Source organism: Miscanthus floridulus, chromosome 16 (assembly GCF_019320115.1).
Source record: "Miscanthus floridulus cultivar M001 chromosome 16, ASM1932011v1, whole genome shotgun sequence".
In the NCBI taxonomy this organism is placed as follows: domain Eukaryota; kingdom Viridiplantae; phylum Streptophyta; class Magnoliopsida; order Poales; family Poaceae; genus Miscanthus; species Miscanthus floridulus.
Window position 1 is genome coordinate 98,492,654 of NC_089595.1, and position 71,083 is coordinate 98,563,736.

Here is a 71,083-nt window from a genome sequence, read left to right on the forward strand (position 1 = left end):
AATGATATATCACTAGAAGGTGTAAGGACCGAGGATCAATTGGTGGATATCTTCACTAAACCGCTAGATAAGACAACATTTTGTAGATTGTGGAATAAGCTCAATGTGCTAGATTTTAGTAACTTCACTAAAAAATGAGCTTGTGTTGTCCCTTGCATTGCATTATAATATACAACATGTTTAATGTTTTGTAATGCATATAGGGCTTGTCTAACATGGTTAAGATAACCGCCGAAAAGCGTGTGAAGAAGCTTAACCTTGGATTAAACTTGACAAGCAACTAGATTTACTTACAAGTATTGCATTGCATATGCATGAATGTTGTTTTGTCGTTTGTCTTCAAATTGCCCTCTTATTGCCTATTTTCTTAAAAAGAATTATAGCCTAAGGCAAAATATTTTTAAAAATTATAGCCTAAGGAAACCAACCACCCGCCTAGATCTCCGCGCCTGCCACGACCTGTCACCATGTCTCGTAGCAGGGCGTCCACACGCAACCTATGGCTGTCCCCTCGGAAAAAGCGTCGGACGTTTTGCCTCCCCGAAGGGGCCATGACCCATCATAGGTCAGAGGGATACGGAGTTGAAAATGCTCCTACGACCCATCTAGGCCTGGGAGTTCAAAGGTTGGCCCTCCGATGGGTTTGACAACCGCTCCATGCACCTTTAGAGTGAGGGGTGAAAAGGGATGGGCCCCCTAGTGGCCAGTACCCGGGCGCACGAGCGCCACAGGCATCTTGGCCCATGTTCGAGTCTCAGACGGATATGATCTATAGTTTTTCCTCGAAGAAAGGCAGAGAGCCCTCGTGACCGATCGAACGGACCCGAGAACTATATGGATTGACCGCTGAGAATCTGGAGTCGGTCACTGGCTGACCTAAGCTGGACCCCCACGAATGGGATGTTGAGGACCCACTCGGACTAGCCCGTTAACAGCTCACCGAGCACCATGGCTCGTCTATAGAGGAAAATCATGGAACAGCTCAGCCCCTCCATTTTTATCAAAAAACACTTGAGGGAAGACGACCATGAAGACGAGCTGACCCTCGACCAGACCCCTGCTACGAGCGGGGGCTCGAGAAAAGTTGGACTCGCGTAGGGGTCAGAATTAGAAAAGATATTTTCCAACCCACCAAATCTCATGGCTATACCCCCGAGAGGCCCGATCACGACGAAAGGGAATCGTCGTCCCCAGGACACACCGTGGGCAACAAGCGAAGGCCAAGGCCCTCAGAGTCCTTCTGTTTGGAAAAGCCTTCGAAGGAGTATTCTACTCCTCCGTAGGCTCAGGGGCTACTATTGGGGACCAATACTAGGGTACCCAAAGAGGAGGAGCTAATGGCCATCAACATTAATTCATCCAAGCAGTCAAGAACACAACTATAGCTTCAACCATTCCCCAGGTGCGCGGGCTCCACCTCGCCCAACCTCTAGGGGCGGGCTCCACCTTGCCCGACCCTTGGGTTTGTGCTCCGCCTCACCCGACCTCGAGGCCGCAGGCTCCACCTTGCCCGATGGGAACCCATACCGCCGCCAACCACTCCAGGTCTAAGCGTATGGGTCTGGGTCAAAACTTTGACACCAAAGAAGAGACCAGCATGCCTCGATGTAACATGTGGCCATGACGGGCCATACCTGAGGGTTCACATCAAGAATAGCGTCGGGCGTGGTGGTGCTATTCTGCCTAACCCTCGTACGAACGACGACAGGTGCGTCAGTCCACCACGACGTCCGCCGAGACGGGATGGAACACCATGACCGGCAGCCGACGCCTGCGCATGGCTCCAGTGACGGATAGGGCCGCAACGTGGAGCTGTCCCGGTTGACATCTATAGGATCGGTGGGACCCGCATGAAGGAGAAGAAGGACCCGACGATCCCGAAAGCTTTCTTCTCTCTCGTTCTTCTCCTTTTGCTCTGCTCTAACCTGCGCTTTCCCTTGGCCTATAAAAGGGAAAGCATGGTGCCCCATGAAGCTGATCTGATCCGAGCCGATTCGATCCAGATCCGCACGAAACCAAACCACAAAAGCACGACACGAGTACATGGCTGAGCAGCGATTGAGCTCTCGGCACCCGTTCACTCCTTCCACCAGAGACTTGGGACATGTTCCTCTCTCGCTAGTTTGTAACCCCTACTACAAGCTTTTAGTGCTAGTAGCACGAGCAACAGCGACTAATTGGATATAGGGACTTTCTGCCCGAATCAGTATAAACCCCGTGTCATCTAAGCACACCATTCAAGCCAGACGCGCAATAATACAAATTTACTCGTCGGTGATAACTAGAAACACTGACAAAGGGCTTATTTAATTTTTCTAAGACAAGCATCTAATATCCACGTATATTTATAGTACTACGTCAGTCGACTGTCGTCTTTTGTTTCTGTACCACAAATTTAACTCAATTTATAGACAATGCGTGTAATATTTATATCTTCAAATAAATTTATTAAATAACTAGATTCAAAAATATTTCCGAAGATGTTACTTATGTGCCATAAATATTAATATTTTTTAATATATATCATGTTCGGCTTACCCCATATTCGACTTGTTCGGCTTCTTTTTTCAACCGAAACAGTGTTTTTCTCTCCCAACAATTCAGTCGGAACAGTGTTTTCAGCCAGTTTCAGCCAAAATTCTGCCAGCCGAATGGGGCCAAAGTTGTTTCTCGGCGATAGTTATTTTGGGACAGAGACAGTACTCTCCAAGACAAGCATCTCATATCCACACACATTTCATGATAAATCTTTCTACTCTCCAAGACAAGCATCTCATATCCACACATATTTATATCCAAAAATTAGAAGAAGTCTAATACGTATGTTGGGCTGCTTGGTTTTGCCCTTAAATTTAGGGATACAATATCAAACTTCAATTTAGTTACCTTTCTCCAAAAAATGCAATTTTTAGTTAGTGTGACTAAATTTTAACTATATATATATATATATATATATATATATATATATATATATATATATATATATATATATATATATATCCTAGAATAAGTATTTTTATAATATGTTTATTTGTATTATAGATATGAATATATATATATATATAATTATATATATATATATAATAAACATATTATAAAAATACTTATTCTAGGATAAGGAGAGTCTAATATACTTTAATTGCAAATCTAATAGTATCAAGTTTATACCACAATAGTTAAAAAATATTAGCCATATCACAGTTTTTTTTTTTTTTTGGCAAAAGCCATATCATCAGGTTTATACACAGTAGTAGCAAAGTTACTTATTTAGACTCGACGTCTAGGCGCAAACGAGGCTGCCCATCTCGCGGTGCCGATCCCGTGCGGCTGCGCTTGCGTGCTGCTGCCCTGCCAGGGTACAGAAACTAGTACTGGTTTTGGGAGTATCCTGGTTGGTGGAGTTAAGCGTGCCTTGTTTCCTGGTCTTGATGAGAATTGCAATTGTGTCTCTATATCCAGAATACTCTGTTAATAGGTTTATAAAATAAAAAATTGATAACTAAATTTATAAAATTAATAGTTTTATAGGACATATATTAAACGTTTGTATATGTGTTTGCTAAAATTAAGTAGTATATGTGTTTCAACTTGACCGTAAAATACATACTCCGAATATTAAACGTACACAGTCTACTCCCTCCGTTCTGGATTTGAGGCGCCATAGTAACGAAGAGAGAGATCAGCAGCACGATCAAGTCAACAAGCTGAGGTACATGCACAGGAACGAAGAGAGAGAGCATAGGCTTGGGCGCATGGCTTGACGCACTGCACGAAGTGAGACCTCGGAGGCATGGGCGCTTTTGACACTGCATCCATGGCTGGTGTTTATTTCAGGCCTGGTTTAGATTACCTCAAAGTTCAAGTTTTTTCGTTTTCTCTCCATCATATTAATTTTTGACACATGCATGGAGCATTAAATGTAGGTAAAAAAAGTAACTAATTGCACAGTTTGATTGTAAATCACGAGACGAATCTTTTGAGCCTAGTTAGTCTATGATCGGACAAAGTTTGTCAAATACAAACGAAACGTGCTATAATATCCAGATTGTAAAAATTTACGATCTAAACAAGGCCTCAGAGATACTCCTGCTTCATGACGCAGAGCTATGTCATGCTGCCAGTGCCACATCGTCGTCCTGTCATCATCCGGTCTCCAATTTCAGCGTCACAGGTCATGGTGCCGAGACGTTACGGCGTCCTGAAAAAAAAGTACAAAGTTGGGTTTACGACGTTCAGCGGTGTAAACGTGAAATTTTAATAAGAAAAGGGCTAAGCCCCGTTTAGATGCGAAAATTTTTGGTTTTTGGCTACTGTAGCACTTTCGTTTGTATTTGGCAAAAAATTGTCCAATTATGGACTATTTAGGCTTAAAAGATTCGTCTCGTCAATTACGGACAAACTGTGCAATTAGTTATTATTTTTACCTACGTTTAATGCTCCATGCATGTACCGTAAGATTTGATGTGACGAAAAATCTTGAAAAATTTTGGATTTTGGGTGGTATTTAAACATGGCCTAAATTAAAAAAAAAATAGAGACCAGACCAGACCAACCACATCGATGGGCGATGGCGCGCGCGGTGCACATCACCGAATGCACGGCCGGTACGCGTGAGCTGTTGTCAGGCTCGAGCGCTCGGACGACGACGCGGACGCAGCGACATGCTTGTACGCTCGACACTGCCAGGACGCGTCCCACCGGACGGCCGGTGCAGCCACCGTTTGGCTCCTCGTCGCGTCCACGCGACTACTACGTCGTGAGCTGCACGATGCGTTCGTCCTCGCGAGCGCCACGGTGCACGTACGCGCACGCACGCGGCAGCGGCCGGAGCACGTGCACCAACCGAAGCCCCCGCTTTGGAATCCTCTGCGGTTTTTTTTGTTGTCAGTTGCATAGGAAGACATCAAACGAGATGAGAGCATAGGCGGTATGCAGAAAGCGAAGAGAGGTGTAGATGGGTAGTGCTCATCCTGATAGCAGAAGGATCGATATGAACGAGATTTTATTGTGTTGTTTAGGGTGCGTTTGGTCTGAGGATGAGATAGGGCTCATCTTATTTACCTTCACACAAGAGGTGAAATTTGACTAAATATCTACTGACATCTGACTCACTCTTATTACCTAGTTAGGTAAAAAATACATTGTTGATGATGCCTTAGTAATAACAATATGTTACACAACGTGCACACAAATAAAAAAGGGGGTTTAGACCAACTTGAACATGAAGACTTTTATGTTAACACATACTCACTCCGTCTTATAAAAAGACTCGCTACGAAGGTCGTGCTAGTCAATTTTTTTATAATTTTATAAAAAAATATTAGCAATATTTCTATCTCTAATAAATTTATTATAAAAAATATTCACCGATTTACCTAATGGTACTAATTATATATCATAAATATTAATATTTTCTTATATATATTTAATAAAATTTAAAATTACTTGACTTGTTAAGAAGTGAGAATGTCATTTTCTAAGTGACGGAGGGAGTACGGTTGGATCCCTAAAAAATACAGAATTGCCATATTTATATAGAATTATTACCATACTTCCGCACCATCCCGATTTAAATGGACTATTGAAGATAGTATTACTACTGATTCGATAGAACCGTTTGTAAGGGCTTTCCGAACGCGCCTCGCTGGCATGTTGCTCAGCTTCCATGTCATCTTCGTGCGTCCATGTCACACTAAGTTGTGGTTCCGCAGGGCGTCAGAACAGCCTGCAGAGGCTACATAGGCCTCATATGACAAAATGCCGAAGCAGCGACTGAGTAGGTGTTTGTTTTTTTTGGGCAAAAGTTTAGCCATGTCATATCGAATCTTTGATACCAATTAGGAGTATTACACATAGGCTAATTATAAAACTAATTACACAGATTGAGGCTAATTTACGAGATAAATATATTAAGTCTAATTAGTCCATGATTTAACAACGTGGTGCTACCGTAAACATTTATTAATTATAGATTAATTAGACTTAATAGATTTGTCTTGCTAATTAATCTATTCATGTGCAATTAGTTTTATACACGACTAAATTTTAGTCTCTCGAACTAGACAGCGTTGCGGAGAAAAGAGGCCGTAGCATAACTACTGCGCTTGCTTGGTTCCACCTAAAGCAAATGGGGAAAACATATGCACGGTGGGGCCGGAATATAAAAGGTACTACTGACCATGCTCAAGTTTAGAGAGATCAATTAATGTCTACATTGCGAGACCGACGGCCTCAGCCGCATCCTCATCTACGTGGTGCGAGAACCGGCGGCCTTAGCCGCATCCTCATCTACGTGCATAAACTTTCGTTGAGGCTAACCATGTTGTTAGACGGTTTCCGACGATCGCGACCCAAAATATAAGATATATTTGTTCTTAAGGTAACGTTACAGATAAAGAGTTTAATACCTATTTTTTTAGATCTTCTTCTTCAACAAGACCTAAAAGACAACTCTGTCTGTAAATAGGTCTTCAGGAGGAAGGATACTCAAATTCGAGTTATGCCTCTTCTGACACTAAAATGGGTCTTCTATATAGGTACTATGTTGGATGATGTAGGTATTGTATTGAAAACCTATTTTAGGTTTGGGTTTCGTAATAGGTCTCCTGTTGAAGACAACCTTAGCTTGTGATGGCCATGCCCTAAGACTGTCTCCATCAACGGCTATACAAAATACAACACTCATTTCACGTTTGGATAACACTACAGGTAAAGGGTTTAATACCTATTTTTAACAATCTCCAATAACAAGATCCAAAAGAGAACCATTTCTGTAAATGGGTCTATAGAAGAGAGGATCATCAAATTTAAGTTATACCTGTTCTGATATTTAAAATGAGTCTTTTATATAGGTTTTTTTTAGGCTTTAGGTATTCGGTTATCGATCCGTTTTAAGTTTGAACGGATCTATAAGAGCTCGACACTGTTGCCTAAAGTCTAGTAGGTCTTGGGTCAGAGACAGCCTAACAGCTCGACACTGTTGCCACTGCTAGAGCTGTGCGCGCTTGGTCGTCGTCACCCGTCGGTTATCTGCTGCTCTCTGCTCGACTGCGCTGCAGGCGGCTGCGGTGACCACCGGTACCGCGACATCCTTTTCAGCAAAATCCCTGCAAAATGCGGAAATGGCCGGAAAAAACTGGTGGCCTCCGCCCTCGTTTTCCTACCCCGCACCTACGCCGCACTGCGCCTGCGGCAGGCGGCAGAGACGTGCCCTCCCGCCACCGCCACCTAGAGATGCCCCGTCGTAATCGTAATCAACGCCATCGTCCCAAAGCTGCCAGCCGTCCCGCACTCCCGAAGAAAAGGGCATAAGAGCAACCCAATGTTTGCCACAAGTTAGTCCATAGAATTAAAATATTTGCTATTAGATAGCTAAAATATTGTGAGACCAGTCTATAGGGTAGTCTATAGCAAAAGGTATCCATAAGCTTATAGACTACCCATAAGAAATAAAAAATATTACTTTTTCTCACTCCTTCCTCTCTCTTTCTTGATTTTACACAGGATTGTAAAGAGAGAATTTTTTATCTCATAAATGGAGAATTTTTTATCTCATATGGGATCCATCTTATGGACTACTTGTTAGCTGAAACATTATGGAAACAACAATAGCTATAGTTCACTGACACAAAAGCTATCCATATGGACAACTTAGCCCATATACATGTGGTTGCTCTAATTACGAACCCATAAAAAAGGCTAGCGGGCATGGGCATCATCCGCATCAGCACCGTGCATGCAGCACCCATAACATTCCAACCCATCAACAGCCCAAGACCTCAAGTTCTCAACTATTTACATGCTGGACGAAGAGGCACACCAAGTGAAGATAAGGAATTGATCTCCGAGGAGATAGCCACTTAGTAGCAATTGATTATTGACTTTCTTGTCTTCGTTCTAGTAAAAACCCTATACTACTGACGCATTACTTCCTCCTCTTTTTCTTTTATTTTAAGTGAAATCCGTTCGTTGGTCGTTTTTCTTTTGCATTCTCATCTTGGTTCATGGACTCTTAAAGTGATTGTCTGATTCTTCAACTTTACAAAATAGTTCATTCTAGATCCAATCATGGACCTAAATTAATACCTTGATTGAACCACTTGGAAAAATAGAGAATCCAGATAATTATTTTGAAAGTTTATGAACCTAAATGAAAATATAAAAAAATAGAGCCCCGTGGTGCATTTTACTCCCATTATATTTGATGTTGGTTAGCTCAATTTTACTGTGGTTCCAAAAAAAGGCTGGTTATTGCTTGGTAAAAAAATGTTGAATTGATTTTGTTTTTCTTTAAACTGAATCCTAGTGTTATTTGTCACAGATGCTAGTGTTTCAAAGAGATTATTAGTTACTTCATTTTTTCCTTTTGTTTAAGGAAAAAGTCATGATATAGATTTGGTACATTTCACATGAAGAAATTGCTGGTCCTTGTCGTTAGGCGTTGGCAATTTGAACCATGTAGCTGACCATTAATGTTAAGTTTCTCATTACTCTAGACAGTAATTTTATGAAGGTCGAGGCGCTTCCCAGCATCTTCCCTTCCCAAACGAGAAAAACAAGAGACAAGAGAGTGCGAGCCCACCACCTCTCCTTCTCTCTCCTGTTTCTCTCTCTACGCTCCTCGTCGCGTGCCCACGTCTCCCACGCCTGCCTCTGCCGTCTCCCTCCCCCTCCAGATCCGGTCCGCCCCGCCGCCGCCGATGTCCGAAGATCCCGCGGGATCCCGCCGCTGGCGGTGCGACCTCGGCGGCGACGAGCGCTGGCTCTCGGGGGCCGCCGGCGACGACCACTTCGACCGCCTCCCCGACGCGCTCCTCCTCGTCATCTTCAACCGCATCGGCGACGTCAAGGCGCTCGGCCGCTGCTCCCTCGTCTCCCGCCGCTTCCACGAGCTCGTGCCCCTCGTCGACTCCGTCCTCGTCCGCGTCGACTGCGTCATCCCGGACGAGCCCCCCTCCTCCTCGTCCTCCCCGTCGGCGCCATCCTCTCCTACGGCGTCCGTGCGCGCCCGCGGGGTCTTCTCACAGATCGCGCGCATCGTGCTCGGCGGCATCGTGAAGCCCATCCAGGCGCTCGGTCAGATCCTCTCCCCCGCCAACTCCGCCTCCGGCTTTCCGGCATCCTCCGCTTCCTCGCCATCGTCGTCGTCCTCCTCCTCGCCACTGCCTCCTGGGGACGTGTCCCACCACTCGCCCTCGGAGGTGCTCCGCTCCTTCAAGGAGCTCCGCCACCTTCGCATCGAGCTCCCGGCGGGCGAGCTCGGCATGGACGACGGCGTGATGCTTAAGTGGAAGGCTGACTTCGGGTCCACACTGGGCAGCTGCGTCATCCTTGGAGCATCCTCGGCTTCGGCCTCGCCCTCCTCTGCTGGCTCAGCTAGCGCGAGCACTGCTCCCACTGTTGACAATGACCGCACCGAGCCTGATGAATGTGACGATTCAGGAAGCATCCCTGAGTCGTTCTACACAAACGGGGGGTTTAAGCTGCGGGTGGTTTGGACAATCAGCTCATTGATTGCGGCTGCCGCGAGGCATTACTTGCTGCAGCCGATCATTGCTGATCACCGGATGCTCGAGAGCTTGGACCTGACAGATGCTGATGGCCAGGGAGTGCTCACCATGGACAAGTGCCAACTGCAGGAGCTGAGGGTGAGGCCGGTATCAACATCTAGGGGCTCACACCGGACGCTCATGCCAGAGCTTAGCATGTGGCTGTGGTACGCACCATGTATTGAGCTGCCTGGGGGGTTGGTGCTGAATGGTGCAACGCTGGTGGCCATCAAACCAAGTGAGGAAGGAACAGGGGACACAGTTTGGAACGGGGCTGCTGGTGCAGCCTGGGTGTTGGATGCATTCGAGGAGCCATATAGGACAGCGGTGAGGATGCTTCTCAAGCAGAGGACCTACAGCCTTGAGATGAATTCATTCTAATCTATGGGGAGATGGCATTTTGGAAGCTTCAGATATGAGAGGTACACAATAGTTATCTGATTTTTGTTTGTAATTTCTGTTTGGTAGATCAAGTTTGAGTTCTCTTGCATAATTGTGAAATACTGAAATGATACAACCAGGTCACCTCGACACATTTTTGTTAACAGCATGAATCAAAATATCTTGGTTGAATTTGTGTGCCTATTTAACTTTAGCTTGTGTTGCATCTTAGAAGTACCCAAAATTCTGTTTTAGACTTTTAGTTCATTCCGGCGGAACAAGTTTTGGGCAGTCAGGATCAGTATTAGGTGGAAACCTGTGTCCTTTTTTTTGCCGAGCTGCGCACCCTGCACCCATGTTGATTCCAAGTGCTATTTGGTGTGTCCTAAAATTTTTTCCCACACATCAGCTGCTGTATGGCGGACTGAAGCTTATTGTAAAGGCCATATAGCAAAACAAAAGCACAGAAGACAGAAGGACCTGGGCTGCAAAACTAAAAAACATGACTAGCTAGTTTGCACAAATCATCTAAACACTGGCTCCTTATGACAGTTTTTATTGCTTCGTTGGTAGCTTTGTGCTAATACAGTAATACCCTGCTTATTGACCTAAAAAAAACTAGACCATAGGAGAAGACCCCTTATGCCTTTGAAATAAGGTGCCAGGCTTCGAACCCGGGTCGGACGGGAGAGTCCCGGAGCTCCCTGCTCATTGACCTTGCCATATCCAAATGCTGTGAGTGCGTGTATTTGCTGTGATCTTACCAGAGTTACCGCAAATCAACCTTGTTTAGCCAACAGGGATCTTTGCCTTTCTTGGTGATTTGATTTTGTTCCATATTTATTTTTTCAGAGTATAGATTACTACAACTTCATGTTGGTTACTTGTATTAGTCTGCTCCTGGTTCTGCCACTGTACTGGCTACGACTGCTAAGTATAGTATTCTGCTTGCTCATTTTACACAACCGACATGTCTTGATTGGTTATTGCTATGCAATGGCACTTCATCATTCTGAGTCCTCTTTTGAAAGTCTTCCAAGCTTTGAGGATGCACCATTATACCTCATCCCAACAGAATCATAGCAAACTCTTGGATGCCTTAGCCAGTAGTTCAGAAGTAACTAATGGTAGATTACTCTATAATTGACAATGATTCTTTTTTTCCTTTTGGTATAAGAGTAGCCTTGTGTTCATCGAGAAGCAAACAGGTGTAGCGGAGTAAGTTTAATTACTTCCCCAAATCCATTGATAGTTGCTACAGAAGCATGTGGCTGTGTTTGGATTGGGCTGTCACACTCGCTTGGCTAATCTGTGGAATTCAGCTGTGTTTACACATACACATGATTATAACTGATAAGAGATGCTTCAAGGATTACCATACCATTACTGGTTTCAAATTTATCCAGTTAACAGGGAAAATATTAAGGACACTTGAAGCTTGTGAAATTCAAATCAGCTGGAAAGGATATAGTGTTTCCATGTCTTTCCATCATGTGGATCTTCAGTAGGGTCCGGTTGTCCCATTAGTCGACACAATTTTGTTGTAATTAAGTGCTTAACTACTTTCTGGAGATTTTCCTGATCAATTTGAGAAACCCTTTGCCACATGACTTAGTTCTCATTGCACGCTGCATGTCACTCACCAAACTTCATTAGATTTTCTCTGAGACCTTCTGTTTTGTGTCATAGTGATAGGAAATTTTCTTTGCAATGTAAGAGAAAGGTTAGGAAGGGCCCACCTGAATTTAGGGTTAATCAGTTACTTCATGGGTAGAAGGGCGGGCCTGGTGCAAGCGGTAGTCTTACCGCCTGTGACCGTAAGGTCCCGGGTTCGAGTCGCGGTCTCCTCGCATTGCACAGGCGAGGGTAAGGCTTGCCACTGACACCCTTCCCTAGACGCCGCACAGAGCGGGAGCTCTCCGCACTGGGTACGCCCAATTACTTCATGGGTCCTAGCAAACTTTGGAGCCCTCCTGAGTATTTTCCCAAGTTGATCTTATGGTTTTATGTTTAAATTTTATTAAGTTTACTTCATTTATTGTTCATTGCCATGTTAACTCGCAAACATATGCATGGCATAAGCCAAACAAAAGCAAGAATGGATGTATGCTATGCTTCTATTTTGCCTATTGGATTTAGTAGGTCAACAATTGTTCCAACAACGTAAGTAGTCATTATATTTGACGTGGAGTTTTTAGCAAGCAGTATTCAAGTCCGGAAGCCCTTAACCCCCCAGTGAAATTAACACTTCTGGCCTGCTACTTAAATCTTCTTATTTTCTTTTGCCAGGATGTTATAACTACTGATGTGGAGAAGGTTCTGGATGCCTTTTATGCACCAATCTGCGCCTACTTTGGATGTGCCAAGTATGTGCTATTGTGTGCCTTTTCTTGTTGAGCATCTGTCAGCAAGAACATGGATGAAATCAAACAGAAACTGTGTTAATTTATGATGTTGGAGTTGAAAGGCAAAGCCATAGTTGAGTTGACGGTGTTCTCTGAGATCAGATGTGGCATAGATAGTTTTTTTTTTCTATATATGTATCCACCTCAAGGTACTAACCTTATGTAATTTCTACTTTTGGATTGTGGCATTGCATTGTGCTACTTGTTTGCAGAATAGCATCCAATGTGCTCTGTATATCAATGTGTGTCAAGAGTGGACTCGTAGATTTGGCGTGAGCGAAAGCTATAAAATTGTTGCTGGTACTTCAAACGGGTTTGGAAATGTTGTATCCTTCTACCGTGAATCTGGAAATGTTGTAGCCCTATATCATGTGCCTATAAGTCCTCCAGTATGTTTTTTTTTTTTCAAACCGGAGGCATCACCCATTTCCATTAAGATTCAACGGAAATACAGAGTTTTGTAGACTGTTTCAGACAAAAGGGAAAAAGGCATGCCAGACTTAGCAGACTTACGACGCTAGCCTTAACGTCCCCAGCTCATAGAGCAGTGCATGCCAAAAGACGATACAGTGATAATCAGACCAACAGGCCAGGCTCAACACAAAGCCGGCAAATCTTACAGAAACAGCCAGAAGAAAGGTCCCAGAAACTGAAATTGTCATGGGGTTTGTCCTCCAGGAGCAGTCCTCCAGTATGTTATGTGGACAGGGTCGAGAATGCTGCATCAATTTTAGCGTTGTTATCAGAAAGTGAAGTTCAGATTAGGTTCAGACTTCAGTTGCGCACACAAATGAATGTATGGATCATGGATGATGAACGTGGAGAAATAAGCATCTTTCCTACAGCTAGGTAATAGTTGGATGATGGAGATTCATGTGGAGAAATGAGAAGCGGTAATGGCTAGAGAGATTCATGTGGGGAAACGAGCTAGAATCGATTCATATTGATCCACGCCACAGGCCGGTTGATCAGCAATTCAGCACCTTAGAAACTCGCTACCTTTGCTCGTTCAGGATTTTTTTAAAGAAATGGTGGTCTGACGCCCTACTCACTGGCTCTGATTTTTTTCCCCAAAGCTTTTCTTGCGCAGCTTGTTTTAAATCTGAAATATTGCGTGGCGTGGTGCTTGGTATATCGTGTAGCGAACTTCTCCATGGTAGTACGATCATAGGGAATGGTCAGGTATTTGGGTTTTTGAAACACCGACCCACCCCACTCCAACCTGAAATTCCGTGTTGTTTTCAGTACGCAATCTGGGCAACTCCATGAATCGTTAACGTCAATGCTGGCTTCGCGACGAACAATGCGACACCTTGACACCTTACTGTCTAAAGGCTGAAATGAACTACTCCTGAATGGACAGATCAACAGGAAATGAAACCAGCAAGGGAGAATCGGCAGATGAGTCCGCCACTCATGAGCACACACGTCATTCATCTCCGAGCTCCCTGTTGTGCACGACAGCACGAGCACAAGTGGAAGAATGCCGGCTTGGAGACGCGGTTTCGAAGCTACCTGATTCAGTGTCTGAATCCTTAATGCACCTTGGAGACAGAGGAAGTGAAGGATGAACATGTGTGAGACGCGGTTTCGAGGCTACCTGATCAGTGTCTGAATCCTGAACACACATTGGGGCCGGATGAAATGAAAGATGGACATGTGTTGCAAGATACAGGCAGTATTGGACGAAGTGAAAGATGAACAGTGTTGGACGAAGTGAAAGATGAACATGTGTTGCGAAATGCGAGCAGTGTTGGTTGGGTGTATGGAGGTGAATGGGATGGACCATCCTGGATGGAAAGAGCCGAAGAGGATGGCATACTGGTTGAGAAGAGGATGGACAGGACAAATCTGGGGTGAGATGCTATAGGTTGATTGTTTGGTTACCTGACGATTCATAATTTTTGGGTGAGATGGTACAGGTTGATTATTTGGTTACCTGACGATACATGATTTTTGTTTAGATGGCTGTATGGTATGGTATGAGTTGGTACAATGATTTTTGTTTAGATGGCTGTATGGTATGGTATGAGTTGGTACAAATCATGTTTGGTTGGTTATATAGGTCCATTCACACATTTGGGGAAAAATTGTTGTTTGAAAACAATAACAATCGATAATGAAGAATAAATGTAAGCAAGGCAATTCACCACTGATCTACATTATGTTATATTAAAAGGTCCCTGCTATAATCACATTCCATACTGCCATACAACAAAAGAGTACTCTGTAGGCTATCCAGGTTGTTCCATACAGACTAGAGTCACACTACCACCCTCCATACTACCAAACCATCACATCGCACAAAGTTTTTTTTTCCATCCCTAGTGATTAGACCAAAATACCACCACATCATCAGAGTACTTATATTAGTCCGGACCTTTGATTCTTGATGTACCTAGCCACCCATATAACTTTGCTAGAAAGTTGAGGCAGTGCATAAAATGCCCTTGCAAGTGGAGGATTCTCACACAGATAAGCATAGTAGTGCTCAAGACGTGCCTCCTCAAACCCTGGGATGCTCTTTAGCTCTTCATACAACCCCTTTGGAACAGGAAGGTCAGGTTGTTCAGAAAGCTTTTTTATAGACGAAGCAAGTTCGCCAAGGGTCCGACTCATTATCACAACCAAGTCATCATCAGTATATATCCTCTGCTTCTTTGATGGTGGCTGTTTAGTACCTGAGGACTCTGCACCATTGTTGCCTGAGTTTGTTCCGTCATCAACACCAATTTGTTCACTTGGCTCACTAGACGTGGGTTTTGGTGCATTATCTGTTCCAGTCACAGTTGGTGCATTATCTGTTCCAGTCACAGTTGGTGCATTATCTGTTTCAGTCACAATTGGTGCCTTATCTGTTTCAGTCACAATTGGTGCATTATCTGTTTCAGTCACTTCAACACCAAGTGGCTCATTTGATCCTTTAGCATATGCACTGGTTTCAGCCACAGTTGGTGCACTATATGTTTCAGTCACTTCAACACCAAGTGGCTCATTTGACCCTTTAGCATATGCAGCGGCTGCCAAATTTTTGCCACATATGGTGGCCATCTCATGATATTGCTCAATCGGAATGTTCAAGTAGTTGGCATCTTCACGGTGGTCCTACAAGTCAAAACCCATATCATGGTAGGAATAATATGTGCTGCACCTAAAATTGCAACAATCAAACTATAAGAAGATACTGATTACTTGCCTTAATATGATTATTGTAATGCTCTGCATCAAGACTGATTATGCAATTATGTTCATCCCAAACAGCTCCATTCAAGTTCTTCAGCTTCTCAATCTTTGCATAAATCCTTTTCCACTTCCTAAGATGGTTACCAACTTGTCCACCGGTGTGCTGGACACCCAGCTTCTCATACAAAGCTCTAGCACAACTGTTAAGATGAGCTTGCTTGAAGCCACTCGTGGTTTTAGTTCCACTCGCAACTAGGTCAGCCAAATATTTGAGTACAAAACTAGACATTGCGTTGGACCAATAGACCTGTCCAGCTCCACCCTTGCCTGCCATGTTGTCCCCATGTTGCTCTAGGTCCATCTCCTGTGAAGTTGTAAAAAATGACAATGAGCACCAAGATAAATTGTTACAAAGACTCAATAGGAAAAAAATGCAGGGATGCAGTAAATAAGAGAAAAGCACACACATTAATTAATACAAAAAGCCCAAGGTCCGATTATTGCAATGGCAATACTGAAGATTTGTTCACAACATCAGTAGTACATCGCATTAAGAAAACAAGCAGGACAAGGTCCATGTCGTTACTAGTTCACTATTACATAAAGCACTACATATTAGTATTTCGTTGTCACGGTGATTTTAACGATCTGCCCACATTCTCTCAGCAATCATTTGTCTCTTTTCTATCATTAACCTATGGTTATTTGCTTTTTCTCGTGCTGTCCTCCGTGGCTTTGGTGTCCAATTATCCTCTGGTATATGCTCTTGTATCTGTCCCATCAATTGCTCCAATACAATCCTATATGGTCAATATATTACAAAACTTTGTAATATATTACAAAATTCGACAATTTGGATTGCCATACCTTAAAATATGGATCTCATCTTGGGTCCCCTGCAATTTTGGACGGGATATCCAAAAAAGGTGGCCAAATAAGCTCATTGCTTAGTTCCCCAATGGCATGTAGGACTAGGTTGAAATATATGCTATCTGTCTCACCTGACCAAATGAATAGTCCAAACTAGCTTATTTCTTCGGTTGTGTCCGACTGTATTCAAGAACATGGCTACTTATTCCTCAATATTACATGGATAGCGTCATGGAACAAAGAGCGTTCAGGTAAAACTTGACAAAACTGAAAGAAAGGACATCTCTTAAGCCTTGTCATTTTGGTGCAGGTTGTATTATCCTTGCAAATTCTTGTGTTTATATAGTCAATCCTATTATTATTCCTTTCCTCCCAATTCTTGTGTTTAGATAGTCAATCCTATTATCGTTGCTTTCCTCAAATGGATCATTAAGTAATACGATACCTTTGTCTTCTCAACCTAGACCGAAAAAACAAAACCACCATTCAAGCAGCTAAAAAGTAGCAGCGCTGATGAGTATAATTTTTTCCCCATCTAATCTACCTGTCCTCCATCTACAATGTCCAAGGGATGCAAACACTATATAAGTTTTGGTTTTAAAAAAAGAGAATATAATCCTCTATTAACAAGGACTGGAAGACATCCGCACTGATGCAACACATGAGAAATCAGGGAAAAGAATCCGGAATCTGTAATCCAACAAATCAGCATATGTTAACTTCGGAATGAATCCCCTAGGAGAACTTGAGGTTGAAAAAACGCAAACCCCTTGGTTCTCTGATTCATCATCCAATTGCAATCAGGCAGCACACAACGTAACCATACCAACAAGAGAGAGGGGTGACGGGGAGGGGTCGGTCAATCACCTGCGGAGGCGTCGCCATGAGCGAACGGCCAGGCGCCGGCAGCAGCAGTCCTTGCGGTTCCGATGGGTGGGTTCCCGCGGGAGGGAGAGCCGAGTCGCCGAGAAAGAGAGGAGGAGAGGGGTGGGAGGCGAGCGAGATGCTCCGTCCCGGACGGCGTCGTTCGGTGAGGATTTCTCCGCACGGGATGATGCGGCATCTAGAGAGAATGTTCGATGCATGTATGCTTCGGTCCCAGCTCAGGAACCACGAGCTGCAGTGCGATTCCGGTAGGAGACTTTTGCCTACAGGCCATTATAAAAGTTTCTAATTTCTTCTCTGTCACAGAAATTTTGACAGTCTCTCCTCAGTTTCTCGCGTAAAGTTTTCTGGTCCTGTGTGCCACTTCCGTGAGGTCAGAGCATGACGGCCGGTAACGGAGGGATACGATGACCGTTTTGCCCCTATATCCACTTAAGTCCCACGAATCACAGTCTGCCATTCCTCATCTCTTCCTCATTTCTCGTCTCTCTCTCGAGCTCCTCTCTCTCAAAACCCTAGCCGAAGGAACCAAGGTGGCGGCGAGAAGAGGCGGCGGTGATCAAGCACACGTGAGGAGGGGGTCTCATGGGGTAGGGATCAAGAGGTTGACCCACTGGATCCAAAGCCGCGTGCAGCAGGGGCCTTGGTTGAGGGTGACCATGAGATCCAACCAAGGCGGTGACCAAGCAGATCTGCATACGTGAGGAGGGGGTTTCATGGGGTAGGGATCAAGAGGTTGACCCACTGGATCCAAGGCCGCGTGCAGCAGGGGCCTTGGTTGAGGGTGACCGCGAGATCTAGGGAGTCGCCATGGTGGAGCCGGAGGTGCGCCCGACGTGGCTTTCAGAAGGGTAAGCTATTGTCTTCTTCTCTTGTTGTCCTCCATTGTCACGCACTTAGCCTAATTGTAGGTGCTTAGTTTGTTGCCGTAGATCTGCCTTAATCGATGGGTGTTCGTATGTAGGATGGACCCCAAAACGAGCTACAGATTAGAAATAAGGATCGTTGCGATAAATTCTCGGTGCCTGTCGGGTAACATAAAAAGGGGTCCCCTAAGCAAGAACCGAAAAAATCGCTTAGACCTTGTAAAAATCGAAGCCAAGAGATAACTACCGGTAAACCCCCACCTTATCCGAGGCTCGGCTGGACCACTCGGCCCACCTCGGACAAGTATCCCGACTCACCCGAAGCGGGCTCGGCCTAAAATGGAACCACAAGGCCTCGGACGAGGTCTCGATTCTCCGCCTCACCCGAGGCCCCGCACGTAAGGCCTCAGACGAGGTATCGATTCTCCGCCTCGCTCGAGGCCCCGCACGTAAGGCCTCGGATGAGGTATCGATTCTTCGCCTCACCAGAGGCCCCGCACGTAAGGCCTCGGACGAGGTATCGATTCTCTAACTCGCTCGAGGCCGGCTCGGCATCAACCCTGTCGCCTCCACCTCGCCCGAGGCCCCGCACCATGAGGCCTTGGACGAGGACGTCACATCCAACCAACGCGCCCAATCACTCCCGCGACGTCAGTCGAACGATGGCTCAATACAGTGGAATGGCCGACGAGATGGGAGCCACATCGATGCCATACCGCCCGGGAAAGGACGAGGCAGGGGTTACCGGCCACTGTGCTCAACACTATGCCCATGACTGACGCCCGTGTTGCACTGTGCTGCCTAACCCCACCTGCTCTGAGGACAGCGCGGCGTGGAGAGTCAAGTCCGGGTCCCTATAGCCTCGGAATCAGCGTATAAGACCAACTGCTCCCTCCGAGCCTCGGCTACCCGCTTTCGCAACCCCATATTCTCGGGTCTCGCGCCCGTCGAGCCCCCCCCCCCCCCCCCGCAATAGTATAGCCTCTGCACCAACTGGGCCTCGGCTCTCTACGTTGTCAACATACAGCGATCGGCACGTCGTCCATAGTATGTGCCATGCCCTGTGTCAAGCCATCACAGGAGCTCCCACGTCGCATAGGATCAGGGCGTGACCGGCGCGTCGCTCCAGTGCACCGAGGACAAGACTGCTCCATCGACCATGCCGCCACAGTGACAAGCTACAGGGCTCGGACATGCCGTCTCTGCTCACAAAACGCCACATAGCAAACCCATGTACCGCACCCGTGCCTCCCTTCGACTATAAAAGGGAGTGACCGGGACCGTTTCTAAGCAAGGAGACTCAGATAGACACACACGCGCAAGCAACGCGTAACACTCTATAATATGCACACTCCCTCACTACAAGAGATCAACATTTCAAGCAACCCACGTCGCTCCACGCAGAGACCTGGGACTAGCTCCCTCTCTCGCCCAGCTTGTAAACCCCTACTACAAGCACCTCGGTGCAAGGAATACAAGATTGCTCTCTCAGACTGGACGTAGGGCACCTATTGCCTGAACCAGTATAAACCTTGTGTCTCTTTGCATCACCATCCAGGATTAGAGGCATGCAGTACACTTTCACTAGCCGATTGAGGGCCCGCCGGTCCAAAACACCGACAGTTGGCGCGCCAGGTAGGGGGGCTACTGCGTGTCAGCTTAGTCATCCCAACAAGTTCCGGATGGCAGACCCCATGCGACCACTGCATCTCGACACGGTGATCTGGTTCGGGAGCCTAGAGTTCATATCCCTAGGATGTGAGTATGATATGGTACTCCTCACACCCAGAGCTCCACCGACCGACGATGACACCACGCACCAGCAGCCCAGGCGCAGGCGGCACCCGGGCCATCGCTCTTGTCATGCTCGCCAGGCACGATGCGGGTGGGACCACCCTAACATCGCATGAGCTCAGGGCAACGCACCGCGCTCCGCCGGTATCAAATGCTCGGCTGTTGGTACAGAGTCCCTGGTTAGGGACCTGTCTAGCTTAAGCCTGGGCAAGGGAAAGACGCCGGTGGCGCGCAGTGACGCCCCCTCATCAAGCTCTACCCCGCCACGTCCTGAGGAGTCGACTCCAGCGGAGTGAAGCCCGGTGATGGCATCATCCCCATACCCCTTCAGGTTGAGCAATGTCGTCGCCGCCTATGCTTCCGCTCACGCGGAGCCCTCAGGACGCCACCAACATTTTGCCCTCGACCTCATCGCCACAACCTCAACTCACACCCACACTAACTCCTCGAAGGAGGACAAGGCATGGGCCAGAGCGGACTTCTCTGGGCTTCGCGACCCTAAAGCCATGCGCTGCTTCATGGCCGCAAGCGACTACTGCTTCGGCTACTCTGACTCTGACGACGAGGGCACTTACGATCCCACTCGTGAGTGCTTCAACGTCGAGCTCGGGATGCCGAGCACGGGCGATGAGGACGAAGGGGCAGACGATGCCACACCTTCACGTGTCGAGCCCCCGGCGGTGTGGAACGAGAACCCCGCCCACGAGGAACTTCGATGCCTAGACCTGGAACAGCTCTATGAGCTTCAGGCCAAGGTCGAACAAGACTGACTCCTTCTGCGGTAGCTCCGAGACACTCTTGAGCATGAGCAGCGGGGTCACGGTGATGGCAGAGCAGCCCGACAGAGGGCTTACGACGTCAACCGCCGCATCAATAATGACGAAGGTGCGAACAACCCCCTATCTTCAATCGCGCTAGCCAGAACGTCGTGGCAGTAGCGATACTTCTCCGGACAATGCCTGAGCCCTCTACCTTGGAGGGGCGATGGGTCCACGCTAGGCTCCGAGACCGTCGCGATACAGCAGGCCGAAAGTTCCACCTCTCGACGGTGCGGGGGCGCCTCGGAACTACCTGTGGTATTGCCTTAGTAGGATGGAGAGGCCTTGGTTTGCCTTGAGCCTGCTCGGGCACCGACGGCCAACAAAGCCCCCTCAGTGCACGATCGCCTTGGCGATCGACGTGAGGCACAAGGCAACCACGATGTGGTCAGCAGGCGACGGCGCCACAACAACGAGGGGCCCGCCTGAGGCTACCACCCGCACCGAGGTGGTCACTACGACAATGGGGAGGACCGCAGTCCTTCTCCTAGGCCACCTGGCCCTCGAGTCTTTAGCAAGGCCATCCGCGGCGCCCACTTCCCAGCCCGGTTTTGGCAACCGGTCAACCTCTCAAAGTACAGCGGCGAGACCAACCCTGAGCTATGGCTGGCCGATTACCGCCTAGCTTGTCAGCTAGGCGACATGAATGATGACCTGCTCATCATCCACAACCTCCCGTTGTTCCTGTTAGACTCGGTGCGAGCTTGGCGAGGCCATCCTCCCCACTGACTTGGAGTACGGTTCCTCGAGGCTACAGGCCTATAATGAGCAGAGCAACCACACTGCCCGCGAGGACACCCTCGACCAACTCGAGGAAGCTCAAGACGTTGCGCTGCTACACTCGGCCAAGTATTAGCAAGCCCTACGATGCTATCAAGCCCGATGCATTCAAAGCCGAGACCTGAAGGTGGGCGACCTGGTGCTAAGACTGAGGCAGAGCAATAAGGGCCACCACAAGCTGACCCCGCCATGGGAAGGGCCATACATCGTGGCCCAAGTGCTAAAGCCCGGGACCTACAAGCTAGCCAACAAGAAGGGCGAAATCCTCACCAATGCTTGGAACATAGAACAGCTACGTCGCTTCTACCCTTAAATTTTTAAGCATTGTATACATTGTTTCTCGAAATACAATAAAGAAATATTCTTTAGTTGTTCTAATTTTTCGAGAACTCCCCCCCCCCCGAGCCCATCGATGGGGGATCGGCATTACGAGAACGCTATAAGGGAGACTCGGCTCTGCCTCTGCAGAGGTGCCCACCATGGGGCTCGAACAAGACTCGACTCTGCCTCTGCAGAACCGAGCCTCCCTTGGGGGCTAGAAGGGGGGGCCTAAGTCCCAGGCACCATTTTTAGTTGTTTTTCAAAAAAAATTATATGCCAAACTCTCTAGCATACTCTGACAAATCGATTGTAAAAAACCTAAGGACCGAAAGTCTGTCTCAGGGCCAAAAGGTCGGCCGAGCCGTGAGACGGCCTACACCTCTGGGCTACGGCAACTCCCTCACCACCTTTTGCCCTGAGGGGCAGCTTAGGCTTCGAGGAAGTTTTTTGCAAGTGATATGTTCAGAGACGAGACAGAGGGTAGAGGCTCGGAAATACAATAAAAACGATTAAAAAGCTATACGCATAAGTACTTTAAAAAGGCCTCGATGGCCACAAGCATTATGGTACAATAATATAAATCCTAATCTATTTACATGACCCCTTTGGCCCAGGTCAGAACTCAGGGTCGCCAGCGTCGGCGGTCGGCGTAGGAGGAACCACCTCCTCTTCGAATAGCTTGGCCAGCGCCATGCCAGGGGCCTTAGCCACCTCCACCAGCTTCATTACCTCTTCCTCGGCCTTCTCGTCATCCTCAGCCATGACGTAACCATCGCTGATGGCCTCGAGGTCGATGCTGGTGTAGTGCAAGGAGACGACGGCCAGGGCGCGCTTGATGCTCGTATGCAGCACCCCCAGAGCCGCTCATGGACTCGGCCGCTCAACGCGATCAAGCGACTCTTGAGGGAGCTGCCCGACTCAACCCCCCCCCAACCTCCAAGGCCTCGCAGGCGACACAGGCGGCGCTCTGTAGTGCGTCGTGCTCTTGAATCTTGGCCTCGAGCACCACCTGCACTGTGACGGAGGCCTCGGTAGCCCGGGTGACCTCCTTCTCTAACCCTACGCCAAGACAGGTGGGATGGGGTTAAGCACGAAACGAAACAAAGCGGAACAGGGGCGCAAGCCCATGGGACTCACCCTCAGCTTTCTCCCTCTAGTTTTTGACCTCAACCTAAGAGGCCTCGGTCGCCCTAGAAGCCTCCCTCTCTAGCTCTGCGTAACATCGGGGAGTTAGGGGTCAAACGCAAGAAAAACAAATAAAACAAGGGGCACGACTCAATAGGACTCATCCTCGGCCTTTTCCTTTCAGGCTAAGGCCTCGACCCGGGAGGCCTCGGCCACCTTGAGGGCCTCCGCCAGGGCACCTTTCATCAGTAGGTGCACGCCCTGCTCCACCCCTAGCTAGCCGGCGATGGCCTTGGTAGAGACCTCCACTTATTCGGCCCGGGACCTGAAGGTGTCCCGCTCGCCGGCCACGTGGGTCAACTCCTCCTCTAGCTCCTTGATCCGTGCCGCCAAAGGGGCGGCCTGCTCCTAAGCCATGGTCACCTCGGCCTTCATATCAACACAGCGAAGGCGGAGGTCCTCCACCTCTGTGCTCTGCACCGATAGAAGCTCATTAGCGTTGGTGAGCAGGTTTCTGCTGCCGGAGCTGGTCCCAGACGTCCCTCTCCCGTCGAAGGAACATCGACTTCCCGAGGGACCGGGCCTCGAGCTCCTAGATAGGCAGAACAGACGTCAAGCACTGCAAGAAAACTTAGGAAAAAGACAACATAGCACAAGAAAAGAAGGTGCGTACCTAGGCAACGCCGGGCAGGTCGTCAGCCATGACGGACAGCGCTGTCCACAGCGACTGCTCCGCCAGACGGCGGAATTGCTCGAAGGAGTCCCAGCGCCCCCCTCAGCCACGTCCTCGAGGGCAAACAGAGGATCCCCCTCAGGGTCGTCCCGGCTCTACCACAAGACACACGGGCTGTCCCACCCGCGGGGCTCGAGCTATACCCGGACGAGGGCCGAGCTCCCCTTGCTAGAGGTCGGAGTTGGCTGCTCTGCGGTGCTGGCCACCTCGGTGTCCACCACCTCCTTCCCCTGAGAAGTGTCATCGAAGGAGATTGAATGAACGTCCACCTCTCGGGTGCTCTCCTGCGATGGCGGTAGGTCTTGGACTGGGGGTAGTACCGAAGCTTGCCCCGCCTCCATCTCCGTATCCTGGGCCACCGGCTTCGCCGCACCCAAGCTGGCCTCCGCCGCCTCCGCCTCGGTGGTCCCGAGAGCTCTGGCCTCTGCCACCTCGGCCTCGGTGGTCCTGGGAGCCTCAGCGCCCACCACCTCGGCTTCGGAAGGCCTGGAAGCCCCGGCCTTCGCCACTTTGGCCTCGGAGGTCCTAGGGGCCTCGGCCTCACCCTCGGTGGCCTCAGCGACTGAAGGCACCTTGGCTTCATCTGACTCACAGGGCGTAGGCACCTCCTCCCCCGCCTACTTCATGGCCGCCTCGGTAACCTCTCCTTGGGCGACCGGCTCCTTCGGGTCGGCCCTCGTCGATGCCGCACCAAGCTGTATGGCGGCCTATGCCTCCACCACCCATTGAGCGGTGGAGTTGGTGCTCACCTTGAGCGCCTTATGTGGCATCAGGGCGGGCGCGTTCGCCTGACGCTTTTGGCTGAAGGCAAAGCACTCATAAGGTCAGCATAGGACCAAGGGACGAGCGGGAGATGCTGCAAACTCTACTGACAAAACACTTACCTCAAACAGGGACACAACAACTTCTGCACTGTGTCCCTCGTCCTCTACAACAGCGGCGGTGGTGGCGGTGGCATAGCCTCTATGTCCGCCGGTGCCGGCCGGCCCTCGCCGGACTCTGGCACCCCCTCGACCCTCTACGGAGGCGGTTGCATTGCCCCCACCGTCGCCTGCTCCACCTCCGTCGTCGAGCCCATTGGGTTGACGGCACGCTTCCCCAACGCCTGAGTCTCGGGCGTGTCGGCCTCAGCCCTGAGGCGAGCGATCGCCAGCCCTGAGGCATCCTCTCCTCCTCCTCCTAGAAACGCTAGGCCACTCGCCGATGCCCCGGGCACCATCTCCTTGATGTTAGGGAGATGGTCCATGGGACCCTACCCTGCCTCGCTCTCGTTGTCACCGCTCGAAGAATCCATCGACGACGGTGATGGAGACGGCTCCACCGGGAGATCGTCGTGCCTCTGCTGCCGGTGATGTTTCTCTAGCTCGTCGTGCTTGAGGCTCTTCCTCTTGCGCCTTGCCTCCTCGGCATCCTTCCACTTCTTGTACGCCTCGGCATACGCCCTGTTCACCGCCCGCCACTCTACGTCCTCAGGAACGGGCAGCAGGGAGGCTCGCACATCCCGCATCCCCTACAAGAATGGCAAAACGCGATAAAGGGCACCAAGCCCATTACAGTCCAAGGGTTCGAAGGCTGGGCCCCCAAGGATCTTGACAACCGCCTCAGGACAAATAGAGTCAGGGATGACTATGGGCGAGCCTGTACATGGCCGAGGCCCAAGCAAGCAATTGTTTGGGATGCCCTAAGTCGTGTCCGAGACTAGCAGGGAGGTCTCCGAATGGGATCCCACCACAGGGAGGCACCGAGCCCCTGGGGCCAATCGAACAGCCCTGGGACCCACTAGAGAAGCCCTCTGGTACTTTTGGAGCGCATCTCTGGACCACCAGCCGACCCCTATCAAATGGAGCATGGGCCTCCACTTGGATTTACCCGATAACAGCTCACCGAAGGTGTCACTGCTCATGCCTATCGAGGGTAGCCTGGCATACTCCACCCCTCCTTCCGAATAAAAAGGATGCGTGATGGCCGCACAAAAAAGACAAGGAAACTCCTAATCACCCTCTTGCTCCACGCAGAGGCTCGGGGGCTCTTCCTGCAAACAAGCCAATGCCCAGTGACCTGAACTCGCACTCAAGGGCTCGGCAAACGCGATAAAACCCCTCGTTCAATATGAGAAAAGCCCCTAGAGGAATAAATTCACTCCTCTAGGGCCTCGGGGGCTACACCCGGTGGGTGCGCTCGCGCACACCCACCGAGGCCTCGAGTATGAAATACCATCCCGTCGGGAGCTGCCACGAGCCAAGTCTCGTCAAAACCTTAGGAAGAGCGCTCACACTCTCCCTGAGGCTCGGGGGCTACTGTCAGGTACCATAAAAAGGGGTCTCCTAAGCAAAAACCGAAAAATCGCTTAGACCTTGTAAAAATCAAAGCCAAGAGACAACTACTGTCAAACCCCCACCTTATCCGAGGCTCGGCTGGACCACCCGGCCCACCTCGGACAAGTATCCCTACTCACCCGAAGTGGGCTTTGCCCAAAATGGAACCACAAGGCCTCGGACGAGGTCTCGATTCTCCGCCTCGCCCGAGGCCCCGCACGTAAGGCCTCGAACGAGGTATCGATTCTCTGCCTCGCTCGAGGCCCTGTACGTAAGGCCTCGGATGAGGTATCGATTCTCCGCCTCGCTCGAGGCCCTGCACGTAAGGCCTCGGATGAGGTATCGATTCTCTGCCTCACCAGAGGCCCCGCACGTAAGGCCTCGGACGAGGTACCGATTCTCTGACTCGCTCGAGGCTGGCTCGGCATCAACCCCATCACCTCCACCTTGCCCGAGGCCCCGCCCCACGAGGCCTCGGATGAGGACGTCACATCCAACTAACGCGCCCAATCACTCCCGCGATGTCAGTCGAACGATGGCTCAATACAGCGGAGTGGCTGATGAGATGGGAGTCACATCGATGCCATACCGCTCAGAAAAGGATAGGGCAGGGGTTACCGGCCACTGTGCTCGGCACTATGCCCACGACTGACGCCCGTGCTGCACTATGCTACCTAACCCCACCTGCTCCAAGGACAGCGTGGCGTGGAGAGTCAATTCCGAGTCCCTGTAGCCTCGGAATCAGCGTATAAGACCAACTGCTCCCTCTGAGCCTTGGCTACCCGCTTCCACACCCCCACAGCCTTAGGACTCGTGCCCGCCGAGCCCCTCCGCAATAGTACAGCCTCTGCACCAACTAGGCCTCGGCTCTCTATGTTGTCAACATATAGTGACCGACACGTCGTCCATAGTATGTGCCATGCCCTGTGTCAAGCCATCATAGGAGCTCCCACGTCGCACAGGATCAGGGCGTGACCGACGCGTCGCTCCAGTGCATCGAGGACAAGACCGCTCCATCGACCATGCCGCCATAGTGACAAGCTACAGGGCTCGAACATGCTGCCTCTGCTCACAAAACGCCACATAGCAAACCCATGTACCGCCCCTGTGCCTCCCTTTGACTATAAAAGGGAGTGATCGGGTCCGCTTCTAGGCAAGGAGACTCAGACAGACACACGCGCGCAAGCAATGCGCAACACTCTGTAATATGCACGCTCCCTCACTGCAAGAGATCAATATCTCAAGCAACCTAAGCCGCTCTACGTAGAGACCTAGGACTAGCTCCCTCTCTCGCCCTGCTTGTAAACCCCTACTACAAGCACCTCGGTGTAAGGAATACAAGATCGCTCTCTCAGACTAGACGTAGGGCACCTATTGCCTGAACCAGTATAAACCTTGTGTCTCTTTGCATCACCATCCAGGATTAGGGGCACGCAGTACACTTTCACTAGCCAATTGAGGGCCCGCCGGTCCAAAACACCGATAATGCCGTTGGTTTAGCATAAGCACAGTTGTAGATGCTGACACAACAAATTTCAAGGATTTGGTCAAAGACATTGTGGATAAGTACCCTTGTGGTTATGGTGACATTGTTGACATGTTCTACTATTGTGGTGAAAGCAGGAACCTAGATATTGATGCACGACAAGATAGATGCAGGGCAAGATACTTCCACACATTGTGGACAAGCTAAAAGAGCAAAGAAGGAAGATTGCAAGGCAGATGCAGGGCAAGATACTTCCACACATTGTGGACAAGCTGAAGGAGCAAAGTAGGAACCTAGATATTGATGTCATAACTAGCGGCGATGACATTGCAGAGTTGTGTGCAAGAGGAGGATCAAGCTTCAGATTTGTTGTGAATTTGGACTAAAGGACTTGCACTTGTAGGGCTTGGCAGGTTTCAGGCCTACCATGTAAGCATGCACTGGCCTACATCACTAGCATAAGAGGAGAGAAAATTGAAGACAATGTGGACAACTACTACTCAGTGCAGAAGTTCAAGTCAACTTATGAGGGTATCATCCCTGCCATTCCTGATAAGTCCATGTGGCCCAAATCTGATCATGGCTTCTTCATGGATCCACCTCTTCTCAAATCAACTGCTGGTAGAAGGAAGACAAGGTTCAGAGGATTTGCTGAAGGTGGCAACAAAGGCAATAAAGATAGGCACCAGTGCCCTATTTGCCATGAATATGGGCATCACTGGTACACTTGTAAAGATGGAGATCCTATAGACATTGCAGCAATGCTTGCTGATAGGTGAAATTCTTTGTTTTGGATTTTTGTGTTGGGTTGTATGTGACATACTTAACAGCTATGACAGTTTGTATTTGTCTATTGCAGGGGACCACCTAAAAGGAAGAAGAAAAAGGCAACCCCAGCCTCAACTGAAACAAGCATTGTTCCTATTCCTACCAGAATGGTGTTCCCTGATTTGCCCCCTAGTATAACTGCCACAACTAAAGCAGCTGCTAGAAATAAGAGGAAAATAGCAGCAGCAGGTTCTAAGAAATCAAAGAGCTCATCCTCTGCCTCAGCAGCTTCAATCAGCTAGGCTCATGTTCTTGACATTTTCCTTGTACTACAGCTATCACATATACCTGATCAATGTGGTGTCATGTCAATGTGGTGTTATGTCATATGATTGTACCTGATGCCTGTGCTGCTGCTCCCCCTATCTTGATACCATCCAAGTCCCCCTGCCTTGATCAATGTGGTGTCATGTCAATGCGCTGTGATGCCTGTGCTGTTGCTCCCCTACCTTGATACCATCCAAGTCCTTTATCCTTGTTTTCAGCTCATTCTCAGCTGCAATAGCCTCATCATGCTTGGACACTAACAGAGCTTTCTTCTCCTTCAACTCCTTTTTAGAATGTTTTATTTTTGTGGCTAGCTGCTTTAGTCCAGATTCTGCATCTCTAACTGCAGCTTTTGCATCTCTAAGCTGATCTTCAAGGCATTTCTTCTCGCTTGCACTGCTTTTCCTGCAAGCACACCCTGGGCAAAAACAAATTTAATATCCTAGAGTACATAGAACCAAGAGGCTATATGTTAAATTGTTAATATTTAGTACATTACATTTAAAGATGTCACCCTTTACATACTTGGTATTCTTTCTCCTTCTCATCCAACTCCTTTGTGAGCTCCTCAGCTCTTTTTTTCATATGCCTCATTCTCTATAATTTTTACAGCAGCATCTCTCTCGAGTATAGACCTTTTTATGTCCTCGATGTTTGTGAGAATCTACATGTGAAATGTATAATGCAAACCTTGTAAGCTATTCAAAAAAAAGTTAGCATGTCTAGTAACTGACATCAGTGTAGTGTTACCTTCTCAGCACCCTTTTCCTCAGACTTCAGGGTTTCCTCTTGATTATTCATCATTGAAGTTTCCTTGATAAGTACATGTGATAATTTATCCACTTTATCTGATAGAAGCTTCATCTCACCACCTAGTTTAGCTTTTATCAGGTACTGCTTTTACTCCTAAGTAAACCAAGGCACTAACTAATTTATGATTCCATAGGGTTAGACACTACATTAAGCTTTCCATGTCACTGAAGAAAATCAATACGGAGGCTCATGTTCTTGACATTTTCCTTGTACTACAGGTTTATAAGTCAACTAACCCGATACTTTTTTGCTTTAGAAGATCTGGAACATGCTCCAACCAGCCAGAAACTGGAAGCCTGCAGCCTGTGCCTTTGAGCATTGTGTTCCCTACTAGCCTGGAGCCAGAACCTGAGCATGTCAACACTACTGACGATATCAACACAACTGAGAACAAAGGGAGACCTAAGACAACAGTGAATAAGAAAAGGAAGCTTGACAGTCCTGCTATGAATACAAGAGCCAAGGTATCTACAACTCCATATAGTCCTGCTATGGGTACCAGAAGCAAAAGAAAGCTTTGACCTTTAGTTGTTGTCTGTGGGATGACTCAAAACTCCAGATATTTTGTAACTCATGTAGAACCTGCATTTTGTAAGACCAAAACAGTGGTCTGTGCATGACCAAAACAATGGTCTGGTCTATGTCATGACCAAAACAATGGTCTGGTCTACTGGTTTGTGAAATGCTGTTATGGTTTGTGAAATTTTCGTAACTGGTTTGTCAAATTTGTTGTTCTGGTTTCTCTTTCTGAATCTATGTAACTGGTTTGTCAAATTTGTAGCGTTAAGGGCAAGTGCAAAATTCTGTTGCTGACGCCTGGACACAGGGGTAAAACGATCATCGTATCCCTCTGTTACCGGCCGTCATGCTCTAACCTCACCGAAGTGGCACACGGGACCAGAAAACTTTGCGCGAGGGACTGAGGAGGGGCAGCCAAAATTTCTATGGCAGAGAAGGAATTAGAAACTTTTATAATGGCCTGTAGGAAAAGTCTCTTCTGGTAGCCGCTGACATGATAAAAGCCAGGTGGGCCGTTCCCGTGGGCTGCTCCACTCAGTCCTCCTTCCGAGCGGCTACGGCCGCATGCAGCTAGCGGCCCATGCGGCCCAGCCATGATCCCGCGCGTGACGTGGACAGCACTGCACGCTCGTATATAAAATTAACGGCTATAGCCTCATTTAACTCTGCTATTGTGGTGTAAAAAAAAGGCGTAAAAAAAACTTTGCTATTGTTCCCTAAAAAAATTAGCTCTGCTATTACTGTCTAAGAGGTCATCCTCTAATCTAAACAGAGACATTTAAAACAATACAAAAGAGATGCGCGACGTGCTGCATATGCCAATATGATGCCATTTGGTCTGCGTCTCTACATGCACCATGGGTGCACCGTGCGCGGGGCCGACCGGCGTAGCACAGACAGGACAGCAGCAGCAGCCGCGGATCGGATCTACGAGCCCGTTATATTATATTATATTGGCCCTGTTTGCTTTAGTTAAAATTTAACGTAGGCTAATGTTTATACTAAAATATTGTGAGAGGAAAATATTATTTTATAACTGAAAAGTAGCTCGAGCGAACAGATTCATTATATTAATTAAGCAGTTGCTTGCAGTAGTGTCAGCAATCGTATATACTCCGTATCTGTCAAGGCCGTGGAGTAATAGATATACGACAGCATCAGTAAGATATATACTGCTCGTGCTCGTAGTGTATAAGATACTCACTCATCCACAAATAAATTGGGAGCCTCAATGTAACACCTCCAAAACTTGGATAGTAGTCAGAATGTTATGCTCCAATAGTAAGATGACACCCGATATGTGGAGTTTGTCAATTTCAGCTAAAGTGTGTTTGGTTTGGTGTAGACAAATTGTTCGGTTCGGTGGCATGATCTTTTTGGGAATGAGCAACTAAGAGGCGACAAAAAAGTTACAAAATTCAGCATTCAGGATGTACAATCCTTGGCCCTATCCCTTACCCATCCATTTGTACATGGTCACTTCTTTACCTTAATGATCTGGACGCGCTATATTCAATTCGTCCTGTTCACTTCATTTATAAGTCACTTTTTTGGTTAATGAACAGTATTTTTCTCTCACAACAAATCAGCCAACAGTATTTTCAGCCATGACTTATCAATCAAACGAACAGGACGAATATATTTACCTATAGTCGATAAATTTGTGACGGGGTGAATTGTGAGTAAATTTCATGTGACAAATCGTAGCAGGCTAAAATCGATAAGCGCAGACATGGCCACAACCAGCACAACCAAGACCATGATGTTGTTCGGCTCATGATTTTTGCGGCTGATAAGCCCGCTGATACTATTTTATCGTGAGAGAAAAATAATATACCATAAATGATAAGCCAAGTTGATAAGTTCACGCTGGTTACGCCTGCAACTAAAACCAACATAACACATGGACGATACAGTCGTCACCTGACAGCAACGCACAACGGCACAACCTATAACATGTGTGCCGTATGTGCTAAAATCAAATGGTCTGACATTGTTATGACTGGCGCATGTAGCATGTGCGCACGCGGCCAAGCGCGTGTACCGTGCCAGTATATCTTAATCTTCAGTCGGTTTGTTGGTCGTATTTAGTTTATAAATCATGACTTATAAACTAATAAATAGTTTTTTTTTTCTCACATCAAATCAGTCGTACTTTCAACCAGGACTAGGATGAAAACAGATCGGATACAGACGGATATCACCGATATTACATTTATTTTCATATTTTTGTTCAGATTCGAATTCGAAACCAGCCCAAACGAACATGGCGCTTATGGATTAGTCGATGTGATTGATTGCAATTGCAAGCGTCCACAGGGCGATGCGGCTGCTAGCTGGCTTCCTGATCTTGCTGACGTTGTTCACCTGCTCACCACGGAGTATAAGGGTGTGTTTAGTTGGAGAGTTAAAATTTTTGGGTGTCATATTGGATGTGTCGAAATGTGTTTTTGGATACTAATAAAAAAACAAATTACAGAACCCATCAGGAAACTGCGAGACGAATCTAATGATACTAACTAATCGGTCATTAGCACATGTGGGGTTACTGTAGCACTTAAGGATTTTCATAGACTAGTTAGGCTTAAAAGATTCGTCTCGTGATTTCGCCGAGAACTGTGTAATTAGTTTTTTTTCGTCTATATTTAGTACTCCATGCATGTGTCCAAACATGCTCTTTTACTGTAGGAGGTAAAAAAAAATTTGGAAACTAAACATGGCCTAGGATATAATGCATCTATCTACTGCAATTAGAAACATATAATAGTGCACAACTGTAATTGGTAGCAGGACAATCGACACGTGCAGTTAGCATTGTTGTCAAGTAAACCAAATTTTATTATTATAACAACATGAATCAGTCGATGGCCAAACTAATCAAACCGTATAAACTTTAATAGTAAAAATAAATGTTTTTTACAGTGCAACTCTCTCGATAAGATTGACACGTGGAAACCAGGACACGATGATGACTAACTCCTTGCCGACTTTAAAAAGATATTAAAATTACATGTTTTTATATATCCTCAAAAGAAGTCACAGAACATGATATCTAACTCTAATAAAAAATAATTAGATATCTAATTTTGTCATCCTTGTTTTCGTTAATGAGCCAGTTCGTTTATGATTGCTACAACAACCACTCATAATATCAAAAGTAGCATCTATACAAATTAAGTTGTCGCGGCCGTTGCAGCTGTACAGCAAGCTAAAGTGAACAGATCGATTGTTCGATAGTTTTTTTTCTCCGATCGCAACGTACGAGTATATTTACTAATAATAATACACAATTGTAATTTGTTCCATGACAACCGACAGGTGCAGTTAGCATTGGTGTCAAGTAACCCAAATATTTGGAGGAACATTATATTAATATCAAAATACTATTTTTCAAAAAGTTTGAGCGGATTGTGTGCCCCAGCCCCACAGGCCAGAATAACCATTTTTCATGCATCCTGGGGTATGCATATAGTCCCTTGGTCCAAAAAAAATATTATTCTCGATTTACGAGGAGTCAAGTGTGTCAAATTTTGATAAAATATATACACGGAAATTGTAATATTTAGAGCGTGTTTGGGACAGCTCCACCAACTCTGATCCACAAACTCCACATGGAGCAGCTCCACAAAAAACCCGGACTTTATGGAGCACCACTTAAGGTCCTCTCAGAACTCCACCTTTTTCTCTCGAACAGAGTGCGTGGAAGTAAACCTGTTTGGCTAAAAAACGTGGAGTGGAGCAGACCCAAACACCCCATTATCTCATATCTCCTACAACTAAAAAGAACAAAGTGTGAACATTTTTTGGTGCAACATTTGTTTTTGTTTGTCCGTCTACCAACGCCTGTGATCCCATGACATCTCCCGCATGCACCGCCCTCTTGCGACAAACACAGAAAGTCTTGACCCTGATTTGCATGCGCTACAAATACGGAAAGTCTTGACCCTGATTTGCATGCGCTACAAACACGGAAAGTCTTGACCCTAATTGCCTCAAACAAGGAAAGCGATCACCTACGTCTCACGCTCGATCATACCGCCCTCGTGCCACAAATATGAAATTCTTGACCCTAATTTACATGCGCTACAAACACGGAAGACCATCGTCGCTCGTCGCTGCACGATCGAACGCGTCTTCTTGGTAGGACTCAAGCGCGTCACTGGTCGCTACACGGATACGATCGTCGCGCACCCCTTTCATTAAGCCCCTGCACGATCGAGCCGCCCCTACTTCTTCCTCATCATGTAGTGGAGAAGCAACAACAATGGATCATCCACCGTCTGCCTATAGGTTGATGCACCTATGGCTACATCATCGATCACCGCAAGGTCGCAGCAAGATCACCTCCCCGTGCGATCTCCCTTCCCCGTGCGATCTCCCCTCCACGACCTGCTCCATCGTCTGGTCTGTGCGCCCGCGTGGTCATCCTCCCTGTGCGCCACACTGCTGCCTCCACAACGTCGCGCCGTCGTCCTCGCCGTTCACCCGCATCGTGCACCTAGAAACACCGCCGCCTCTACGACGTCTGCGCCATAGTCCTCGCCGTTCGCCCACGCCATGCACCCGAGCCGTCGTCCTCGGTTTCCGCGCCGCTACCTCGACGCCACCTGAGTCGTACACCCGAGCAGTCGTCTTCGCATATGTAGACCGATTGACGTCGCCCATCCTCCATCGCTCGCCGTTCATAATGTTACACAACCATAGTTCATGATGCTACAGACGTTCTTGTTATATAGTTAATCATCTATTTTTTCGATATTGTGTGCCTGCACATTTGGATGCTATTGTTTTTAGCATAGTTAGCCCTTTGTCTGTACCAATTTCGTTTCAAGTAGCTCAAGCCTTATTTATTTACTGATAGTCTCAATTCATGAGCTTAGTGTACCAATGTTAGATACTTTACTTGTAAAATATATTAGATACTTTTCTCTTGTCAACTTTTTTATGGCCACTGAATTTTTGGCTTGCTAATTTTTTTATTACACTGGATGGTATTCAGATGTTTGGCATCAGGCCTTTGCACCTCTAGACCTCACTCGCTGAATTGGTATTCCTGTAACAGCAACACCAAGACAGGTCATAAAGTTATTTCTGTACTACAAAATGTCTGTGGATTGATCTTTGCTTATTTTTTAACAATTTGATGTAGGCAGGTAAGAAAAAGAATGATGATTTCTCACTGGAGTTAAACATTGAAAAAGAGAGATTTCTCACTAAACTTGCCCTGAATTGTTGTAATTTATTGCCATGGCTTACATTTGTAAAATCTGGAGGATGAGTCAATGGTTGGCAATGATATACTGATGCTTGATGCAGAGCACGATCAGCTGCCATGTTATTGAGCTTAATATAATGATATTGTAACTAAGGTAACTTTTTATGTCTTGGCATGGCCATGTTGAGTCCAGGTTCACTACACCACAACACCGCTTCATCGTCAGACATCTGACGCTAAAAAATATATTTGACGATGGATGATCTGACGCTAAAGATAACTCAGAGATCATCTGATGCTAAATCCCCATTTACTGATTGATTGTCTGTCACTATAGATATTCATATTTACCGTTAATCCGTCTATCGCTAAAAAGAGATACACGATCGATTTGTCTGTCGCTAAAAAAATAGACCCCACACCCAGCTCGCACTATATCATTTTTTTACATACCATAATAATGTCAAATAAAAAAGTCATAAACAATAAAGTTGTAGATCTATTTTTCTACACAATTTATATATATACTTTTTCTTCATTCAAGTTTATACCTAAATGTTATGGTTTTTTAAGGATCAGCTTGCAGATAAGGAAAAAAATTGAAAGAAAAAACAATGAAACTAAACATACTTCAAATGTGATGATTCTTTTTTCTAAAAGTTTGTAAAATCATGCTCTATCAATTTATGGTGTTCTTACTATTTATATTATTGTTTAATGGTCATTTTATAGTTTAAAAGAATTTATATAAATTAAAGCAAAACATTTTATTTTTTGCTGGGCTGCCCAATCTCCCGCTGGCCTGGACGGCCTGCTAGGCCACTGGACGTCCCTTGGCCGTCTGATCGGATCGGACGATCCACGTCATCCCTCGGCTGGTGAAAACTAGTACAGCTGGTCTCCTCCAAACCCTAAATTCTATTTTCTCATCCCCTCCTGTCTCCCTCACAAGCAGCGGGCAGAGTGACCTGTTGGCGGCGCGGCCCTCCCCACGGGCGAACCAGAGATGCGCTAGGGCTCGGGGCGTCGGCAAGACCTCCCCGCATCCCTCCGCCCTCTCGGCGGAGGCGGAGAGCGTGTCCCTGGCCGTCCACAGCTATGGGGTTGAAAACAATCCTGCTTACCACTGCGCTAGTTGCTCGTTTTTGAAGAAGTTGGATTCTATTTTCCTTTTGTTCTAATATGGCAAACATGGCAAACTGAGTTTAAAAACGTTTGAAAAACTTATAATACACCAATCCAACCTCTAAAAACTGTGCTCCAATATGGTACGTTAAGATGGTTCAAATTTCATACCAAATACGCGTACATCTGAGTTAAACCCAATGGATAATTTGGAATCAAATTAGCTCCAACATCCAACATTGTATAAAAGAAGAGCTCAATAAATTAATTAAGTTCCACCGTTTTGTATTATTTTTTAACTATAAGCACCATTTCGACATTATTGGCATGAATTTCATTATTTATTTCTTACATCGTTGCAAATCTTAAATATAGTCTTCTTTTATATTATATTTGTACCTAGAAGTTCCAAATATTATTTTTCGAACTGAGAAGGTTCCAAATGTTGGTAACGAAATGTTAAACACGGAAGGTGGGCACGAACGCGCGGCCTCTGTTGCCGTTTTTCCCGCGGCCTTTGTTTTGACTGAAAAGTGTCGCGCCGCTATTCCCTCCACAGGCGCCAACGAAATATTTCCGAGAGCGAATTGACTCTACTACCCATATGCGCACACAAAATTACCCCCTCTTTCCCATATTATATGTCGCTTTTGGTTTCTGTGCCACAAGTTTGACTTGATTCGTAGAAAATACGTGCAACATTTGTAACTCCAAATAAATTTATTAAAAAACTATATTCAAAGATCTTTCCAATGATATCAATTATATACCATAAATATTAATATTTTTAATATATATTTTGTTAAAGTTATTTCTCAGAAAACAAAAATGACAGATATTTTGGGACGAAAGGAGTAACATATACTAGCTGCACTTCTATCTGCTAGCATATCAAGGGTAGCTTGGTAATTGTTGTGCCATCCTTCCATCCAAATAAAGGGTCGGCACCAACCCTAAATCCCCAATTCCCATCTCAGCCGCCTCCATCCACCACTCCACGCTACCCTGCTCTGCCACCGCGGCGGCGTGCCGCATCAAGCTCCGGGGCTCCTGCCTCGAGGGCCGTCGACGTCGCCCACCGCCAGGGCCGTCGCCGCCGCTAGGTCCGTCACCCGCCTCCAAGAACGGCGCCACCACCGTCGCTGCCTCCAAGAACGGCCTCTGAAGCGCGCGTGCGCAGTGCGCTACCCTCAAACGCACGCGGCGCAGCAGCTGCCGGTGCCCTCAGCTGCCCCACGTGTGGCCCCCTTTCTGATGCCGCGGCCGCGCGGAAGAAGGCGGAGGTGCGACGTCCCGAGCCCTCGCGGCGCAGCTGGCCTGAGCTCATGGCCGCCGGGACGAGCGGAGCCCTTTGTTGGTGAAATTTTCTAATCTTGTCATTAGGATTAGGGTTTCTGGAGAGAAATTGGGGATTTACCCTTGGTTTTTGGCTTCGGTTTCTCTGTTGGAAAACTCATCTCCTTTTTTGTGCTTATCTCAGGCTAATTTGGATTAAATCGCCATCTATGCATAAGATTTGCATATTATCAGAGGCTAATTTTAACTCATGCAGTCACGTGCAGCCGCTGCCGGTGCTGTGGGATGTGCTGGTCGCCGTAGGACGAAGACGAGCATGCTCCAGCTGCTGCTGAACTGCCGACTAACGGCTTCTACTTTCCTGTGCATAGTAAGGTCTATTATGTGTGTTAGCTGTATAACCCATTTTTATAGAGATGCTCATGTCAGAAGCAGCTAAAGCTACAACAGAGATTGTTGATGCATTGAGAACTGGAGCTGCAGCGATGAAAGCAATGCAAAAAGCAAGGTTAGATGTTGCTCAGGTGTGGCTGCTACCATTTATTCAACATTTCTCAGTGCTAGATGTTGCAACTCGTGCTTGTCTGAATAGGAGTTTCAGTAACTAGTGCAGCAACACAACTCATTTTTATTATGAGTTCTATTGGATAATAATCATTGTACTGGAACTTCATATCGAGTGTTTGTGTTTGAAAAGAACTTCATATTGAGTGTTTGTCATAAAGAAAACATATTACTTTCTCCAAAGTTTATTAACAAATGTGAGCTCTATCTCAGAAAATATATTCCTCTCATGTTTACCTCTTACTAAATAAACTTGAACTGATCTGACTCGGTACATATAAGGATCTTTGGTTTGATCTATGTGATTATGTAGTTGCAACTATAGTAGGTACAAGTTTTAGATATTTGTTTGATCAATGCAGTTTAGGCATTAAGTAAACTGCTGCTTTTTTAATAAAAAATAATGTTATCTCATCTTGATATAATCAGAGAACACACCCCTGCTCTTGCTTAATCCAGTTACATCTATTTTAGTACTCAATATTCGTTCACAAAGCAGGTGTTTTGTATTGGTCTGTTCCCCTAACAAATCCCCACTGTAGGTACGTACACACCCCTGTTCAGAGCAGCAGCAGCAACTTCTCCAGCAGGTGGAAGCACTGTAGCAGGCAGCGACACGTCAAAAGTCAAGCACCAGCTCAGGCAGAGGCAGGGGCCAGCCATACCATTGTTCTCTGAAGTTTGAACTCTAAACCAAGCATGGCTAATGGTCAGTAGAAGTACTCATTATTCAGAGTTCAAAATAAACTTCAATTCGTTCTCAAATTAGCTACTTGTTTAGTTGCTGCATCATACTTGACTCCCTACTGCAAAAATGAAACTAAGTACTCCATGTTCAGCCACTAATCTATTGCTCATCACAATTAGTTTTCAGTTTTGACAATTTCTTGTCAGATTATTTTTGTATATTGGTAGCAGTAGTATCAGGATGTTGTATTATTCCCCTCTAATAAGCATCAGCAGCTGCTACAATTCCGTCCTGTGATCAGTTCTCAGAATTCTGATTAACAACTTGGCAATTGAAAACTATAGGTTTTTACTTAGAAACTCATATATATTGTACATCAGTTTTACATAACTTGTCTATATTTGCTTATTACATGGTTATATTTTTCAGAAAGTGTTGGGCACTAGCCTTTTGGCTTGAGTTTCTGGAAAATGATTCGCCAAATAACTTGATAGATGTGCTCTAGTTTTGGCAAGTCATTTCTTTTGGTTTTTGAGTTCCTAGAAATGATTGTGTGCACAAACCTTAGGATTGTGAAACACAAAGTACTAGTATTGCTTGCTGAGATGACCATTCATGTAATTCTTTTGGTGCTTGACTTTGTTGGATATGATGTACACAAAAATATGGTGTACAAGACAAATTGGATGTTATATGTATTAACCTCCATGTGACATGTGACAATATATTAAGCTTGAATATCGATTTCATATGTGCTAAAATTTGTTTTTTTGTATGTTTATATTGTCCTGTTAAACCGTCTGTCGCCCTAAATACATAGATTATTGGATGATCTGTCGGTATATGCTTGGTAACAGAGCATCTGTCGCTAAAAAGTAGCAATGGGTTATATTTAGGGCAACGGACTGTCTGCCGCTAAAAGTATTGTCTACGCTAAAGATTTTTAGCAATAGGACTTACACCGTTTGCAGAAGTCTGTCGCTATAACTTTTTAGCATCATTGTCGTTGTAACCGCTTTTAGCGTCAGTACATCAATCGCTAATCTTGGTGTTGTGGTGTAGTGGTTATAAATACGAAGCTCAGATAATTTTACTGGCAAAAATAGAAAGATGACAAGCAGTTCAGTTTTCAGATTATACATATAAAGCTTAGATAATTTTACTGGCAAAAATAGAAAGATGACCAGTTCAGTTTTGTGACAATGTGACAATTCATAGACATTGTTTTCTTAAAAAAAATTATGGTCCTCTCTCTTCAATTGGATTAGCGATGATGTAAAAAAAAGTTAAAAACCAACGATGTCTCTCCATCACATGTTTTCTTAAAAAACACAGTGAATAGTCAATAAAAAATGTGGCGGGCATTGCTTATTTGTTAATTATCTGAGTCAACAAAAATTTGAAAATGTCTATATAGTAGAGTCGGTGAGCTTACGATGTCGTGCTCTTCGTGACCGTGTTAATTTTATGAACTTTGCTTTTTGGATTGATGTCATTTTAATGTGGGTATTTAATTTTATAGTATTATTATCTTATCGTACGATCCGTACGTTTTTAGTATAAATTGTTAGTTATCCCGTAGCAACGCACAGGTACGCTACCTAGTAGTATATATAGGCCCTGTTCGTTTCGCTAAAATTTGGTTTATGCTGTTGCTTATGTTAAAATATTGCTAGAGGAAAACACATTTCTTTCACTGAAAGTACTGCTGAAGTAATGCTGCAGAACATGATGGAATATCATTAGATAGATAGTTGAATCTATTTTTATAATAAACTTATTTAGGGATACAAATATTACTAATTTTTTATAAATCTAGTTAAATTTAAGAAAGATTGACAGACACACTTACTTTAGGACGAAAGAAGTAATCTAAAATAAAATTACAAATAACCACAACATCGGTTGATCTTATTTCAACATGACGAGGCAATTCTCGTCTACGTCTACCCAAGAGAAACAGGCTGGGGCGTCGGCACATCGGCCTCTGCTTCACAACGCGCACGCCGAACCGTCCGCCCGTTTGTGCGTGTCGTCGCAGCAGACAGGATAGCGGTGGCCTGCTCTTGCACCACGCTCCACGCCTCCCGTACGTGCCGCTCCTCGGTGAGCGAGTTGCCGATGGCGCAGCGCAGAATGTAGACGCCGCCGACCACGGCGGAGCTCATGTACACGCGAGCCGTCGCGTTCACCACCTCGAGGAGCCTCCGGCTGAGCTCGTTGCCAGCCGCTGCTGCCACCTCGTCGCCGTCGCGGACGCGCTTCTCCCCGAGGATTGTTTGAATAAGTCCTGAGCTCCCTGATTTAGCAAGTAGAAGGTAGATTAGCGGGCTGAGCTAAGAATGGCATGTCCCAGATTGTTGGGATGGCAGCAATTGTGCACGAACATGCCGTGATTGCCTCAGGCATTTGTATCCTTATTTGACTTGTAATTTTGCTTATATAGGAATGAAAGATCGACAGAAAAGCTGCCGCTTTGCAGCACAAGCATTGTGTCCACTGTGTCGCGTGTGTTTCTCCTTTCTCTAATCGGAGTTCTGTCAATTGGCATCGGAGCCGAGTCTCGCCGTTGCCATGTCATCAAAGTCGCCAATCAAGGCTGAGACTAGTGATGGCACCGGCGAGAAGGTCCTGCAGTCGCGTTCACCGCCACGTCGTCGTGGCCGCTCCCACAACCGCTCCTCACGCAACCGGGACGCCGGATCGCGCGTTGTAGAGCGTGTCATCGAGCGGCCGTCGGCGAACGTCGCGTGGCCAATGCCGACCCGGACAAATTATCCGGAATGGGCCTTGGTCATGGAGGTGAATTTCCAGACCCTCCGCGTCTGGGACGCCGTCCACGACGGCATCTCTGTAGACCCCGATGAAGAAGAGTACCACGACGACCATCAGGCAATGGCGGGCCTCTTGCGCTCGGTACCCTCCGAGTTGTGGAGCACCCTCGCCACGAAGAAGACCGCCAAGGAGGCGTGGGACGCGGTCAAGATCCTACGGATCGGCGATGAACGTGCGCGCGACGCTAGCGCGCAACAGCTTCGACGCGAGCTCGGCAACATCTCCTTCAAGGAAGGGGAGACCGTCACCGAGTTCGGCCTTCGGATCACCGCGCTCGCCACCAACCTCCGCTCCCTCGGCGACAACATCACCGACGCCGAGGTGGTTAAGAGACTGCTGTAGGTGGTCCCGGACAGGCTGAATCAAGCCGCCGTCTCCCTCGAGATGTTCCTCAATCTGAATCAGGTATCAATCGAGGAGGTCATCGGTCGGCTGCGCGTGTTCGAGGATCGCGGAAAGCCCAAGGAGGTCACGGACGCCATGGGGCGCCTGATGCTCTGTGAAGAAGACTGGGAGGCCCGACGCAAGGCGCGCCGCGAGCAGGAGAGCTCCGGCGGCAGCTTCGGCACCAGCAACCGAGGGAAGCGCCGAGGGCGCGGACGCGGTCGTGGCGGCGCAGGATCTTCGCCGCGTGATGGCCGCGATGGCCAGAACGCCGGTGGCGGGAAGCCGCCACCCGGCACTCTCTGCCACAACTGCGGCAAGGGTGGCCATTGGGCCAAGGACTGTCACGGGAAGAAGAAGGGCGCGGCACATGTCGCGCAAGCCGAAGAGGAAGAAGGGGCTCTCATGTACGTCGCCGCGGACACTGAGGTATGCGCGTCGCAGGACTCGTGCTCTCATCCCGAGTCGCCACCGCATGATGTTCCGCAGGCTCGCGTTCACCTCATCGAACGGAAGGTTCTCCTTCATCTCAGTGAGGAGGAGAAAGAGGCCGTGGGGCCTCGACGCTGGGTGCTCGACACCGGCGCGACGAACCACATGACGGGTTCGCGGTCCGTCTTCGCCGAGCTGAACACTAGTGTTGCCGGAACTGTAAAGTTCGGTGACGGATCGGTGGTCGCCATTGAAGGAAAAGGCACCGTTCTGTTCGCCCTGAAGAACGGGGAACACCGTCGTCTCGACGGGGTGTACTACATCCCACGCCTCACCACCAATATCGTCAGCCTCGGGCAGATGGATGAGGATGGCTTCAAGGTGGACATTGAGTCCGGGGTTCTGCGCCTCTACGACCTGCAGCGACACCTCCTCGCCAAGGTACAACACTCGGCGAGTCGACTGTACTACCTCGACATGAACGTCGTGGCGCCGGTCTGCCTCACTGCCCGAGCTGGTGACGTCGCTTGGCGCTGGCATGAGAGGTATGGGCATCTCAATTTCCAGGCGCTGAGGAAGCTGGGTCGCGACGACCTTGTGCGTGGACTGCCGGTGATTGATCACGTCAATCAAGTCTGCGAAGATTGTGTCTTGGTGAAGCAGAAGCGCACCTCATTCCTGTAGGCTGCGAAGTTCAGAGCGGAGGAGCAGCTCGAACTCGTCCACGGTGATCTGTGTGGGCTGATCACGCCGCAAACACCAGCCGGGAACGCCTACTTCCTGCTACTGGTGGATGACATGAGCCGCTATATGTGGCTCACTCTTCTGCGCACCAAGGCGGACGCACCGGCGGCCATCATGGAGTTCCAGGCCCGTGTCGAGCGAGAGACGGGCAAGAAGCTCAAGGTCCTGCGAACTGACAATGGAGGTGAATTTACCTCGGTCGAATTCGCTGAGTATTGTGCAGGTGAAGGAGTGCAGCGCCATTTCTCGGCTCCCTGCTCGCCGCAGCAGAACGGCGTTGTAGAATGCCACAATCAGATGATCGTGGGCATGGCGAGGAGCATCCTACGTGCACGCGGCGTGCCCGGACACTTCTGGGGTGGGGCGGTTCACACTGCCGTGTATCTCCTCAATCGGGCACCGACGGCCGCGCTCGAAGGCAAGACCCCTTACCAGGCTTGGTACGGGAAGAAACCGCCCGTGCACTTTCTGAGGGTGTTCGGCTGCGTCGCCTACATCAAACGACTGCCCCCGCACACTGCCAAGCTCGACGACCGCGGCCAGAAGGTTGTCTTCATCGGCTACCAGAGCGGGTCAAAAGCATATCGCTTCTATGACCCCGCTACGGAGCGCGTCCACGTCTCGCGCGACGCGATCTTCGATGAGAGCGTGCGCTAGGAGTGGGGGAGCACCTCCACCGACCTCGAGCAGGAGCCCTTCACTATCGAGCAGGAGTATGAGCTCCCACGTCGCGTCTCTGGCGCACCATTGACGGTCACAACGTCAGGGGAGCCCGCGACACCACCCACCGCTCCGGAGTCACCTGCGGCTGCCGTGACAGCCATGCCTGCTATGCCGCCGCCATGAACTCGGATCGCTCCCATGGGGACGTAGGTCGAGTTCGCCACGCCGCTCAGCGACGACCCCAACCTCGATGTGGATGATGACGAGGATGTGGCGCACCGGTACCGTAGGCTGGACAACATCCTCGGCTCTGGAGCCGTTCTAGGCCTGGCGGACCGGGACACCATGGAGGCTGAACTGCATTCAGTCAGCGTGGAGGAGCCGCGGTCGCTAAAGGAGGCCGAAGGCGATCCAAATTGGATTGCAGCGATGGAGGAGGAGATGACTTCCATCCGGGAGAACAGATCTGGTCCCTGGTGGATCTCCCACGTGGTCACTGCGCCATCGGCCTCAAATGGGTGTATAAGGTGAAGCGCGATGAGAACGGGAACGTCGCCAAGTACAAGGTCCGCCTCGTCTCCAAGGGATATGTGCAGCGCCCCGGCATCGACTTTGAAGAGGTGTTCGCTCCGGTTGCTCGGCTGGAATCAGTGCGGCTGCTTCTCGCCATTGCAGCGCACTACAGCTGCAGCGTTCACCACATGGACGTCAAGTCGGCGTTCTTGAACGGGGACCTCCAGGAGGAGGTATATGTCCAACAGCCGCCGGGATTCGTCGATGGCAAATACCAGCACAAGGTGTTGCGTCTACACAAGGCGCTGTACGGACTCCGGCAGGCTCCACGGGCTTGGAATCAGAAGCTCGATGCCTCGCTGCTGGCACATGGCTTCACACGCTGCACTAACGAGCATGGGATGTACACCCGTGGAGAAGGAGCAGCATGCCTGATCGTGGGCGTGTATGTCGATGATCTAATCATCACAAGAGGCAATGCAGGCGTGGTGAGCAAGTTCAAAGCCGAGATGATGAGCACCTTCCGCATGAGCGATCTCGGGCTCCTCTCATACTACCTCGGTCTGGAAGTCACGTAGGGAGTGAGCGGCATCACCATTCGGCAAGGAGCCTACGCCACCAAAATTCTTGAGAAGGCGGGGCTGGGTGCTTGCAAGCCAAGCGCCACTCCCATGGAGATGAAGCTAAAGCTGCTGAAGGAGGGGACGACTTCAAATGTTGATGCCACTGAGTACCGTAGTCTCATTGGCAGTCTCAGGTATCTCTACAACTCCAGACCCAACTTGGCCTATGCAGTTGGGTACCTAAGTCGATTCATGGAAGCACCGCATGAAGAACATCTTGCTGCTGTCAAGAGGGTGCTTCGCTATATAGCAGGGACAGTGCATTGGGGACTGCATTACTGTCCAGGAAGAAGAACTGAAGGAGTCCCCAAGCTGGTGGGCTATTCTGATAGTGATCTTGCCAGAGATATCAGTGATCGAAAGAGCACCAGCGGCCTCATCTTCTTCCTTGCAGGTGGTCCGATTGCTTGGCAATCAACCAAGCAAAAGGTGGTCGCGCTATCTTCATGTGAAGCAGAGTATATCGCGGCTGCTAGAGCTGCGTGCGAGGCTGTTTGGCTAGCACGCTTGCTGGCTGAACTCGTCGGAGGAGCAGTCCACGCGCCAAAGCTCAAGGTGGACAACAAGTCCGCCATCTCTCTGATGAAGAACCCTGTGCATCATGACCAGAGTAAGCATATTGATGTGAAATTCCACTTCATCCGGGAGTGCTGCGATAGGAAGCTGATCGACGTCGAGTTCATTGGTACTGAACAGCAGCTAGGTGACATTCTGACAAAAGCTCTCGGGCGCGTTCGGTTTCAAGAACTTCGTGGCAAGATCGGCATGAAAGACTTAGTCTAGTTGCTCTAGGACTTAGGAGGAGAATGTTTGAATAAGTCCTAAGCTCCTTGATTTAGCAAGGAGAAGGTAGATTAGCGGGCTGAGCTAAGAATGGCATGTCCTAGATTGTTGGGATGGCAGCAATTGTGCACGAACATGCCGTGATTGCCTCAGGCATTTGTATCCTTTTTTGACTTGTAATTTTACTTATTGTCGGGTATCTTAGAATGGGGTACCCCAAGCAAACATCAAATGGGTCGCTAAAGTCCCATCTAAAAAATAAAGCTAGAAGGTAAGCCATGGGCCCCTCACTCGCCACGACTGAGCCCATTGGGTCCTCCTCCTCTTCGCCTCGAGCCTCGAGTAGGAGGTCTCGGCATCCTGACGCAAACTCTGCCTCGCGCGAGGCTCTCCAGGGAAGGCCTCGGCAGGGAACGTTGTCTCCGCCTCGCCCGAGGCTCTCCACAGAAGGCCTTGGTAGGGGGTGCATTCTCCATATCGCGCGAGGCGTCTCGCGCAAGGCCTCGGCAAGGAGCCTGATCTCTGCCTCGCGCGAGGCCTCATTCTCCATGTCGCTCGAGGTCGGGTCGTCCGCAGCCCGTCACCCCCCGCCTCGACCGACCCTCTAGACGGTGCGTCATGTCTCATTAATGCTTCAACCACTCCCGCAATCTCAGTCGGACGATGGCTCAATGCCACAGAATGGCCGACGGGACCCGAGGTCGCATCAACGCCATACCGGCCGGGACAGGGCACGACGGGGATTACCGGCCACTGTGTCCTAACGCTGTGTCCACGATCAGCGCCATGCTGGCTGGGATAGGGTACGGCAGGGATTACCGGCCACTGTGTCCTAACGTTGTACCCACGATCAGCCGCCCACTCGAGGCCTCGGCACTGTACACCAAGGTCTCGGCTATCTTGGGGTTCGTGCCTGCCGAGACCCCTCCACCGTGGTGCAGCCTCGGCACCGACCAAGTCTCGGCCTCACGCACAGTCCGTCCACAGTGGCTTGCACGTTCACCGCCGCACCCACTTCGAGGTAATCCTGGGGCTCCTACGACGCACAGGATCTGATGGGACGACCACGCCATCCCAGTGCTCCAAGGATGGACCACTCCGACGACCACGCCGCCACAGGAACAGGCTACAGGGCCCGGACACGCCGCCTCTGTTCACACGACACCGTATAGTAAGCTCATGTACCATCCTTGTCCTCCCTTCAGGCTATAAAAGGAGAGGACTTGGGCTGTTTTAGGAAGAGGAAGAAGAACACCTTGTAATACACACACGCACACATCCCGGCCGCTGAAGAGCAACATCTCAGACGGTCCACACGACACCTTGCTGAGACCTAGGACTAGTTCCCTCTCTCCCCTAGCTTGTAACCCCCTACTACGAGCACTTCGATGCAAGGAATACAAGATCGACCTCTCAGACTGGACGTAGGGCCTTGATTGCCTGAACCAGTATAAACCTTGTATCTCTTTGCATCACCATCCGGAATTGGGAGCACGCAGAACAAATTCACTAGTTGGTTGAGGACCCCCCGGTCCGAAACATCGACAGTTGGCGCGCCAGGTAGGGGCCTCTGCATGTCAGTTTCGTCATCCCAGCAGGTTCCGGATGGCAGACCCCGTACGACCATTGCGTCTCGGCACCGTGGTTTGGTTCGGGAGCCTAGAGTTCATGTCTCTAGGGCATGAGTACGACATGGTACTCCTCACTCCTCAAACCCCACCGTCCGACGATGAAGTTACGCACCGGTAGCCCAGGCGCTGGCGGCGCCCGGGCGGCCGCTCTCGCCGCTCTCGCCACGCTCGCTAGGCACGACACGAGCAAGGTCACCCCGACGCTACGCGAATTCGGGGCGGCACGCCACCCCCACCGATATCCTACGACCAGCTATTGGCACAGGGTCCCTGGCTGGGGACCTATCTAGCCTGAGCTTGGACAAAGGAAAATCGTCGGTGGCATGCGGCGATGCCTAGTCATCAAGTTCCGCTCCACCACTCCCTGAAGAACTGACCCCAGCGGAGCAGAATCTGGTGACGGCACCATCCCCATACCCCTTTGGGTTGAGAAATGCCGCCGCCTCTTACGCCTACGCTTACACTGCCGCTCATGAGCATCCCTCGGAACGCCGCCAGCGCTTCGCTCTCGACCTGAGCACCCACGCCGACTCCTCAGATGAGGACGAGGCATGGACCGGAGTGGATTTCTCCGGACTCCACGACCCTGGGCTTTGCGCCAGTTCTTGGCCGCAAGCGACTACTGCTTCGGCTACTCTGACTCCGACGACGAAGGCACCTATGACCCCACTCGCGAGTGTTTTCACGTCAGGCTCGGGATGCCGAGGGCGAGCGAAGAGGACGAGGGGGCAGGTAGCCATTCCCTGCTCCGCCCAGGTGCGGGCGCCGCCACACCTCCACGCACCGTCCTGCCGGCCGCACGAAATGAGAACGTCGCTCTTGTGCGACCTCAGCGCCTAGACCTAGAACAGCTCCGTGAGCTCTAGGACAAGGTCGAACAAGACCAACTCCTTCTACAGCAGCTTCGAGACTCTCTCGAACAGGAACAGCGAGGTCGCGGCGAAGGCGAGGGAGCCCGACGGAGGGCCCGCGATGTGCATCACCGCATCCATGACGACGAAGGGAGTGAGCAACCCCCAGTCTTCAATCGCGCTAGCCAGAACGTCGTGGCTACGGCAATGCTGGTCCGCGCAATGCCTGAGCCTTCTACCACGGAGGGGTGGCGGGTCTGCGGCGAGCTCCGGGATCTCCTAGAGACCGCTGCAGTTCAGCAGGCCGAGAGTTCTGCCTCCCGATGACACGGGGGCACCTCGAACCTACCCATGGCCCCGCCTCAGCAGGATAGGGAAGCCCCGGCTTGTCCCGAGCCCGACCAAGCGCCGATAGCCCACAGGGTCCCCATGCTTCTGGACCGCCTCGGCAATCGACGTGAGGTACAGGGAGACCATGAGGTGGTCAGCAGGCGATGACGCCACGACAACGAGGGGCCCGCTCGGGGCTACCACCCACACCGAGGTGGTTGCTACAACAGCGGGGAGGACCGCAGTCCTTCCCCTGAACCGCTAGGCCCCCGGGTCTTCAGTAGGGCCATCCGCGCTGCTCTTTTCCCCGCCCGGTTCCAGCAACCAGCCAATCTCGCGAAGTAGAGCGGCGAGACCAACCCTGAACTCTGGCTTGTCGATTACCGCCTAGCCTGCCAGCTAGGTGGCGTGGACGATGACCTGCTCATCATCCGCAACCTCCCCTTGCTCTTGTCAGACTCAGCGCGAGCCTAGCTCGAGCACCTTCCTCCCTCGCAAATCCACGACTGGCGTGACTTGGTTAGGGTCTTCGTCGGGAACTTCTAGGGCACATACGTGCGCCCTAGGAACTCCTGGGATCTTAAGAGCTGTCGCCAGAAGCCGGACGAGTCTCTCCAAGACTTCATCCAGCGCTTCTCCAAACAGTGCATCGAGTTGCCCAGCGTCGGCGACTCGGAGATCGTCCAGGCTTTCCTCTTCAGCACCACTTGTTGGGACTTGGTTCGAGAGTTAGGTCAGAACATGCTGCGCACTGCTGCTGCACTCCTCGACATCACCACCAGCTTCGCCTCAGGTGAAGAGGCTGTTGGAGCCATCTTCCCCAACACCAACACCAAGGGTAAGCGGAGGGACGAGGCCCCTGAGGCCTCAGCCTCCCACCTCCCCAAGAGAAAGAAAAAGGGGCGCCTGGGGAAGCAGGAGGTCCTGGAGGCTGATCTGGTCGTGGCTGCAGAACGCAAGAACCCCCGAGGCTTCAAAGGCCCTAGGCCCTTCGACGACATGCTCAAGAAACCCTACCCTTACCACTAGGGCCCGGTCAAGCACGCTCTCGAGGATTGCACCATGCTGTGGCGTTACTACACCAGGCTCGGGCTCCCCGACGACGACGCCAAGCAGAAGGGCACCGACGGCCGGGACAAAGACAAGGATGACAGGTTCCCCAAGGTACGCAATGCCTTCATGATCTTCGGTGGGCCCTCGGCATGCCTTACGGCGCGGCAGCGCAAGAGGGAACACTGAGAAGTCTTCTCGGTCAAGGTGGCCACCCCCCAGTACCTCGACTGGTCTCGAGAGGCGATCACCTTCGATCGAGATGACCACCCTGACCATGTTCTGAATCCCAGGCAGTACCCACTAGTTGTCGACCCGATCATCGGCAACACCTGACTCTCCAAGGTGTTGATGGACGGAGGCAGCGGCCTCAACATCCTCTACGCCAACACCCTAGAGCTCTTGGAGATCGACCGATCGAGGCTCCAAGGCGACGTCGCACCCTTCCATGGCATCGTGCTAGGGAAGCGCACGCGATCCCTCGAGCGCATCGACCTTCCTGTCTGCTTCAGCACCCCCTCAAACTACCACAAGGAAGTCCTTACCTTCAAGGTAGTCGGGTTCGGGGGAGCCTACCACGCCATTCTAGGGCGGCCATGCTACACCAAGTTCCTGGTAGTCCCCAACTATACCTACCTCAAGCTCAAGATGCCAGGCCCCAGCGGTATCATCACGATTGAGTCCATGTACGAACATGCATACGACTACGACGTCGAGTGCATCGAGTATGCCGAGGCTCTTGCGGAGGTCGAGACCCTCATCGCCCACCTCGACCAACTCAGTGGCGAGGCGCCTGACTCCAAGCGTCGCGCGGGGGCGTTCAAGCCCGCCGAGGCCATCAAACTCATCCTGTTTGAGCCCCGTGTTTGATTTGCGAGGCCTCAACCGCAGCAAGGGCCTCATTCAGAGCACCTTTTGTCAGCCGGTGTGCACTCTCCTCTGCCCCCAGCTGCCCGGTGAGGGCCTTGCTCGAGGCCGTCGCTTCTTCGGCCCGGGACCTGAAGGCATCCCAATCACTGACCGCGCGGGGAAGCTCCTCCTCCAGCTCCTTGACCCGCGCCACCAAAGGGGCAAGCTGCATCTGGGCCATGGCCGCCTCGACCTTCGCATCGGCACAGTGAAGGCGGAGGTCCTCCACCTCCGTGCTTCACGCCGACAGAAGCTCGTTAGCATCGGCAAGAAGGCCCTTCTGCCGCTGAAGCTGGTCCCAGATGCCCCTCTCCCACCAGAGAAAGACCGACTTCCTGAGGGACCAGGTCTCGAGCTCCTGAGGAAGCAGAACAGAGGTCGACGATTGCGGCAAAACCGAGAAAAGAACGACGTCACGCGAGAAAGGAAAACGCGAACCTGGGCGACTCCGGGCAGTTCGTCGGCCACCACAAACAAGGCCATCCGCAGCGACCGCTCCACCAGCCTGTGGTATTGCTCGAAGGTGCCCCAGCGCCCTCCCTCGGCTGCGTCCTCGAGGGCGAACAGAGGCTCCCCCTTAGGGTCATCCCGGCTCCGCCACAGTACCCGTGGGTGGTCCCACCCGCAAGGCTCGGGTCGCGCCCACACGAGGGCCGAACTCCCCTCGTCCAAGATCAGCGCCGGCTGTTCCACGGCACCGGCATCCTCGGCATCGGCCACCTCCCGCGCTAGGGAGGTATCGTCGGAAGAGATCGGATAGACCTCCACCTCCCGGGCGCTCTCTCGCAGCAACGGTGGCCCCTGAGCCAAGGGCGCCACCGAGGCCTCTGCCGCCTTCATCTCCGCCTCCTGGACGGATGGCCCCGCTGCCATTACGATGGCCTTGGTGATCTCGTGGGCTCCGGCCTCCGCAATTATGGCCTCAATGGCCTCGGGGGCTCCAGCCTCTGCCATCGTGGCCTCGGAGGACGTAGAAACACCGGCCGCGGCCACTGCGGTCTTGGCGGTCTTGGGCGCCCTGTCCTCCGTCGCCTCAGCCTCAGAGACCCCGGGGGCCTCGACAACCAAGGGCACGCCGGCCCCATCCGACTCGTGAGCCTCGCCCCCGTGGGACGGGAGCGCTCCCTCTCTCGTCGGTGTAGGGGCCACCTTGGTAGCCCCTCCTTGGGCGGCCGGTTCTTTTAGGTCGACCCTCGCCGACGCCGCGCCGCGGTGGATGGTGGCTTGTGCCTCCGCCACCTAGTGGGCGGAGGAGCCGAGGCTCGCCTTAAGCGCCTTAAGGGGCGCCAAGGGAAGGTCGTCCGCAGGCCGCTTCCGACTAAGGAAAATTAACCTATAGGGTCAGCGCGAGACCAAAAAAGCGAATGGAAGGCACTATGACCCTGCCAAAAATACACTTGCCTTGAACGGGGTGGCAACCGCTTCGCCACAGCAAACCTCATCCATAGCGGCGGAGGCGGCGGTAGAGGCGTCGCCTCCGTATCCATCGGCGCCGGTCGGTCTTCAGCGGACCCCGGCGCCCCTTTGGTCGTCTGCAGGGGCGGTGGCATCGCCTCCACCGCCACCTGCTCCACCATGGCCATCGAGCCTACCGGGCTGATGGCACGTTTGCCTAACGCCCGCGCCTCGGGCGTGTCGGCCTCGGCCCCAGAGCGGGCAACCGCCGGCCCCGGGTCCGCTTCTCCTCCCCCTCCCGGGGGTGCAGGGCTGCTTGCCGACACCCCGGGCACCACCTCCATGACGTCAAGAAGGTGGTCCAAGGGACCTCGCCCTCCCTTGCCCTTGTCGTTCCTGTCCGAGGCCTTCGTCGACAACGACATCGACGGGGATTCCTCCAACGGGAGACCATCCTTCCATTGTTGACGGCGGCGCTTATCCAACTCCTTGCGCGTGAGGATGTGCTTCGTGTGCTTCACCGCCTTGGCGTCCTTTTGCCTCTTCTGCGCATCGGTGTGAGCGCGGTTGATCGCTCACCGCCCTGCGTCCTCAGGAACGGGCGGCGGAGAGGAGCACACGTCCCTCATCCCCTGAAGGAACAACAAACGCGCATAAGGGAACAAGGGGTAAGGGGAGACTGAGGAGGCTCAGAGGCTACAGCGGCACATGACTTACCAGTAATAGGAACCCCCGCGATGGCTGCATCACGATAGGGGTCAAGTTGCCGCCCCTCAGCTTCGCCTCTACCGTCTCCCCCAGCTGACGAAGAATTTCCTAGTCGGAAAGGGCGGAGGAGGACATCCGGGTGCCCTCAATGGGCTCACTCAGCTTCATCTCGAACAGCCACCACCGCCGAGCCATCAGTGGCAGCACCCTCCGGCGGTGGAAGGCGGCCACGACCACAGCCACGGTGAGGCCATGGCCCCGCAGCCTCGCCAGCCCCTCCAGGAGTGGCTCCAGCTTGGGCTGGTCGACCTTCGGAACACCCCACTTTCATCTCTCCGAGCAACTCCCCACAATCCGCCCAGTGTAGGGGGGAAGCCCTCCGTCGTCGTTGCAGAGGTAAAACCAACTCGTGTACCACCGGCGGTTGGAGGACACGAGTTGGGCCGGGATGTAGAGGTGCAGGCAGTCCTGACGCACTTGGAGAGTGCAGCCTCCGGCCCTCACCGCCTTCCTCTTACCTGACATGCCCATCGGCTTGGTAGTATGCCCTGCCCGGAACAGATGGAGCCACAACCCCCAATGGGGAGCGATCCCTAAATACCCCTCGTAGACGGTAACAAAGATAGCCGCCTGAGCGATGGAGTTGGGATTAAAATTGTGGAGCTCCACGCCGTAGTAGTGCGGGAGCGCCGGCATGAACCGGTCCGCCGGGACACTGAGGCCACGCTCATTGAAGGAGACGAAGCTCACGATGTAGCCGTCACGAGGCCTCGGCTCCGGCTCGCCGTACGGAGCAATCCACTCTGGCCTAGTGGGGTCTGTCACCGGGCGGAGGAGTGCACCGTCGACAAGCGACTGGAGCATCTCCTCAGTGACGTCCGATGGATCCCAGGGGTCCACCTTGATAACGATGATGTCGCCGGCCATGGGTGCGATGGAGGAATCAGGTGCGGCGGTGAGTTTTTTCTCTCCCCCCCACGCTCTCGCTTTTTTCCCGCTTTCTCCCTAGGCTCGCTCTTCCTCCTCTTCTTCTTGGCACCCACTACTCTAGCGACGGCTCGATGGGGGCGGTGCTAATGTAGGCAAGGTAAGACAAGGAGGGGCAAGACTCTTCGGGTATTTATGCAGGAAGGAGGCGAAACGAACGGGCGATGAAATCGGGGAGGTTTTCCCCCCGATCCGGCGCGGTTAACCACGAGCCGATTTCGCCAGCCCACGCGCCCACGTCTCCCGCATTAAATGTGAGGACAGTTATGTCCCATCCACCACGTCATGCTCGGCCACTATGGCAGCAGGCGTCGTTTCGACTCCCCATGAAACTGCCTCAAAAGGCGCGCCACCCGTGCCGAGCCAATAGGGAAGATATTCCCTGCGGCCTATTCCTTTTGTATGAAGGAACCGGGCTCTGAACCTATTACGATCTAGGGGTTCGAAGGCTGGGTCCCAAAGGGTTTCGACAGCCGCCCCAGGATAACAGAGTTAGGGATGACCGCGGGCGAGCCTATATGGGGCCGAGGCCCAAGCAATCGAAACGCTTGGGATGCCCAAAGTCGTGTCCGAGACCGGGGGAAAGTCTCCGAATGGAATCCCACCGTAGGGAGGCACCGAGCCACCGAGGCCCAGCGAACGGCCTCGGCACCCACTAGAGAAATCCTCTGGTACTCTTGGAGTGTGTCTCTGGACCGCTAGCCGTCCCCTAGCGAACGGGGTTTGGGCCTCCACTCGGACTACCCAATAACAGCTCACCGGAAGTGCCACCGCTCGTGCCCACCGAGGGTAGCGAGGCACATTCCACCCATCCTTCCGAGCAAAAAGGAAGCGTGAGGGTTGCACAAAAAGTTAGGGGAACCCTCGACGGCCTTCTCGTTCTATGCAGAGGCTAGGGGGCTCTTCCTGCAACCTTGCCGAGACCCAGCGACCCTAGCTCGCACTCAAAGGGGCTCGGCAAAACAAACCCTCCTTCCGAGCAAAAAGGAAGCATGAGGGTCGTACAAAAAGACAGGGGAGCTCCTGATGGCCCTCTCACCCTGTGCAGAGGCTAGGGGGCTCTTCCTGCAAATATGCCGAGACCCCACAACTCGGGCTCGCGCCCAAAAGGGGGCTCAGCAAACAAACCCTCACGCGCGAGGGGCGTATAAAAAGTCAGGGGAACTCCCGACGGCCCTCTCGCTCCGCACAGAGGCTAGGGGCTTTTCCTGCAACCTTGCTGAGACCAAAATGGGCTCGGCAAACAAACCCTCCGTCCGAACGAAAAGGATATGTGAGGGTCAGATGAAAAAGTCAGGGGACCCCCAGCCCCCCTCTTGCGCCAGGCGGAGGATCAGGGGCTCCTCTTGCACCCGAAGACCAAGACAAATGGTCCAAGCCCACGCTAGAGGTTTCATTACAAAACGCGATAAAGGGTGCCGAGCCCATTACGGTCCAGGGGTTCGAAGGCTGGGCCTCCAAGAGGTTTCGACAGCCGCCCCAGGGCAACAGAGTCAGGGACGACTTCGGGGCAAGCCTACAAATGGCCCAGGCCTGAGCAAACAGTCGCTCGGGGCGTCCTAGGTCGTGTCTGAGATCGGCAGGGAAGTATCCGAATGGGATCCCACCGTAGGGAGGCACTGAGCCACTGAGGCCCAGCGAATGGCCTCGGCACCCACTAGAAAAACCCTCTGGTACTCTTGGAGTGCGTCTCTGGACCGCTAGCCATCCCCTAGCGAACGGGGCTCGAGCCTCCACTCGGACTACCCGATAACAGCTCACCGAAAGTGTCCACACTCGCGCCCATCGAGGGTAGCCTGGCACATTCCACCCCTCCTTCTGAGCGAAAGGAAGCGTGAGGGTCATACCCAAAGTCAGGGGGGCCCCTGACGAACCTCTCACTCCGTGCGGAGGCTAGAGGGCTTTTTCCTGCAGCCTCGCCGAGACCCCCGCAACCCGAACTTGCGCTTATGGGCTCGACAAATGCGATAAGAACTACTCGCTCAAACGTGAAAATGAAGAAAGCCCCTAGAGGAGTAACTTCACTCCTCCAGGGGCTCGGGGGCTACACCCGGCGGGTGCGCTCGCGCGCACCCACCGGAACCTCAAAAAACAAACCCCAATTCCTACGGAGCAGGTATAAACCTAGCCTCGGCAAACCCTCAGGGAGAGTGCACGCACTCCCCCCGAGGCTCGGGGGCTACTGTCGGATACCTTAGAACGGGGTAACCCAAGCAAACATCAAATGGGTCGCTAAAATAAAGTTAGAAGGTAAGCCGTGGGCCCCTCACCCGCCACGACCGAGCCCACTGGGTCCTCCTCCTCCTCGCCTCAAGCCTCGAGCAGGAGGTCTCGGCATCCTGACACAAACCCTGCCTCGCGCGAGGCTCTCTAGGGAAGGCCTCAGTAGGGAACGCCGTCTCCGCCTCGCCTGAGGCTCTCCACGGAAGGCCTCGGCAGGGGGTGCATTCTCCATATCGCGCGAGGCGTCTCGCGCAAGGCCTCGACAAGGAGCCCGATCTCTGCCTCACGTGAGGCCTCATTCTCCATGTCGCTCGAGGCCGGGTCGTCCGCAGCCCGTCACCCCCCGCCTCGACCGACCCTCCAGATGGCGCGTCATGTCTCATTAATGCTTCAACCACTCCCACAATCTTAGCCGAACGATGGCTCAACGCCACAGAATGGCCGACGGGACCCGAGGTCGCATCAGCGCCATACCGGCCGGGACAGGGCACGGCGGGGATTACCGGCCACTGTGTCCTAACGCTATGTCCACGATCAGCGCCATACCGGCTGGGACAGGGTACGGCGGGGATTACCGGCCACTGTGTCCTAATGTTGTACCCACGATCAGCCGCCCACTCGAGGCCTCGGCACTATACACCAAGGTCTCGGCTATCTTGGGGTTCGTGCCTGCCGAGACCCCTCCACCGTGGTGCAGCCTTGGCACCGACCAAGTCTTGGCCTCGCACATAGTCCGTCCACAGTGGCTTGCATGTTCACCGCTGCACCCACTCCGAGGTAGTCCCAGGGCTCCCACGACGCACAGGATCTGATGGGACGACCATGCCGCCCCAGTGCTCCAAGGACGGACCACTCCAACGACCACGCCATCACAGGAACGGGCTACAGGGCCCGGACACGCCGTCTCTGTTCACACGACACCGTATAGTAAGCTCATGTACCGTCCTTGTCCTCCCTTCAGGCTATAAAAGGATAGGACTTGGGCCGTTTTAGGAAGAGGAAGAAGAACACCTTGTAATACACACATGCACACATCCCGGCCGCTGAAGAGCAACGTCTCAGATGGTCCACACGACACCTTGCCGAGACTCGGGACTAGTTCCCTCTCTCCCCTAGCTTGTAACCCCCTACTACGAGCACTTCGGTGCAAGGAATATAAGATCGACCTCTCAGACTAGACGTAGGGCCTCGATTGCCTGAACCAGTATAAACCTTGTGTCTCTTTGTATCACCATACGGAATTGGGAGCACGCAGAACAAATTCACTGGTTGGTTGAGGACCCCCCGGTCCGAAACACCGACACTTATATAGGAATGAAAGATCGATAGAAAAGCTGCCGCTTTGCAGCACAAGCATTGTGTCCACTGTGTCGCGTGTGTTCCTCCTCTCTCTAATCGGAGTTCTGTCAAGGATGACCGCGGCGGCGGCGCGCAGCCGGAAGCACACCAGCGTGAACTGCCTCGGCATGGGCACCTCGAACCACGCGTCACAGCGCACCATGGCCTCAAACGCGGCGGCCATGCGCACGTGGGCGCGCACGAGGCCACGCAGGCCCTCCACGCCGTGGCAGCGGAGCACGAGCCATAGCTTCAGTGTGCGGAACCGGCGGCTCAGCGCGACCTGCCAGTCCTTGTAGTCCACCACCGCGCCCTGCTACGCCTGTGCCGTAGATGGGTCCTTGAGGATCACGTCGCGGTCGGTGCCGAGCGCGGCCGTCAGTGCCACCGGACGCCGCACCCAGAGCGCGCAGCAGTCCATGTTGGCGAGGAGCCACTTGTGCGGGTTCGTGCTGAACGAGTCCACGGCCTCGGCACCTGGGACAGCGTGGTGGAGCTCTGGCCACACGCATGCGGCGCCCACGTAGGCCGCGTCCACGTGCATCCACACGCCGTGTCCCGCCACGGCGGCGCACAGATCGCGGAGAGGGTCGACCGCCGACGTCGGGGTGGTCCCCACGGTCGCATACAGGAACAGCGGGACCTTGCCCGCCGCCTCGTCAACGCGCACCACCGCGGCCAGCGCCTTGGGCGAGAGAGTGAAGCCGCTCTCCCTGGACGTCGGTATCTCGCGGCAGTTTCCCCGGCGAATGCCGGCGATGCGCGCGGCCTTCTGGAAGGAGAAGTGGGTCTGGTCGGAGCAGTAGACCACGAGGTCTCCCATCCGCTCCTCGCCTACCTCGGCGAGCTTCCGGTCTCTGGCGGCAACGATGGTGCAGAGCATCACTAGTAGAGAAATGACCTTTCATCCGCTTCGATTTTTGGCTTTAGTCTCGGCATTTTTTGCGTCCGGGAGTAAAGGAAGAATTAGTCCCGGTTGAAGCTACCAACATGGACTAAAGGCCCCTGTCCTAGCACGCTTTCACAGCAGGCCACCTTTAGTCCCGGTTGGTGTTACTAGCCAGGACTAAAGGTCCTTCAACCTTTAGTCCCGGTTGGTAACACCAACCGGGACTAAAGGGTGACCTTTTAGTCCCGATTGGTGTCACCAATCTGGATTAAAGATCTCCCACCCGAGACTAAAGGTACCCCACAGGTCAATTCAAAAGGAGAGTGTCCAGGACCCTGTCACATGTGGTGTACAGCTGAATTGGTAAGGAGTTTATGTGCGAGGAAAGAGGTCCTGGGTTCGAATCTCACACATCGCAAGAGAGGTCTCCCTACAATTTCATTTATTTTTCTCCTGAGGATGGACCTTTAGTCCCGATTATATGACCTGGGACTAAAAGCCAGGACCTTTAGTCCCGGATTCGTAGTCCCGGTTAGAAAACCAGAACTAAAGCCAGTTCCGAACTAGAACTACAACCCATTTCTCTACTAGTGCATGGTCTCGCAGGACGTCCCCAGCAGCGTGCCCCCGCCGCCTCCGGAGAACAGCAGGCTCTCCGGGAGGTGCAGCGCCTTGCAGACCCAGTCGGTGACGACGACCTCGAGCTCGGTGGCGGCCGGCGAGGCGGCCCACGTGAACGGGTTCACGTTAAGCCCCGCAGCGACCAGCGAGGGCCTCGCCGAGGGCGCCCATGTTGCTGGCCGTGGCCGCGAAGTGCGCGAAGTGGCGGGGGCTCTGCCAGCAGTGCGTGACGCCCGGTAGGACGAGGTCGCGGACGTCGCGCAGCGCCGCGGCAAGCGCGTCGGGCTCTGGCCACGCTGGCGCTGCCTCAGGAAGCTGCCGGGCCAGGAACCCCGGAGCGACGTCCGGGCGCACGGGGTACTCGTCGATGCACGCGTAGTAGTCCGCGATGAAGTCCACGACTAGGCGTCCCTGCCTGCGGAACTCGTCGGCGTCCAGTGGCGGCGGGTGAGGAAGAGAAGGCATGGCAATGGCGACGGGGGCAGCCGGGGTGGTGCCGCTGCCGCCGTTGGCTGTGGTGGTAGTAGTGTCGGCTCGGTTCAGGATGGCCATTGCAGGAGACGGCGTGGAGCAGTCTTGCTTCTTGGCAGGTCGTTTAGCTCATGCAGCAGACAAAGTGACTCCCACCGTGGCTCCGTGGATGCAAAGGGCTAGGAGAGGCGGGGTGTATTTGATGGCGCGGCGCGCATGCATGACGTGGGACAGAGGCTAGGGCGTGGCGCCATACATGATGACGCCACATACGAGGTGTGTGTGGTACTGGTACATGCATGATACAACAGGGAACCATATATAGTTTGCATGAACCACAGAAGTACATACATAACCAATTTGCGCTCATCTTCATTCCCTACCGACACCGTCAACAACGAGACGTCAACAAATGACGGCCTCGTATAAACGTGCGTGCATTTCAGGCTAGTTGGACAATCTTCAAGAGTTTGCTATCTTAACTTGGCATCTATATAATTTTGGCAAAACAAGAAAAAATAGCCTCCAACAGTTTGACAAAACAACTTGACATCAATAGCAACTTAGCAAATCTTCCCTCCGCGCGCGCAAATATACGCGTGCGTATACGGCGTGGCATCCGGGGCTCTTCTTTTTTTAGCGGGGCTCTTCGTTCTCTTAGCGGGGCTCTTCGTTCGCTTAGCGGGCCTCTTCGTTCGCTTAACGGGTTTTTTTATTTTACTAAGTCAAAAATGCCAAACTCTTGGAGATGAATTGTTTTTTTACTTGGCATATAATTTTGGGAGTTGGCAAATCACAAGATTTGTCAAGTAAAATTTGACAAACTCTTAGAGATGCTCTTAGACACGTGTGCTACGTTCCTATTTTTCATATCCTATACTCTTGTTCCTGCTTCTTCCTCGCTGTACGTCTTCTTCGACACCAAATTTTTTCTCCTTCCTCAAAAAAAAAATATCCTTCCTTCTAAACAATTATTATTAGAGTCCCAGTGCATCTCTTTTTAACAATAGAAGAAAAATTCGGCCTTGTCCTTAAAAAAAAATCAAACCAACTTACTATAGATTCTTACAAAACAAATCCGACTTTATTTTGAAGAATTAAACAAATCCGACTTATAGCTTGATTATTGTAATAAATGGCCATGTGCAAAGAAACGCATTGCGACATACTCAAGGTTGCGTGGTATTATTGGGCTGCCTATCATCGTCTCTATGGTCATGTTCGTTTCTCTTACAATCCGTTTTTTTCGGCTTGTTTTTTAGACGGAACAGTGTTTTTCTCTCACAACAAATCATTCAAAACAGTGTTTCGGTTTGTTTTTTCAGCGAAGCGAACAAGGCCTATAACTGAGACACACGTGCTCCAACAGTCCTAATAGCTCATCTTAACAATTCATTGTATTATATTTCTCTCTATACTTGTGCATACAAACCTTATTGTCGGTGTTTCGAGTTACCATCAACGAGTAAATTTCTAGTATTGTACATCTGGCTCAGATGATGTGTTTAGAGGACACGAGGTTTATACTGGTTCGAGCATAACGTCCCTACGTCCAGTTCGTCGCTATTGCTCGTGTTACTAGCACTGAAAGTTTACAGTAGGAGTTACAAATGGGCGAGAGAGGGATGTATCCTAAGTCTATGATGGAAGGAATGAACAGATGCCGAGAGCTCGGTTGTTGCTCAGCCATGGGCTTGTGTTGTGTTCTGATGTCGAGAGCTCGGTTGCTGCTCAGCCGTGTGCTTGTGTTGTGTTCTGATCGGTTCGAGGTTCGATGAGTTCGTGATGGTTCGATCGGGTCTAGCCTGAATCGATCCGGTGGGTTTGGTCAGTTGATCTCCTTCATGGGGTGCCCTGCTTTCCCTTTTATAGGTCAAGGGAAAGCATGGGTTATAGCAGAGGAAAAGAAGAAGAACGAGAGAGAGAGGTTGTCCTTCATGATCGTCGGGTCCTTCTTATCCTTCATGCAGGTCCCACCGACCCTGTAGATGTCAACAGGGACGGCTCCACGTCGTGGCGCTGTCCGTCACTGGCGCCATGCACAGACGTCGTCTGCCACTCATGGTGCTCCACTTCATTCTGGCGGACGTTGTGGTGAACAGACGTGCCTGTCAGTATTCGTACGAGGGTTAGGCAGAACAACACCGGTACGCCCAATGCTGTTCCTAATGTGAACCCTCGGGTATGGCCCGTCGTGGCCGTGACTTACATCGGGGCCCGTTTCTTCCCTGGTGTCAGAGTTTTGACCCAAGCCCATACGCCTAGACCTGGATTAGTTGGCAGTTGTATGGGACCTCATCGAGCGAGACATAGCCCGCACCCGAGGGGTCGGGCGAGTTGGAGCCCGCGGCCTCGGGGTCGGGCGAGGCAGAGTCCTCCCCCAGAGGTCGAGCGAGGCAGAGCGCGAACCTAAGGGTCAGGCAAGGCAGAGCTCGTGGCCTCGGGGTCGAGCGAGGCGGAGCTCTCCCTCAGAGACCGAGCGAGGCGGAGCGCAAACCCAAGGATTAGGCAAGGCAGAGCCCGTGGCCTTGGGGTCGGGCGAGGCGGAGTTCGTGGCCTTGTTGTCGGGCGAGGCGGAGCCTGTGGCCTCAGGGTCGGGCGAGGTGGAGCCCTCCCCCAGGGGTCGAGCGAGGCGGAGTCCGCCCTAGAGTTTGGGCGAGGTAGAGCTTGCGCGCCTAGGGGTCGGTTGGAGATATAGTCACGCTCTTGACTGCTCGGATGAATCAATGTTGATGATCATTACCTCCTCCTCTTCGGGTACCCTAGTATTGGTCCCTGATAGTAGCCCCTGAGCCTACAGAGGAGTAGAATACTCCTTCAAAGGCTCTTCCGAATGGGAGGACTCTTATGGCCTTGGCCTTCTTTTGTTGCCCATGGCATGTCCTGGGGACAGCGATTCCCTTTCGTCATGATCGGACCCCTCGGATGTATAGCCATGAGGTTTGGCAGGTCAGAAAAGATCTTTCCCTGATTTCGACCCCTACGGGGGTCTATCATTCTACGACCGTGCGTTCGATCTCCTTGTGAGTCCAAATTTCCTCGATCCCCGCGCATAGCGAGGGTCCAATCGAGGGTCGGCTCATCTTTGTGATCATCACCCCATCCACGGTTTCCGCAACCAGAGGGGTTGAGCTATGTCATGATTTTCCTCTATGGATGGGCCATGGTGCTTGGTGAGCTGTTAGCTGGCTAGTCTGAGTGGGGCCCTAGCATCCCATTCGTGGGGATCCCGCTCGGGTCAGCTGGTGACTGACTCCTTGTTCTTAGCGGTCAATCCATATAGTTCTCGGGTCCATTCGACCGGTTCTGAGGGATCTCTGCCTTTCTTCGACGAAAAACCATGGATCGTATCCGGTCAAGACTCAAACGTGGGCTGAGATGCCCGCGGCGCTTGTGCGCTGGGGTGCTGGCCGCTAGCGGGCCCATCCCATTCCACCCCTCGCTCTTAGGGTGCCCAGAGCGGTTTGTCGAACCCATTGGTGGGCCAACCTTCAAACTCCTAGGCCTAGATGGGCCATAGTAGTGTTTTAGCTTCGTATTTCTCTTACCTATGATGGGTCGTGGCCCGTCCAGAGAGGCGAAACATTCGGTGAGTTTTCCAAGGGAACAAACAGAGGTTGCGTGCATGCGCCCCACGACGAGACATGGCGGCAGATTGTGGCAAGCGAGGAGATCTAGGCGAGCGGTTGGTTTCCTCGCACCTGTTGCCCCTATAAAACCAAAGGGTTAGCCCCTCGGGTTCCATACCTTGCATCCTTGCCTCCGCCGCCATGACTGTCACCTCCAATTGCTTAGGTTTCCTGCCCCCGCATCTTTGCCACTGTTGAGCCTGCATCCATTCGCCCCACCTCCAATGGATCCATGGTGTTGTTCCGACATCACCTTCCAGCGCATGGAGGGCCTCATCCATCGCGGTCTTCTCCGTGTGCGGACCTCAGCCGAGGAGTGACTGCTGCTCAGCGAGGAGGACTTGCCGTCGCCGCCCGATGGCTATGTGGTGTTGTTCGCCCACTTCCACGAGCGTGGGTTTGTGACCCCTACCCATAGATTTCTTCGGGGGCTGCTGCACTACTACAAGATCAAGCTGCAGCATCTCAATCCCAACAGGATCCAGCACATGGCAACGTTTGTCACCCTGTGCGAGGGATTCCTAGGGATCAGCCCCACTTTGACTTGTGGAGGTACTTCTTTGCTATCACCCTCCAGAAGAAGAGGGTGAAGAGTAGTAGGCAGGAACTGCACATGCCGATGGGGTGCACCAGCATCTAACTCTGGAACAATTGGGTCAGCGAGTACCCGTTGATGCGTCTGTCAATGTCCAACAAGGGGTGGCACTCGCAGTGGTTCTACCTTAAGAACGACGCCGCCGCCCCTCTGTCGGAGTTCACCGGGCGCCTGATCGAAGAGGCCCCGGAGCCATGGATGAAGTGGGCATCCCAAAGAAGGACAAGAAGAAGATCCGAGACCACATCACTGCCATCCACATTCTGAAGGAGAATAGCCTAAAGGGGTCAGGTGTTATTAGGGTCTACCATGCAAGGAGGGTGGCGCTGTTGATGACGCACGTGCTCCTGCTATATGTGATGGCGCCCGAGGCACCATTCAATGAAACAGCGCTCGCCGAGGGGATGCTCCCGAACTCCGAGATCGCGCAACGCATCAAGGAGGCGATGGAGCCTTTCTGGGACGACATGGGTGCCCCCTTGATTTCATCTACCTAGTGCTAAGGCATCCTCCGATGTGGTCTGAGTCAGGCTACATCGTCTTTGTAAGTCTCCCTTCCTCTTGCCTTCTCTTCAATTGATTTCCTGACCCCTTGATACTAACTTTGAGAGGGGCGGGACCAGCCGAGGGACCTCATCCTCATGGATCACATGGCGCCGTTGCCGAGGGATTCGGCCGTGAGGACGGTGAATCATGCCGAGGGTGAGTGGCTGAGGAGGGTGAAGGGGGACAAGAAGAGGAAGAAGTAGCAGAAGTTGCAGGTGTGGGAACGAGGGGAGGACACTAATAGTGGTGATGATGGTGACAACAATGAGGTAGCCGACGACATTGAGTGGGACAACCTAGAGAACGAGGATGCGCTGATAGGTATTGGTTCATCCTTGCAGGCATCAGGACCCTTCCCGTTCCACGGAGGGGAGGGTACGTCTAGGGAGCCAACGGGGCGGGCCGCACCATCGGCCTATCCCAAGAGTCAACAGGGGCAGGTGGCTCTACCATCGTGCCCGAGGTGCCGATGGAGGTGGGCGGCTCCGCCGTTGCACCCCAAGAGCTAAGGGGAGTGAGACCCTCTACCTAGGAGCAGGGGGTGGGCTCAAAACGGCCTCATTCTAAAGAGGCAGAGCAAAGGTTGGGGGGTTCGCCCCTCCAAACACATCTTCCGCCCAATGGCATTGACGCGTGTTATTAGTTCCTCTATTTTTTCCTGTTTTAGTCGGATTTCATTGTGACTCGTGTTTTTCATCCCTTGCAGTGTCGGCAGGCAGCGGAATCCTTTGGCGCTGGTGCCAAAGAAGAGCATCTCCCTCCAATCGAGATGGCAGCCGTCGACTAGCGTCGCGCCTGTTTTGGGCGAGAGTGGCGCTAGTGTGACCGCGTCGCCGGACGGTCAGGCGTCGCCCACGGTGGCGCCCGTGCCCTTGGTGGGATGGGTGGATGCGGGCACTCAAGGGGTGCCCTTGGAGGTTGTAGAGCAGTCGATGATGGCTGTGATACCGTTGTTGATGGCGGGGCGGACAGGGCTGCTGACTGAGCTCATGGCGCCGACCGTGGCGGGCGTAACGTAGCCGGTCGTGACCCCACCGATGTAGGTGGAGGTGGCGGTGGCTATGATAGACGGGTTTTTTTTCTGAAAAATAGACTTAAAATCTAGATGCCGCCATCATTCTACGACCTCAAATCGGACTTAAAACACAAAAGTTATGCATAAAATAAGTTTTAATGGCATTTCTATAAATAAACCGAACTCAAATTTGAATTTAAACTAATAAAATCTGAATTTAGATGAATTATGGATGGCGTGCACTATTTTCTAAAACTATGGGGGCTAAAACAAATAAAAACAGGGTTAAAAAGAAACTATTTTGAATAGAAATGGAGCACGCGTTGATTTCTAGAAAGTGGAATGTTTTTTTTTTCTAAAAAACAGGCGTGACCGGTCGACTGTTGACCGTGTCGCTGCTGACCGGGGTGCCACGTGGCTATGTAGGATTGGTGCGATGCACCACGTGCACATGGACTGGTGCGGGTGTGGGTGTGGACCGAGCCCACGGCTCTTGCGGTGGACCGGTTACGTAACTCGAAGGGGTATCTTATCTCGGCCATCTATACAAAAATGGACGGTTCTGGTGCATCCGGGAAGCACGGGCCACCAGGGAATAAGCTGCTGTGGCCAATGCCATGGCCAGCGTCGAGCCAAGCTCGGCGGCGGACACCACAACGACGATACTGGCCACATCACTCCAAAACAAGGGCACCAAAATGTTGCGCACGGTCACACGAAAACAATTAGGACGATGGCTCCGTGGTGGCGCCATGGCCGGCGGGCACTGGAACTTGCTGATACGGCACTCCAGAGCACCAAGCTCTAAATAGGAAGGGCGGGGAGCATGAGGAGTATACCACAAACTCGATGACGGGGTTCTCAACGTCCGAGAGGGCTCCAATATGACCGGTGGCATGCAGCGGCGAGCTGAGGAAAAGAAAGCCACCGGTGAGCATAATCTCATGCAATCTAAGGCCAAACCGAGGAGTGGAGGGCACCTACGGTTCCATGGAGTATGGCAGAGCTCCTAGGTGCGACTGCGAGGACCGACAAGCACCGGAGCGGGCAAATTGGAGCGGTGGGGTGCGAGCTCGAGCGGTGAACGGGAAAGGAAGAGAGGAAGGGCTCACCTTGGGGTTTTATAGGCGAGTGAGCATGGTAGAAAAGGGAAGCATGCATGGCGGAGCTATGGGATCACCAAGATTTTGAATCCCTTCCTTGGCTAGCTTGGGGCGCGACGGCGGGCGAGCTACCGTGGATGGCAGGCGCCATCACTGGACGACAAAGAAGGAAGGGGAAATAGAGCGGCTGACATGCGGGTCTCACAACCTAGTGAGAGGAGAGGGAAACAAGTGTGTAGGCATGGGCGCAGAGTACGCTTCGCCTAGGCCGAATGGCGCACCGAGCTAGGCTGTGTTGTGCGTGTGTGTGCAGATAAAGAGAAAGCGCTAGAGTGGGCCGCCAGGCAGACCACGCTGCCGAACCGCATGTGCGAAGGAGAAGGGAAGGTAGGGCGTGCGGGGCTAGGCCATGAGTAGTCCTGGGCTGAATTGGAGTGCGGGTGAAGATAGAAAAAAGAAAACTTTTTCATTTCCTGGTTTTTGCAAACTTGCTCCAAATTCAAATTAGATTTGAATTCAAAGCCACTCAACTCTAACCCTACACTTAGACAAAAATCAAAATGCCTTGGCATGAATGCAACAATCATATTACTAAATCTTATAGTAAGTTTTAATTAGCCAAAAGTTATTATTTAGCCTAGTTTAAAATCATAAACATTAATTAAATACTCAATTTTAATTAATAAATTGTAATAAATTTTTAGGGTGTTACAGTCATCGGCTTGTTCCGGCTCCTCGTAGCGGACCAGGGCTTGTGCTGATCGCTGGCGAAGATGCCCATTGGCATCGACTCTCAGCCGAACACTGCTTTCGCTAGCGCGTTGGCTGCCTCGTTGTGACACCTTGGGATGTGATTGAGCTCGAGACCATTGAACTTGTCCTCCAGCTGGTGGATTTCTCAGCAATATGCATCCATCTTGGTGTTGTGGCTGCTCGACTCCTTCATGACCTGGTCAATGACCAGCTGGGAGTTGCCCTAGATGTCGAGGTGTCAGATACCCAACTTGATGGCGATGCGCAGGCCATTGATGAGCGCCTCATATTCGGCCACATTGTTGGAGGAGGGGAAATGGATGTGAACCATGTACCTCATGCATACCCTAAGGGGCGAAACGAAGACCAGCCCTGTGCTGGTGCCTTTCTTCATTAGCGATCCATCAAAGTACATCATCCAGTACTTCTGGTCGACGACCGCTGGTGGCATTTGGACCTTAGTTCACTCTACAACGAAATCAGTCAGCACTTGGGACTTGATAGCCATCCAGGAGGCATACGAAATGCCTTGACCCATTAGCTCGAGTGCCCACTTCACGATTCTTCCTGTGGCATCCTGGTTTTGGATGACCTCATCGAGGGGGAAGGATGTCACAACCATCACCGGATGTGACTCGAAGTAGTGGCATAGCTTCCTCTTGGCAATGAGGATGACATATAGGAGCTTCTGGATTTGGGGATAGTGGGTCTTAGAATCGGACATGACCTCGCTAATGAAGTACAAGGGACGCTGCACTTTGCGGGCGTGTCCCTCTTCTTCTTGCTCTACTACCAGGGCGGCGCTGACCACCTATGTGGTGCCCGTGATGTAGAGCAAAAGCAGTTCTCTTTCGGTCGGAGGGACTAGTATCGACGCCTTCGTCAGAAGCTGCTTGACCGTGTCAAGCGCCTCTTGGGCCTCTAGCGTCCATTCAAAATGGTCGGCCTTCTTTAGAAGCTGATAGAGGGAGAGACCTCGTTTGCCGAGGCGCGAGATGACGCGGTGAAGCACGGCGAGGCACCCTATAACTCGTACCCCCTTTATGTTCTGAATCGGGCCCATCCTTGTGATGGTCGAGATCTTCTCCGGGTTGGCTTCGATGCCATGCTCGAAGATGATGAAACCTAGCAGCATACCCCTTGGGACCCCGAAAACACACTTCTTGGGGTTGAGCTTAATGTCGTTTGCTCAGAGTTTTGTGAAGGTCTGCTCAAGGTCGGCTATGACTTGGTTAGCCCATTTGGACTTGACCATGATGTCGTCCACGTAGGCCTCAACGGTTCACCCGATGAGGTCCCCGAAACACTTGAGCATACAATGCTGGTATGTAGCCCTAGCGTTCTTCAGACCAAACAACATTGTGACATAGTAGAACGATCTAAATGGGGTGATGAAAGATGTCACGAGCTGGTCGAACTCTTTCATCACGATTTGATGGTACCCAAAGTACGCATCAAGGAAGCAAAGGCTTTCGTACCCTAAGGTTGAGTCGACTACTTGGTCTATGCGTGGCAAAGGAAATGGATCCTTTGGACATGTTTTGTTGAGACCCATGTAGTCAACACATATTCTTCATTTCCCACTCTTTTTTGTACAAGAATGGGATTGGCTAACCACTTGGGGTGGTATACTTCCTTGATGAACTCGGCCACCAAAAGCTTCGCAATCTCCTCGCTGATCGCCCTGCATTTCCCCTCGTCAAAGCGATGCAGGCACTGCTTCACTAGCTTGGAGCCTGGCCTAATCTTCAAGGTGTGCTTGGCGACTTCTCTCGGAATGCCTGGCATGTCCGAGGGTTTCCATGCAAAGATATCTCTATTGGCGCGGAGGAAGTCAATGAGCGCGCTTTCCTATTCAGAGGAAAGCGTGGTGCTAATGCACACCACTTTGCCCTTAGAGCCGCTTGGGTCTATGAGGACCTCCTAGGTGCCCTCCATAGGCTCGAAAGACTCAACCGACCGCTTAGGGTTGGGTGCTTCTTTGGTGACCTCCTTCCTGATGGCCGCAAGCTCCTTCGAGGCGATGATTGCTACGACGTGTTCGTAGCACTCGACCTCACACTCGTAGGCACGTTGGAAGGAGGTGCTGATGGTGATGACCCCGCATGGTCCTGACATCTTCAGCTTCAGATAGGTGTAGTTGGGGATGGCCATGAACTTCACGTAGCATGGATGTCCTAGGATGGCGTGGTAGGTTCCATGGAACCCGACCACCTTGAAGGTAAGGGTCTCCATCCTATAATTGATAGATCCCTAAAGGTGATAGGCAGATTGATCTACCCGAGTGGCACAGCCTGCTTTCCAGGCATTATGCCTTGGAAAGGTGCTCCGGTCAGTCAGATGCGCGATCGGTCGATGCCCATGGCGTCGAGCATTTCGGTGTACATGATGTTGAGGCCGCTGCCTCCATCCAATAGTACCTTGGTGAGCCACTTCATGCCGATGATCGGGTCAACCACGAGTGGATATCTCCCCAGTTGCATGACGCTCTCTAGGTGGTTGGTCCAATCAAAGGTTATGGCGGATTCTGACCATCAGAGGAAGGTAGGCATGGTCAGCTCAGCCGTATAGACCTCGCAGCATGTGAGCTTCTGGCGGCGCTTGGAGTCATAGGCCGCTGACCTTTCAAAGATCATGAGGCATCCATCTAGCATCAGAAAGCCATCATCCCTCCCCTTGGCGTCATCCGCGGTCAGCTTGGGGCCCTTCCCATGCTCCTCCTTGTTAAAGCCTCCAGACAAGAACCGCTTCATGAGGCCACAGTTCTTGTATAGATGCTTTATGGGGAAAGCATGGTTTGTGTAACACCTCTGGTGTTTGACCTAATACTAAAATGTGACATGTCATCATGTGCATTGCAAAGCATTCATATAGTATAAAGTTTTGAATGCATTCACTAAATAAGGTTTATTTCATAATGTTGTTATTTCATGAGATGTGTTTCAAAAACCCTAAATACAGATCATGACCACAAGGGTCAAATTTCATGTGTTCATGTGGGGCCATGTGTCATTTGACTCAAATAACCCTAATGGGCCATGTTACTGGTCAAAAATCAAAATCTAAGTAAAAGGAAGACAAATCAAATTTGAATTCACATTCAAATTATAAAAGTCCTTTTTGCCCCTTTTGACTAATTCAAAATCCATGAGGAATTTGGGGTTGAGGCAAAAAGCAAAGTTGGAGATTGTTTTATAAGGATCAACTTTGGTATTCAAAGTTTTTCAAGTTTACATACAAAATTTGGAGTAATTTTGAAATGATTCAAATCTTTAAATGTACCCCAAATGTGAAATTCAAAATGGAGGTAGAATTTGAAAATGTTTCTTAAATCAAAGTTGTAGTACTTGAAAAGTTGAGCAACTTTCATTTTTGGAGATTTTCAACTTCTTTAGAAGATTTGAGAGTAATTTGAGAAATGGACGCAATGGCAGTTTTGTAAATTTTTCAAAATTTCACCTCCACCTCACTGCTCACCGCCGTCGACACGCAGTCAGCTTGCCGCCGCCCTTCTTCGCCGCTTTCACGCGCGGTGACACGCCGTTGTCACCGTGGCGAGTTCGCCCGTGCGTTGGCGACACCGTACGCCTCCTTCCGGGCTATAAATAGCCACCGTCGTCGCCGTCGCTCCCATTTCTTCCCTCTGCTCTGCTCCGCCACCGCATAGCTCCGCCGCTCGCCGTTGGTCTCGTCGAGCCGCGTCAGTCGTTCCCAGCTACGTCAACGTGATCGCATTGGTCTTGCGCTCCTCCTCGACTTACTCACGTCGCTGGTGTTGGCCGGAATCGCCCGGCGTAACCCATCTTCCCCGTGACCGGTCGGAGCTCCGCCGCGACTGCCTCACCGTGGCCAGGCTGCTCCAGACCATCTCCGGCTGCACCGAGTCCGCCATCGTGATCGCAGTAAGCTCCTGAACGTGTTTATCACTTCGCTTCAGTCCCTACTGTACCATCACCGTGTTTACGCCGTTCACCGACGTGCTCCGCCCGCCATGCCCGGTGTGGAGGTGCCTCCGGTGCACCTTATTCCGTTCTGATAGCCGAGTTCGATTCGTAGGAAGTAGAAGATCATGTAGGAGCAATCCGTAGCGTCGGAGAGTCACCACCGGCGCGTTTTGCTGGCCGGAGCTGGCCGCGCCGCCGTGCCTTGCTCGCTGTCGCTGACGCGTGGGGTCAGGCTGTCAGTGATGCTGAGGAAGAAGAACAGTGAGCCTTGATTATTTTCTGATTTTGAATAG

The 71,083-nt window shown here is 51.0% G+C and overlaps 3 protein-coding genes, 1 long non-coding RNA gene and 2 pseudogenes across 6 annotated transcripts; 2 read left to right on the plus strand and 4 right to left on the minus strand.

Moving 5' to 3' along the window:
• The first annotated feature begins 8,546 nt into the window (after positions 1-8,546).
• Positions 8,547-12,585, plus strand: LOC136511595 (F-box protein At5g46170-like). Its single transcript, XM_066505637.1, has 2 exons — positions 8,547-9,970; positions 12,219-12,585. The coding sequence occupies exon 1, from the start codon at positions 8,700-8,702 to the stop codon at positions 9,927-9,929; it is 1,230 nt and encodes a 409-aa protein (XP_066361734.1). The 5' UTR covers positions 8,547-8,699; the 3' UTR covers positions 9,930-9,970; positions 12,219-12,585.
• A 1,654-nt stretch (positions 12,586-14,239) lies between these two features.
• On the minus strand, positions 14,240-17,456 carry LOC136511594 (uncharacterized). Its single transcript, XM_066505636.1, has 3 exons — positions 17,255-17,456; positions 15,531-15,881; positions 14,240-15,439 (listed from the first exon to the last, which is right to left on the minus strand). The coding sequence occupies exons 1-3, from the start codon at positions 17,270-17,272 to the stop codon at positions 14,699-14,701; spliced, it is 1,110 nt and encodes a 369-aa protein (XP_066361733.1). The 5' UTR covers positions 17,273-17,456; the 3' UTR covers positions 14,240-14,698.
• An 11,289-nt stretch (positions 17,457-28,745) lies between these two features.
• Positions 28,746-29,469, minus strand: LOC136511098 (structural maintenance of chromosomes protein 2-2-like). The gene is made up of 3 exons (XM_066505308.1): positions 29,356-29,469; positions 29,241-29,269; positions 28,746-29,010 (listed from the first exon to the last, which is right to left on the minus strand). Exons 1-3 carry the CDS (start codon positions 29,467-29,469, stop codon positions 28,746-28,748), a joined length of 408 nt encoding a protein of 135 aa, XP_066361405.1.
• A 7,733-nt stretch (positions 29,470-37,202) lies between these two features.
• LOC136513164 (uncharacterized) lies at positions 37,203-39,576 on the plus strand. 3 transcript variants are annotated; one of them, XR_010773303.1, is made up of 3 exons: positions 37,203-38,097; positions 38,680-38,846; positions 39,255-39,576. It is a non-coding gene; the product is annotated as an uncharacterized lncRNA (long non-coding RNA). The 3 variants fall into 3 exon arrangements; XR_010773302.1 differs by having other exon boundaries at positions 38,680-39,576; XR_010773304.1 differs by having other exon boundaries at positions 37,203-38,081; positions 38,680-39,576.
• A 143-nt stretch (positions 39,577-39,719) lies between these two features.
• On the minus strand, positions 39,720-59,357 carry LOC136513163 (tyrosine decarboxylase-like; annotated as a pseudogene).
• Positions 41,508-42,374, minus strand: LOC136513530 (uncharacterized; annotated as a pseudogene).
• Positions 59,358-71,083: the final 11,726 nt, after the last annotated feature.

Coding starts and splice junctions, on each gene's coding strand:
- LOC136511595 (XM_066505637.1), top strand. CDS start 8,700: ATGTCCGAAGATCCCGCGGGATCCCGCCGCTGGCGGTGCGACCTCGGC.
- LOC136511594 (XM_066505636.1), bottom strand. Junction 15,440..15,530: donor ATTACAATAATCATATTAAG/GCAAGTAATCAG, acceptor TTTGACTTGTAG/GACCACCGTGAAGATGCCAA.
- LOC136511098 (XM_066505308.1), bottom strand. CDS start 29,469: ATGAAGCTTCTATCAGATAAAGTGGATAAATTATCACATGTACTTATC. Junction 29,270..29,355: donor AGGAAAAGGGTGCTGAGAAG/GTAACACTACAC, acceptor TTTCACATGTAG/ATTCTCACAAACATCGAGGA. Junction 29,011..29,240: donor AACATCGAGGACATAAAAAG/GTCTATACTCGA, acceptor GTGTGCTTGCAG/GAAAAGCAGTGCAAGCGAGA.